General features: G+C 36.2%; 3 protein-coding genes across 8 annotated transcripts; all 3 read left to right on the top strand.

Moving 5' to 3' along the window:
- Positions 1-2,159: 2,159 nt before the first annotated feature.
- Positions 2,160-9,354, top strand: LOC126713392 (cation/H(+) antiporter 18-like). 2 transcript variants are annotated; one of them, XM_050413141.1, is made up of 5 exons: positions 2,160-2,409; positions 4,451-4,621; positions 5,243-5,482; positions 6,486-7,487; positions 7,597-9,354. In XM_050413141.1, exons 3-5 carry the CDS (start codon positions 5,291-5,293, stop codon positions 8,830-8,832), a joined length of 2,430 nt encoding a protein of 809 aa, XP_050269098.1. In that variant the 5' UTR covers positions 2,160-2,409; positions 4,451-4,621; positions 5,243-5,290; the 3' UTR covers positions 8,833-9,354. The 2 variants fall into 2 exon arrangements, with proteins under 2 accessions (XP_050269098.1, XP_050269097.1); XM_050413140.1 differs by lacking the exon at positions 4,451-4,621.
- Positions 9,355-22,017: 12,663 nt separating this feature from the next.
- On the top strand, positions 22,018-22,602 carry LOC126697756 (uncharacterized). The gene has a single exon (XM_050394853.1). The coding sequence runs from the start codon at positions 22,018-22,020 to the stop codon at positions 22,600-22,602; it is 585 nt and encodes a 194-aa protein (XP_050250810.1).
- Positions 22,603-32,790: 10,188 nt separating this feature from the next.
- Positions 32,791-53,155, top strand: LOC126713393 (cation/H(+) antiporter 18-like). 5 transcript variants are annotated; one of them, XM_050413145.1, is made up of 5 exons: positions 32,791-33,358; positions 33,810-33,923; positions 49,704-49,946; positions 50,646-51,647; positions 51,726-53,155. In XM_050413145.1, the coding sequence occupies exons 3-5, from the start codon at positions 49,746-49,748 to the stop codon at positions 52,932-52,934; spliced, it is 2,412 nt and encodes an 803-aa protein (XP_050269102.1). In that variant the 5' UTR covers positions 32,791-33,358; positions 33,810-33,923; positions 49,704-49,745; the 3' UTR covers positions 52,935-53,155. The 5 variants fall into 5 exon arrangements, with proteins under 5 accessions (XP_050269102.1, XP_050269103.1, XP_050269101.1 ...); XM_050413146.1 differs by lacking the exons at positions 32,791-33,358; positions 49,704-49,946 and adding an exon at positions 34,958-35,199 and having other exon boundaries at positions 33,769-33,923; XM_050413144.1 differs by lacking the exons at positions 32,791-33,358; positions 33,810-33,923 and adding an exon at positions 48,469-48,801.
- Positions 53,156-68,340: the final 15,185 nt, after the last annotated feature.

Genomic DNA, 68,340 nt, shown 5'->3' on the forward strand with positions numbered 1-68,340 from the left:
AATTAACAAATTTGTGAAGTTGGTTGTACCATTAAGGGTTTGTTTGAAAATAGCTTATTTAGCTAAAATTGAAAACTTTTTTACTGGAAGTGTAGAAAAAAAGTTAAAAGTTAGTTAAATAGTACAATGAGATCCATGAATAGTATTAAAAAGTGCAATGAGACTTATGAATAGTATAAAAAAAAAGCTAAAAACTAAATAAGCTAATCCCAAACAGGATCTAAGTGTGCTCCTAATTTTTCTCCCACTCAAAAATAGAAAAATTGTGCCCCTAAAATTATTCCAATTTGCCGACCATTGGTGCAATGGCCACTCCACAAGTATAAGTGCTTGTGGGGTTCGGGGGGTTCGGGCTGAGGTTCAAGTCTCCAAGAGGGAGTTTCACACACATATACACTTAAATTAAGTTAAAGTAGAATTTTTATCTTGTATATATATGAAAAATAATTGGAAAGTCAAAGTTAAAGCTTATCCAATATATAACAAAATTAGATAGGGAAAAACCTAGAACCACAACTTTTTTTTTTATTTTTTTTTTCTGCTATAATTTTGACAGGAATTAGTGATAAAACTAATGATACCATCTATATCAAAGTTATAGGTAACTTTGACAAAATTTTGACAAAACAGGGAAAAAAAAGAAGGGTAATTCTGAAACAACTCAATTAGAAATGAGTAACTTCTCAATATATATATATATATATATAGGCAAAACTTAAATATAGTACCTTAGATACAATATCTTAGGTACCCTTTTTAAAATTCAGCCACATGTCTAACTAAATAACTCGTGTTAACACAGTCCGTTTATCTGTCTCTTTCTTTTCACTTTTGTTTTCAGTTTTCCAAGATGTTAGAGAACCCATGAGAAAACCCAACCTCTTTGGCTTTTCAATCTCTCAGACTTCTAGGGCTTGTTTGGTTGAAGAGTTTGAATAATGCTGTTTGTATTTTTTTGAACTATGTGTGGGTGAAAAAGTATGTAAAAATGCGTGTAATGTTGTTTAAAAATTAAAAACATGTTACTAAGATGCTCTACCAAACGGGGCCTAAATTTTTAAAGAAATCGAGGTTTTAGAAGAATGAAAAGGCTTACTTAATTATGTGCATTGCATTATCAACTAAAGGTTTGTTGCTTCTTGTTTGCGGCTAGGGACATAGTTAGAGAAGCAGAGAACTTGAACAAACAATGAACAATTTCATGTAATCATAGATCTACGAATGACCATACCCAAAAGCCCCATGTTTGGAATCCAACCAAAACCATCATGTCCTAACAACTAGAACAAACCCAATCCCTAAACCCACATAAAATCAAATGAGGAGAGGAGAAAAAATAAATTAAAGGAAAACTAAAGAACAAACAAAGAAAGAGAAGAGGAGGAGGAGGACGATCAACGGCCACTGCATCACTAGTGTGCTTCCAATGGTTGCAAAGCTTAGGGGTTTCAGGCTTTTAGCCTTGGGGGCCTAGGCTAGACTTTAGCGAGAAGAGCAAACCCAAAAGAGACTATGAGAGTGGCTAACAGTGGCCGCCCTTGACAGCAGCCATGGATATCTGGTGGTGGAGAGATCTTCTAGTTTGAGATGAGAGTGAGATGAAGGAGGGATATAGTTAACAGAATTAGAGAAAGAGAGGGTGTAGCATCTCCAATAGGAGAGCTAAACACAAAATGCTCTTTACTTTAGAGAGTAAACCCACAAAATATGCTACTGTTCATTCTCCAATGGATTATCTATATTCTGAATTTTTTTTGGCTCATGAACAGTAACTCATCAAGTTTGATGGGCTACAGTTCATTCTTCAAATTTTTTTTTCTATTATAATAATAAGGTATTGAATAAAAAAATGTTAGAAGATGTATAATTGTTAAAAAAAGAATAAATAATGAATGAAGAAATAATATTTAAATGAGATAGAGAATCTGTTGGAAAATGAATTTTAAAAAATAAACAGCTAAAAAGTAAAAGTTACTGTTCATTTTCCAAACAGTACAAAAATTTATCTAATCTACCGGAGATGCTCCTAACTCAGTTAGCTAAGTTATTTAGTCAGGTAGGAGGTGGCTGAATTTTAAAATGGGTAGTACTGTATCAAGGGGCTAAACTAGTAAATTGAACAATTTCCCTTGTGTATTTATAACAGGATAGTTTCCATTGCGTTTTCTCAAGTCTCAACCTGTCAGCATTTAAACCATTCGGTTCATCCACCGTTTGCTCAATATTTGGAAAAATTTTCTTAGCATACAAACACATTCATTTATTTCCTTTTATCTATCCTGGAAGATCACAACAAATTAATTACACAGAAGAGTCCCACAAAACTTTTCTTGGGTCCAAAACTTTTCTTGGTTGTTGGGCATTAACAGTTTCCTACTTACCTCTGAGTTTTGTCAAAGAAAGATCCAGGTTAGTTATCTCTATCTTTGTTTTGGATGCTGAGAAAATTATCCATGAAAATGCAATAACACTGGTCGTAGTGCTTTCTTGGTTTCTTCTTTTTGTTTTTTTTTTTGTTTTTGTTTTTTTGAATCTCTGTTTTTTGATGAAATTCATACCCTTCATGTGATTTTATCGTAAATTTTAATGTTTTCTAGTTTGTTTTCAATTGGGTATCTCTGGAAACTGGAGTTTTCTGAATTGGAAAAGTTTTCTTGTCCATTTTCGTATTGAAATTTGAAAGGACATTATTATACAGTAGAAGTTGTAAATTCATCGGAGGTACAGGGACATTGTCGTCTTTTGGGCATGGCGGCCACGACTACATGACTGGCAATTTTTTCAGCATTTTTTTTTTTTTTGAGTAAATATTTTTTTAGCATTGGTAATTTGGTTGCGTAGATTTCATTTGAAAATTGAAAAAGTCTCTGGAGGTTTTTTTTATAGAAACAAGTCTAGAGCTAGAGTCACGTAATCATTATCTCATGGTCGGTTTAGATATCATTTATTATTGAAAATTAAAAATTAAAAATATTGTAACAAAATAATTTTTAAATATTAATTTTTAAATATATAAATAATGACGCGGGACTCATTTTTTTGGGATCCACACACAAAACGCTGGATGCGTAAATGCTAGACACTTGTCTCTATCCAAACGTTCACTTATTGGTATATGTAAAAAAAGGACGAAACTACCTTAAGTCAATATTTAATACCACACCCACAACTTTGTAACAAATTTGTTGTGGTATATCATGAGTGGCAGAGAAAAAATGTGATAATAGGCAATCAACTACAAGTTTGAATGGAGTTTATATAAGGAGTTGTTTTAGAATTACTTAATAAGTTAAAGCATTCGCATTAAAGCATTTAAAAATTTTAACTTTTAACCACTCAAAACACTACTTTATCTATTTTAATAATTCACTTTATAATACACTCAACATATTCTAAAACAATAAATAAAAGTCATAACCATCAACACATTAAAATATTATTTTTTTTAACAACCCACATTTATTTATTTATTTATTTTTTGAGTTTGCTAGGTGAGTTGCCAGAGATAACAGTGAATAGCTTAAAGTAAAATATTCTGATTATAGCTTCTTTGCTGGAGAAACAAATTTGGGGAATTGGTTGCCTTGTTGGGATGCTCTTAATAGGTTTGAATGAAGTTTTTGTTTTTTTCTAATGCTAAAAGACAATAATGCCTCGATATGTGCACGAAATTGCTAATGTACTTTTCAATTGGCTTAATGCAATTAAGAATTCCAGTCTCTATAGAGTATAGACTATAGATGATAGTCAATTCCAATCAGCTGCGCACTTTCCACGAATTTTCTCCAATACAGTACAATTCTACTATGTTTTATTCCAATATTAACGGTAACGGTGACTTGAAATTACGATTTTTGGGGAAAAAAAATATATATATGAAGTGTGTATACGGTTGTGTTGTGTGTAATAGACGGTACCGTTTGTATGCCGAGAAATATTGGTTTGGTATGGTAGCTAGAAATGCAAGAAGAAGTGGTAGATATTTTGGATTATTGGAAGTCTCCTCAATAGCCGCATAGACATTTTTGCCTTGGTGGTGGCCCTGGTGGGTGAGTCTAAACAGGCGCTTTTGATGACCACCGGCAAAAGATATTTTTTGTGTTTATATTGGTCTTTCTCTTTTTTCAAAGTCCTCCGGGTTTTGATTGTGATGTGAAGTACACCCGCAAAAGATATTTTTTGTGTTTATATTGGTCTTTCTCTTTTTTCAAAGTCCTCCGGGTTTTGATTGTGATGTGAAGTACACCCGCAAAAGATATTTTTTGTGTTTATATTGGTCTTTCTCTTTTTTCAAAGTCCTCCGAGTTTTGATTGTGATGTGAAGTATGGAAACTAGAATCTTTTATTCTTCTTACTTATTTTTGTACTTAAAAAAATTAATACTTATGCACCAAATTCATTATTGTATAAATATGTGACAAGTATTTGACTCTCGTACATGTCTTAATAGGTCTAATACGCAATAACACTGAACTCAAGCCGGTTCCCAAATTAAGTTGTTTTAAATGTGGTCATGTGTTTGGAGTTGGATCACCACTTGGCAACACGATGGATGCACCTTCCTAGTTCCTATACACTTGGCACTTTCGTCTACCACGTGTTTGTGATATTTAGTAGAGATGTAATCAAACCAGTAATAATTATATAGCACGTACTAAAAATTATTTATCATGTATTCATTTCTCACAATATGTGTGAGGTGCAGGAATATTCTCTCTCTCTCACACACACATATATAGGGTGGGTTTGGATTCAGCGTTTGCTGAATCCGCGTCCACATTTTTCCCCTTTCTTTTTTTTTTTTTTTTTTTTTTTTTTCACTTTCACGCGTTTAAGGAGACCATTTTCACTGTTCATATACTGTTTTGTTACTATTCATGTACTGTAGCAGTACTATTTACGCATTTAAAAATATTAAAAATGGGTCCCACGGTACTTTTTACACATTTAAAAATTATTTTGCTACAGTGTTTTCAGTTTTCAGTTTTCAGTTTTCAGTTTCAGCAATAATAAGTTCAATCCAAACAGACCCATAATTTGCCATTAGTGGTCAATTTTTGGTGTCCGTATTTCTAACCCATGTTACTTAAATCTGCAGACAAGTTTGTGGTGTCAGTAATTTTCTCTTTTGTTAACAAGTGTTTGGACATCTGTATTCCTTTCCAATGCATATTATTTAGAATTCTTCAGTTGGACTTAAAAAAAGGAATAGCTAATCTGATATATGACTCACATAAAGCAGGAACTGAAGTGAGAACCTCTGCATAGTTTGTTTTGCCGCAAAGTAAAAATGGCCACAAATACTAGTGCATGTCCGGCAGCCATGCAGGCTACATCAAATGGGTTGTTCCAAGGGGATAATCCTCTTCATTTTTCACTCCCTCTTGCCATCGTGCAGATATGTCTTGTGGTTGCACTCACACGTATTCTTGCTTTTCTTTTGAGGCCATTAAGACAGCCTCGGGTGATTGCAGAGATTGTGGTAAGTCCCTCTTCTTTTCTTATTCTTTATTGGTGTGTTTTTGTATTTTCACATGATAATGACTTGCAGCTTTTGTTTAGTTTATTACACATTAACAATAAGGATTTAGATACGTATCATAAGTCATAACTATGCAATTATTCCAAGTTTTCCTTAAATTATATTGGGTCGGCACTAAATAATACTATGCTGTCATGACTTCCACCTCGGAATCTAGTACTATTTGCTTTTATTTTATTGAAATTTTTATCTGTAATCTTTCTCAATCTCTTTGTTTAATCAGGTTTGCGAGCATAATCTGAGTCACAGGGATTGCCAATGCGTATTGGTATTTCCTACAATAAAAAATGTTTCAAATAAGGACAGTTATATGTGTATCAGAATTATTCTTGGAATTGATTCCAAGTAAAAATTCTAAAAACATATCATCTAGAGGGGTTATCTAATTTTGGGTATAGTTACTTAACTTGTAGTATTGCAAACTGTAGAGTGTAAACTCAAAAAATGGACGCTGTATTTGAGTCATTGATGAAAGGAATTCTATATGAGAACCAAGTGGTATTGTTTACTCTGCCTCATAGTTGATGTAGCAGATAAGGGCTTAGTGAAGTTAAATTCCTGAACTTTGTAGTACTTGTTATATCTCCAGCAACTTCCAATATCTTCATCTGTTATTTAAGAAAAACTGGATTTCAAACATGGGTCTAGGAACGCAACACTATTAGTGCTTTATGCATAATCCACTGGTAACAGTTTTTGTTGCATTCCAATATGAAATAATTTTTTTTTTTTTGTTGGCACTTGATTATAACCAAGTCTGTCTCATCAAACTATACCTATTCCAGAATCTCTTACTTAATTCAAATTTACAGACCTGCTCTAGGGCTTAAGGTTGTAACTTAGCTTCAACTAATGCAATTCAGTATCATTTCCTATAATTTCTTAAAATGTCTGCATCTTCATTTCCAGGGGAGAGTTTGATTTTTGTTGTTTTTGTTGGCAGGGTGGAATATTACTTGGTCCATCTGCTCTAGGTCGTAACCAGGACTATCTAAATGCAATTTTTCCATCTAGAAGCCTCACAGTGTTGGATACTTTAGCCAATCTTGGTCTGCTCTTCTTTTTATTTCTTATAGGCCTAGAGTTAGACCCAAAGTCAATTCGTCGGACTGGAAAGAAAGCTTTATGCATAGCCATGGCGGGAATCAGCTTTCCCTTTGCATTAGGAATTGGAACATCATTTGTCCTCAAAGGAAGTATTTCCAAAGGTGTAGACGGACCCCCATTTCTTGTATTCATGGGGGTTGCCCTTTCTATTACTGCCTTCCCTGTCTTGGCCCGAATTTTGGCTGAACTTAAGCTATTAACCACTGATGTTGGCCGAATGGCCATGTCAGCAGCAGCAGTCAATGATGTGGCTGCATGGATTCTACTTGCTCTTGCCATTGCCCTCTCTGGTACTGGCCGCTCTCCTCTTGTTTCATTATGGGTTTTCTTGTGTGGAGCGGGTTTTGTTCTATGTTTGTCATTCATTGTCCCTCCTATCTTTAAATGGATGGCACAGCGTTGCCCCGAGGGTGAGCCAGTTGACGAGTTGTATGTATGTGCTACTTTAGCTGCAGTTTTGGCAGCTGGGTTTGTCACTGATGCTATTGGAATTCATGCCCTCTTTGGTGCATTTGTCATGGGAGTTCTTGTCCCAAAGGAAGGGCCATTTGCAGGTGCTCTTGTGGAAAAAGTTGAGGATCTTGTATCGGGTCTCTTCCTTCCGTTGTACTTCGTCTCAAGTGGATTGAAAACCAATATAGCTACAATTCGAGGACCTCAGTCATGGGGTCTTCTTGTTTTAGTCATTGTTACAGCATGTTTTGGGAAGATTGTTGGTACTGTAGTTGTCTCCCTTCTTTGCAAAGTGCCTGTTCAGGAGGCTGTAGCTTTGGGGATCCTGATGAATACTAAAGGCTTGGTGGAACTCATTGTCCTCAACATTGGCAAAGACAGAAAGGTAACTTTAATATTTTGCCTTTCAAACAAAAAAAAAGGAAGAAATTAATCTATTAGATTTATTTGGATTTTATGTACTTCATGATCTTAATAGATGATTGTTATAACAGGTATTGAATGATCAAACATTTGCTATCATGGTTCTGATGGCTATCTTCACAACCTTTATTACGACACCTTTAGTTATGGCAGTATATAAGCCAGCTAAAAGAATGAGTAAGGCCTATCACAAGTATAGAACAATTGAGAGAAATGATTCAAATGCTCAACTTCGGATTTTGGCCTGTTTCCACAGTACAACAAACATCCCCGCGATGATTAATCTCATTGAGGCTTCACGTGGGACTGAAAAGAAGGAAGGACTTTGTGTGTATGCATTGCATCTCATGGAGCTAACTGAGAGGCCATCTGCAATTCTGATGGTCCACAAGGCAAGAAGGAATGGGCTACCCTTTTGGAATAAGGGGCGGCATTCAGATCACAATCAAATTGTCGTAGCTTTTGAGGCCTTCCAGCAGCTAAGCCGAGTGTCCATTCGCCCAATGACGGCAATATCTCCAATGACTAACATTCACGAGGACATATGCACGAGTGCTGAGAGTAAAGGGGCATCAATGATAATTCTCCCATTCCACAAACATCAGAGGATTGATGGAGCATTGGAGACAACTCGAAATGATTATCGTTGGGTTAACCGGAGAGTTCTTGAGCATGCACCATGCTCTGTGGGGATCTTGGTGGACCGTGGACTTGGTGGAAGCACCCATGTGTCTGCAAGCAATGTTTGTTCAACCATAACTGTCTTATTCTTTGGGGGTGGTGATGATCACGAAGCCCTTGCCTATGGGGCTCGAATGGCTGAACACCCTGGTATTAGTTTAACAGTCATTCACTTCATAATAAGCCCTGAGATTGCACAAGAGGTTGTTAATGTTAAAGTTAATATTGGTGAAACCTCCAATACTTCAGAAGGATCTGGAGATGAAAAGTTTCTTGTTGAATTCAAACAAAAGTTTTTAAAGGACAGCTCAATCAAATTTGAAGAGAGAGTTGTGAGAAATGCTGCAGAAACTATTGATGTCATTTTAGAATATAGTCGATGTGATCTGTTTTTGGTCGGTAGAATGCACGAGGTTACTACTTTGAATGTGAAGAGTGATTGCCTTGACCTGGGCCAAGTTGGTAGCTTGTTGACTTCTCCTGATTTCTCAACATCAGCATCAGTATTGGTGGTGCAACAGTATCATAACCAGAGAGTTTCAAATTCAGGGTCTTCTAATACAGTAGTAATATTACCGGATGAAGTTGCAGATGTGTTGCCTGAGGAAGATTTGGAATCTAAATGATTAACTGTGATGTCCTAATTTGATTGATTGTGTGATGTATGTGGGTGTGTGATGAGTCCTACATCGGGTATTTACTGAGTTGAACTGGGCTTTATTAATAACTGCAAAGAGCCTTAATTGCGACTAGTCCTTTTGAGGTATATGGCAGATGTGGCTAGCGCTTTTCCTTGAGTCGTTACATATGGTATCAGAGCCGGTCCGGTAATCCCATGTGGGCTCAGAGACACTACCCCACAAAGTGGGTCCTAATGAGGACGTTAGGGATTTAAGTAGGGGAGATTGTGATGCCCCAATTTGATTGATTGTGTGATGTGTGTGGGTGTGTGATGAGTCCCACATCGGGTATTTACTGGGTTGAACTGGGCCTTAATTGTGACTAGTCCTTTTGAGGTATAGCACAGATGTGGCTAGCGCTTTTCCTTGGGTCGTTACATTAACTTTATTTGATCTATTAATGTACAGAAAAAAAAAAAAAAAATTTTTTTTACACTCTTTAGTTTTCCACAGTTGTTACAGTTTATACTTTGGAATTTGTCTCATACGTGTCTAGTTTATTTAACACTTTCCCACAAAAAAAAAAAAAAAAAAAAAAATGTCGTTACTTTGTTTACCTTGAAGATGCACCAAACAAGTGGCCAATTCAACAATCCTTCTCTCTTTCTAAGCATTTTTTTTTTTTTTGGTTTTTTTTTTTTTTGTTGGCTAATTGTTTATGCAGGGGCGAAAACCCCTGAGTTGAAGGTCATTGGTAAGACCGAGTACCACTTGGGCCAGCAGGCCCGATGGTTCTTTCCAAGCATATTTAATACTGTATTCTTAATCAGATTTATAAGCAAAAACAGTGTGGAGCTTGAGAAGACCTTATCTATAGATAGGCTCCTCTCTCTAGCAATCTATGCTCAATTTCTAAGGGTTCCATTACAACTAAGGATGTAGTAGTTTTATTTTTCTAGGTGAAATAGAGTTTTTAGCAGGATTTTTTTTTTTTTAAATTATTGTAAGGAGAAGAAGTAAATGAAGTTCCTACAAGTAAGGGAGTCAATTTTAAATTAGACATTGTTACGGTTTGATTAAAGAAATGAAATATTTATATACTAATTAATAATGGTGTACCATTTTAGGGTTACTGTTATATATATATATATATAAATATATAAATATATGTATTTGTTTATGTAGCAAATGAGTCATGTTTAAGCCAAAGTTAAAACTCGACCATTAAATGAGCTAAATTTAATAATGTTTTTGTAAATAAGCTCGTGAGTTTGAATGTCGATTTAAAAATATATATGATATTATATATTTATATGTATACATATATAAAAATATGCTGATAGAGTGCATTTCTACTCATGGAGGAGTGGATTTTCACTAGATTTCATAAGTGGAATAAAGACAACGTTGTTTTCAAGTCTTTGTCTCTGGGGTAGTTTTACATAGAATTTAGGGTGGTCACAGAACCAGCCTGAACTAGAAAAAAAAAATATTATGTATAAATTTAAAAAATTTATAATTTTGTATCCTTAAAAAGACTTTGTGACCACCCTAAATTTTTTAAGGCCCAACATAATTAAATTTTAGAGAAAATTTGGCAACAAGCTTGGTTGGAGACTAAGGCTACAACTCTATTCAATATTTTTTTTATTGAATGTAAAATTTAACAAATCCACCATTTAATTACATTTTCTTATTAAATCCTCCATACTTGCAAAATTTCAAGAAGATAAAATATCAATAGCTATGTTATCAATCAAATATTTAAATTTCAAGTTTTTGTAGTCTAAAATTATACATAAAAAATAATTTTATGGATCAAATGGTAAATAACATCTAATTAGCAGGAAATTTTAACATGTTTTAAGAATATAGAGAACATGCAATTCATTGATTAGATTTTCAAAATATGTAACAATGTTAATTTCTTTTAGTGAGAGTGACTACAACTAAGTTTGAAGCCACATTGTGTTCTTAAACTTTGGTCCCCCTTAACAATATATTAGGTCCTTACAAATAAAAAGAAAAAGTCCAAGAAAATTTTTATTGAACTAAACTTCTGAAGAGGTGTAGCTTGCAATATTGATAACGAGATTATTATGTAATGATTTCAAAATTAAAAAAAAAAAAAATTGTAAAAGGAAATTGTAAGTTTTTATGTATTTGTGTGTGTGTGTTTTTGTCAATGTATGAAGTTCTCTTTTTATTAGATTTTGTATAATTTAAGTTTCTTAATGACCACCCTAAAAAAAATTCATGGAACTACCACTGCTCTATGAGCTAAGCGCCTTACCGGTTCGACTTTGATATTTAATTGTTTAAGTTCATAAGTTATTAAATTATTATTTGTAATTTGTTGATATAATATATATATATATATATATATATATATGTATGTATATATATATAGTCTATTTCATTGTAAATCGTATATCCTTTTTAACAATATAAGGTTGGTAAATTTAATTTTTATAAGTTAATAAATGAAAATCACTCTACCTAATTAACTCAAATAATCCAATTTCAACAAAAATTTATTTATTAATAATTAATAGGATAAATTTGTGAAGACGTAAGAAAATTTTTAGTTGTGGTGTTAATTAATAATAATAATAATAATAAGTTACTCAAGGAGTTCATGCACAAACTTGAACTTGTTCAATAAAAAAAATGAAGTAAACTTGAACATATAATCTAGTTTGTTGATGAGTTCCAGCTAAATCGTGTTTGAAATAAAATTAAATAAATAATCTTGAACTTTAATACTCCACTCAACTTGGTTTTTTTACTGTTCTAGATTGCAGAGAAATTTTTTTTCAATTATATATAAATCAAATTGCATGTTAAATTAAGAAGTCAGCCCAATTGAGAATCAACAACATAGGAGAATATTCACAGGGATATATCTAGTTTATGATCTGCTAGTCAGCAAATCTAAAATGATGTTCTAGATTTAAGGCTGGCGTGTGACGTTCTTAGCTGACATTTCAATACAGGGAGTTTTAAACTCTCTATCGGAATTTCAATCAACTGCAATGTTAATAAAGTCATTCTTATCTATTTTTGATAATCATCCTTATCTAATATGCATGCATAAGCATACCAATAATTTCCTGAGAGGAGAAATAATATATACCAGGTCTGTGTCACCTCTAGTTTATTTTATTAATGCTATAAAAGTAAAACTAAGCCTGCAGCTTTGAATTATCTTTTAACTTTTCAGTTTTAAAATCTGTTTCTTTCATTAAGAATTATTGAACTTAGAAATGTTTATTGGCATCTTTGGTACATCTTATCTCATAGCTTTATGAAAAGGACAAAATTTTGGTACAATACTTTAGATGCTATTCTTTAGTTTTTTTTTCTTAAAATTCAGCTACGTGACTACTTAACTAAAAAATATACTTCCATTCTATAATAAAAAAATCCAAATGACAAAATCATAAGAAAGGAATCTAAGAAACAACACTTAAGTATTGTACTTAAGTCCTGCCTTTATGAAAATAAGGTTGTTTAAAAAGGTTGTACTTAAAAATGAAAAAGAGACAATAATCAAATGAATTTTTTAAACAAGGAATATGAAACTAAGCGTGTGTAGAATACAATTTTTTTGTACTATTTTTGTGTTCCATTTTTTTGCTCAATCAATTGTGACATGCTGTGTGTCTAATTTTTTTAATTTAGTTATTTCATAAGTAAAATAATAATATATAACAAGTTGTAATTAGTAAAGTATCTGTTTGTTGGGTATCCTAACTAGTTTACCATCTACAGAAAAAGGGGCCAACTAGTCTACCATTAGGAGGGACAGAAAAAATGGAAATGAGCCCACTGGTTAAAATATGAGGCCAACTGGACGGTCTTGCCATCTTGGACAGCAGCAACATTGCTGTTCCCATTAAGCCCAAAACTAAGGAATTGAGTAGAGTCCTTTATTGATGCTGGTTTCATGCTTCCAGTGCTGTGCTAAAAGTGCTTCTTTAGCCTTAACCAAAAGGGCTTCTATATTGCAGTCCATGCATGGACAAAACCTCTACTATGAGTGTTGCCCAAAGTATGCAGGAAAGGTCGGTTCCTATATCTAATGGACATGCAAAAGTTGAATTTATTATAATTATTGTGAGGGTAGAGTATCAGTCTTCTTTATATAAAATCAGTTTTTTTTTTTTTTTTTTTTGGATGGGATATAATCGATCAGTTGCTTTATTATAATTATAAACAACTTATAACCAAAGCAATTAAAGGTTCTATGGATTGTTGGACTTTATCTGGTTCAAAATCTAGTTGGCTAGTTCTCCTTAAATTCCAAATGTATACCACCTGGTCGGTCATCGTTTAAAGTGGTTCACATATTTACAATTTATGTTAATCATCCAACTCAAGAGAAGAAAAGTTAGGACCCATATTAAGGATTTAACTTAAAAAGTGGCCAATTGTATTGAAGAAAAAATGAAATGATTGCTAACATGCCATTAGAATCATGATTATTCTCATGTAGTCATCATAATCCCCGGCCACATTGCTGAACATTGAACGGTTAGGAGCTAAAGTAGGTAGCAGTGTGGTGGCACAATGAGTTTGCAAATCCGTAGAAAAATGGCATTAAATACAGAACGTGTGAAAAGAGAGCTGAGTGTACATGGATGATACTACTGTGGAAAATATAGCAGAGTGTGATCATTAAAGTCAAAGAACGCAAGGATGCTATTGGAGGTGGAAGATATATAAATATATACTAGTTGCTAACCCGTGCTATACATAGGAATCTACTTATTTGTGAGGTAGACTAAAATAATTTTATAAAATCTTAAATTGATTAAGAAACTACACTCTTACATGATTTGCTCTTTTATGACTTCAATTTGTGTTACAATTTAAAGAAAAAGCCCTTGCTTAAACGTGCAATGACTTAAAAAAAATTGACAGATAGTTTCAGATACTGCAAAAAAAAAAAAAAAAAAAAAAAAAAAAACTCAAAAATTCAAATATTAAAACTTTTGAAAAACCAAAAAATATTAAAGAATCAGATGATTCACTACTTATAAATTATTGAAACAAAACAAAACAAAACATATATGACTAAATAATAGAGAAATATAAGAAAAAGATATGTTACATTCAGAAGAATAATCTATGGCTATAGCTATTGAAAGGAATCAAAAGCTTCAGAGCTTACAAATTATAGATAATATATATATGTGTGTGTGACTACATAAATGATTGAAACAAAACATAATATATATATGACTAAACAATAGAGAAATATAAGAAAAAGATAGGTTACATTCAAAAGAATAATCCATAATTATAACTATTGAAAGGAATCAAAAGATTCAGAGTTAACAAATTATAGATAATATATATATATATGTGTGTGTGTGTGTGTGTGTGTGTGTGTGACTACATAAATTCAGATGTTAAAACTTCCATAATATCAAAAAAGATATATAATTAAAGAATAAGTTATTGAAACAATTCAAAAAATATATGACTATTCAAAAGAGAAATATAAGAAAAAGAAAAAAGTACATGAACCCATAAAACAATAAGTTTTAAATTTTAATGGGTCTAAACTATAAACAAACCTTATCAGCATGTGGTCCACGCTAAAAACTTTTGAGTAGGAGCCCATGTTGAAATAATGAAAGCTATACCTCCTCTTAATATATCATATATAAGCTTTCTACCCAAGAAATTAGCATACTTTCATATCGTGAAGTGAAGTAAAGACATATGCAGTAGCAGCAACCTTAAATTCCAATTATTGTAAGCTTTTTTATCTTGTAAAAAATGGCTAAAGAGAGTTTGGTGGTTTATGTATAAAAATTAATTTTTAAAAAATATATGAAAAACCATAAAATAATTTTATTTTAACAAAGTAGAGGAGAAGAAAAAAACAAAAGAAATATTGGGGTTTGCACTACTTTTATAGTGTTTCTGATTAACCTCGCAAATTTAGAGATAAATTATCAACGTTTGAGTTTGAGTTTAAGTTGGACTTGTTAGAGAGATAGAGTTTTACTCCTTGTTAAGTTTGGGCTAATTAAACAAAAATAATTTTATTTAAAAAAAATGATAATGATCCATTCCGTGGCGCGAAATCCATCATTGGCTAAACAATTATTTGGTTATGCCATTTTTTAAAGGCTTTGGTTTTATATATAGAATATATGGATTAGTGGATGAATGAAAAATTAAGACACTAAACACACACACAAAAAAGCCTCATCTCATGTGATGAGGCTAGTAGTAGTTATTATTATTTTTTGTGACAGAAATTTATTCAAATTATATTTTTATTAAATTTTGTATAATTTTTTTTTAATGACCACTCCCTAAAAAAAATTTCTAAAACCGGCCATTGATTATGATTTGAATATTTTAATTTAAATCATACTATAATATCAAAATATAGAATCCCAATGATGCCGTTAGTAGCTTTATGATTAAAATATATTTTATTTTTTGATACGTAAGATTAGTGTTGTTGAGTCACAAAAGTCCAAAAATCGCAGAAATTTAATAACCAATGCACCTAATTTTAAAGCCACAAGGTGCGTGGCCAAATTTAAGTTTGAGAGAATTTGAGTCTAAGTTGGACTTGTTAAAAAGATAGAGTTTCAATCATTGTTAAGTTTGAACTAAACAAAAATAATTTTATTTTAAAAAATGATAATGATTTATTTTTTATTTTTTAAATATTGTGCTGATATAGAAAATTGTGAAAGTTTCAAATGTTTCAGTTATATATATATATATATATATATATATATTAGAGTGAAAGTACGAAATAGGGTTACATGATGAGAAATTACCTAATCAATCTATGCAATAAGTTAGACTTCAAATTCCAAAATTTATTGCTTAATCACTTTTTAAGTCAAACTAACAATTAATCCTAAATATAAGTGATTTACCAAATTTTATATTGCTTGGACATGAATATAAGCATCTAAAACATATAAAGCAATAGAGCCACAAAAGGGAAGCAAACTACAAGCTAACACTAGATGTATTATCAAAGAGGAAAACTCGAGAACTATACGAAAACACCTTTCTGTGGCACCAACATTGCAACGATCAACTAGATGAATAGTTGCAGTATAAGATACACACTAAACCCTACAAGTAGCTATCATAATAATTGAGCCCTCTAAGCTCCAACTAGCAATTTAATACATTGAGTCCTTTCTCCATCTAGTAGTCGGATTCTCAAGTTGAGCCACCAATCACAAACAATCAAGTCTCCATAGACTTGTGGTATTGCTCCAATGATTTCCAAATCCAAACAATTCTCTACACTCAAGTATGGTGAAGATGGTTATGGAAATAATCTCCTTTCATTGATATGGCAATGGTGAGAGGGAAAGAGAAGAGAGAAAGGATATGTGTATGACTATCTCAATGGGTATATTTCTATCTCTCAAATGGGCAATTTAAACGTTGTTCTCTAATTCTCTCTATGGTTTTTCATGGATGAGAACATTATATATGGAATGGGATTGAGCTAGCAGTACTAGGACAGAGCATGAACAATCTATTTTAGGTTTTAGCATCGACCATTCACGGGAATGAGTTGCTCGTGAGTTTCTTACGAGATGCTCAAATGAGGCTGGAGCCTTTATTTGCCCGGTATCATTTCTTGAGACTAAGCTTTATTTAGCAAGAGTGAAATTGTCTTCTAAGCACCAATGACTCTAGTCCAAGTACTTCTACACAATTACAAAATAACTCCACAAAATACAATAAATTGAAAGAATTACAAGCAATTTGGTACAAAATTAAACTAACACAAAATCTCATGACTTAACAAATGAAATTGATTAAGGAACTTTTCCCTTAATTCGAAGGAAAAAGTTAGTTTGGAGCTATCTTCTTCCAACCTATAATGTGGTAATTGAGATGACCATTAATGTCTAATTTTAGTCACATAAATTTTTTAATAAGTCATGTGACTTGTTTAAATAATACACATGTATAGTTTTACAACTCGTCACGTAATGAGTTGGAAGAGACTAAGTCATGGTTTGGAGCTAATGTTTCTTAATTCATAGGATTGATGAGTGCGTTGCACCATACTGTAAAAAGTAGAAAGTATAATTTTAAGATATTTGAGACTATTCACATCAATTGTCTATGTGAGTTTAGTAAATAATAATAATAATAATAATAATTTGAGGATTTATAAGATCGAATATAAATTAAATTATACACAATTTTTTTTAAATGAAAAAAATATTATTATACTATGATGGTTTGTAAAAAGAGAGTATGAGAACTCATTATAATTATTGAATTGAATTTCCATGCTTCACTCATTCATCACCAAATTGAGATTTGGTGCAATACTATCAAGTGCATTGAATCTAATGATAACTTTTTCTCTTTATTAGATACAAAAGATTAGAAAACAATACATAAATGTTTTTTTTTTTCAAGTTAAACTTTCTTTTTAACTTTTTGTATCTGATCCAATGTCCCAAAGAAAAAAGTCAACTTTATAAATTTTTTTCTATGCCATATTGGATTCTACTGTACCAAATGCGCGCAATACCTAAGGTAAAAATGGTGTGAAAGACTCTTTTGTTTTGGTAATAGAAACTCTAGAGGCACAAAGAAGGTGCGCAGAAATTTCGAACTCTTGTTTTCTATTTGTGGTGGACCCCTATACTGTCCAAGTGAGCTGAATGACAAAGAAAATGTGAAAAAATCGTTCTATGTTTGGTGCCTCTAGCAAAGCTCTTTTCCGAAGAGAAGTTAAGGTAGCGAAAATGTGCATGGAAAAATTCACTCTTGTCGCTTTTCTATTTGTGATGGTAGAGGGCCAGAGGCACTGAAAATGCGCATGGTAAATTTCACACTCTTGTTCTTCTTTTTCTATTTGTGATGTTCCTCAATACCCTCCAAGTGAGCTGAAAGGCAAAAAAAGATATGAAAAAATCGATTCTTTTTCGGTGCCAGAGTGAGGTTCTTTTGTTAAGGTGGTTTGAGCACAAATTTTTTGTTTATATTTAAAATTAAATAAAATCATGTATGTTTACACTCTATAATTTTCACCTAAAAAATTAATATAGCTATATATTTTGAAATCTAACTGTTGGATTGCATGTTATTTATATTTTTAACATACATGCCAGATTTTGTTTAAATTATATGTTATTTACTATTCAATTCATATACTTATTTTTTATGCATAATTTTAAACTATAAAAACGTAAAATTTAAACATAAAAATATAGAGAAGAAAATATAATCTAATAGTTATATATCAAAATTCACATTCAATACACAGATATTGAGTAAAATTGTAGTTTTAAGTTACAAACAAGTTTGTTATCAAATTTGTTCGCAAAATAATAAGAAAGCCCAAACCATGCTTTTCCTTAGGAAGATATCTTTTCATACTTGATGCTTCTCAAATGGAATGTAACAGAACCTCCATGATTAAGCTATGGCACCTCAATATAAGGAACTTAAAGGAAGGCGTTGAGATTTGGTTAGAGGATATTTTTGTAATTACTGACGTACATGGTTCGTAATTAACAAATAAATTTATCTTTTATTATTAAAAATATTAATTATAAAAAAGAAAAAAGAAAAAAAGAAGAGAAAGCCACACACAAATATATAAAAATCAATAAATCAATCATCCTCCATCTCCCTTTCCCACTATTTATCTTTTAACAAAAAAAATCGGCAATTTAATAGGACTCACTGTCGATACCATAAAACTAGGACCCAATGCACCAACCAGCTTGAACTCAAAATCTTTCTTAAAAAAAAAAAAAAAAAAAAAAAAAAAAAAAAAAAAAAAACAAAAACAAAAAAACCTTGAACTCAAAACAATATGGACTTAGATTACAAGTTTAAAACAGACTTTGGAAATTTAATTAGGTAGATAATCTATCCTCACTTCCTAAAAACTAGGACCCAATCTCAATACATTCATAATATTTTCACAACACTTTTACAACAAATCATAAGTAATAAATTGTTATTGATTCTAATTTGAAACAACCACTGAAATTATTTTTTAGCCCACTAGTAACTACTAATGAAAACTTGACATTTAAAATTTGTGAAAGTATTATGGGCATAGCATTTCTCAGCAACTATCAAAGAGGACTCTCTATCCTCACCTCCAAAAACTAGGTCCCTATAAAACAACTATTAAAGGGTTAGGAACCCATAATACTTAGCCATTCTTTGGCCTTGGGGCAATGCCCCTCCCTGCCCCCTAAAATTTGGAAAGAATAATATATATTACAATAATTGTTTTGTTTGTAACAATACGGCAAAACTACATTATTGTTCCCTGAAATTTACCTTATAAGTGCAATTGGTCTTTCAAGTTTTAAGTGAGTGTTATTGATCCCTCAAGTTCTAAAAATAAGTGACATTAGTCCTGCTATTAACTTTTGCTAATAGAATAGTGACTTGGCATTTTTCTTAATGATGTGGCAATTTTTTTAATGAAAAAAATTATAAAATTTATTTTACACATAAGAATTGAAACTCATTAACATGAAATTTTGTACCTAATCAAACCTAATGATTAGGTTTGGTTAATGACAAACCCAGTGCTACGACATAGAACTTCAGGAGGACCAATGGCGAAATGGGTTTGATTGGCTAAATTAAACAAACAAACCAATGCTTGTTTCTTCAAGAGCTTCATTATCTAGTCAAAGTTCTCACCTGAAGCCTGATTCACCAACTCCACGCGGTTGTTGGTGAGCTGCCAAGTCATCGTCGTCGATTCAGTGGATATCTTATTTGAGTCATGTAGACCAATTTGTTTAAGGACAATGTGGGAGAGCAATTCTAATTTTAAAATTTTGATTTCTCATTTTTTCTTGATTAGCTTGTTTTGATTTCTTTGTAAATAGCCCATATTTATATTTAGAGTTAAGCATCTAAGCCACCGCCTTGTGGGGCGTCGCTGCCACTACCACCGCTCTTTGGCTCATCCTAGTTCCTTTCTATTTATTTATTTGTTCCAGCAAACATATTTCACCTTTCAATATTTTTATATTTAAAGCTGAACACTGTAGTGGTGAAGGCCAATCTCCAATGAACCCACCCGTGTTCTTTCTTCTAATTTCTTGATTTGTTGTTGTTGTTGTTGTTGTTTTTTATTTTTTATTTTTTTATATAAATATTTTGGGGTTAATGGGTTTTTGACGTGTAAAATAAATTTTGCAATTTTTTATTAAAAAAAGTTATATCATTAAAAAAAAGTGCTAGTTTACTATTCCGTTAGTGACATGTAATCAATATTATTAATGGTAGTTAATAGAAGGACTAATCAATTCATTTTTTAAACTTAAGGGATCAATAGTACTCACTTGAAACTTAAGTAACCAATTGCACTTACAAGATAAACTTCAAGGACTAATAGTTAAGTTTCGCCTAACAATAATGGTGAGCTGGATGACGTAGAGCCCGCTACTTTTTTTTTTTAAAGAATACTAAGTATTTTTAACACACACACGGGAAGATGTGAGAAAGCTTTTAATAAACTACTAGTGGTGTATATTCAAAAGGGCCTAGCCAGCTACTCTTAGATGTGAGGATTATATCAATTGGTGATATATAAATTTTTTAATATTTATTGTAGGGATAAGGGCCCAGGATCGCATATTGGGTCTTGGGCTTTATCTGATGGGATAAACGGATCCGAGGAGAAACTACTAATAAAGACATTCTCAAACCGAGACTTATAAGTGGAGCAAACGGGTGGTTGTCCAAGGAGTACATGCTCCTCGGACTTGTGAATATGGTTCAAAAAATATAACCCAACGATTAAAGTGGCCTGCCGAGAAGGTTCAATGACAGAGACGTGTTTCGTGGACATGAGAAAAGGAAGAGAACTTAAAAATATCTAAGAGAAGGCTGACACCACCGCATTAAGTGCACAACAGCTACTTTACTAGCCGCATTTATGTGGAGAAGACCGTTGAATAGTGCCACATTGGCTACCGCAACTCACATAGCGTTAGGGAAGGTGGCTAATGGGACAAGCACTCAAGTAGGGGTTCAAATAATCGACAAGTGGAGGGTAAAGATGACACCAAAGAAACTATATAAGGTAGAAGACTCTTCATGGAAAGGGGATCGAGAAATAGAAAGAGAGGATACTGTAGCAATTTAAACTGTCATATTATCCCACTGTGATCAATATACGATGACTATGGCCTCCTCGAACTGAAAGTCCATTGATGTCAACACCTCTTATTTATGTTTGATTGCCATTTAATCTAACTCTAGCCGTTATCCAATTCGTTAGGTCTTAGTTCTTTGGCCCACTCTCTACAAATTCATTGTATCGGGCTCATTGGACCAAGGCTCTATACATTTTGGGCCTGGGCCCCAAATTGTGACCTTACAATTGGTGTCGTCTGTGGGAAGAACTTGTGCCTCAGCAAGTGCAATGGCTAAACATGGTGGGATCAGGTCCACATCGAACAAAGCCGGTAGGTTCTTAATGGCAGGACAACTTTCTTAACCTTGAACGGGAGAAAGATAAAGACAAGTGTCGAGAGGGTAGTGTACGTACTACCCATACAAGCAAAAGCCGCTCTAAGGGGAGAAGTCACGTATCCTAAAAGCAGGACGATAACCGAGCCCTACAGCAGGAGATCGACGACTTGAAAAGGAAACTGAGTCGTGTGCAACGAAAGTGTCCCCCTTCCATCTCAAACACAAGCGACGAAGAAGACCACAATTATAGGTAAAGGTTAAGAACCCCACCAAGTGAGACCTTCTCCTATGAAGACGAACACCATCATAAACGCAGCCACAGAAGTCCGTCCCATAAAGGCTTAGTGAATGACGCCATGAGCAAGGCCCTGGATTGAATCTCCAAGTCACCCTTTATGCGCAAGATAGAAGGGGCTGAGCTTCCTCGACGATTCCATTAACCTACATTCACTATGTACAACGGTTGAGCAAACCCCCCCGTAGAGCACGTGAGCCAATTCAACTAAAGGATGGCTGTCCATTCCAAAGATGAGGCTTTGATATGCAAAGTGTTTCCGTCCAACCTAGGACCAATGGGGATGAGGTGGTTTGATGGCCTCAGGCTAAACTCCATAGACTCCTTTAAGCAACTGACCCAGGCCTTTTGGCTTTCGCTTCATCACGAGCAGCAGGGTTCCTCGGCCTTTGGATTCCCTCCTGTCTTTGTCCATGCAAGAGGGAGAGACCCTAAAGGTCTACTCGAATAGGTATTGGGAGATGTACAATGAGATAGAGGGCAACTATGATGATGTCGCTATCAGTACCTTTAAAAGCGGCCTCCCAACTGAGCATGGTTTAAGAAAATCCCTAACAGGGAAGCCTGTCACCAGCCTATGCCAACTCATGGACCAAATCGTCAAGCATAAAAGGGTTGAAGAGAACCAGCAGTTGGGTAAGGGTAAAGCAAAGGTTGTCCCTCAAAAGAGGAGGGACTTCAGGTCAGACCTATTTAACAACAACAACCGACCGAGGAGAGACTACACAGAGCAATCCAGATCTGCCGGTGCGCAGGTGGTTCACACTGTGTTCCGGGATCTGATACATCAAGTTATGGAGAAAATCAAGAATGAGCCATTCTTGAAATGGCCAAATAAAATGGCAGGAGACCCCATGAAGCGCAACCAAAACCTATATTGCCAATACCACCAAGAACCAGGGCATACCACAGAGGACTGCCCAAACTTAAAGAACCACTTGGACCAACTAGCCCGAGAGGGAAAATTATGTCACTGCCTACATCACTCCAGTGGCTGACAAGGACAGGCGAACATTGAGACGCGGAGGGACATCTCCTTGAGACTGCCTATAGGCACGATAAATGTCATTCTTGCCACCCCGAGAAGGATCGGCTCTTGTCCCTCCAGAGTAATGTTCATATCTCGGCCTCCCACCGAGCATGGCGATCGAGAGTCTAAAAAGGCCAAGAAGATAGCATCACCCATACTGGGCTTTTCGGATGAAGATAAGGTCGGAACCATCCAACCCCATGATGACGCTCTGGTCGTCATGCTCAGGATTGGAGGATATGATGTGAGAAGAGTGCTAATAGATCAGGGTAGCGTTATGGAAGTAATGTACCCTGACCTATACAAAGGGCTGGACTTAAAACCTGAGGACTTAACGGCGTATGATTCCCCTCTGGTAAGCTTCGAAAGAAAGACAGTCACTCTAAGGGGCCAGATCAGACTGCCTATATAAACAGGTTTGGACGTGGTGGAGGTGGACTTTATCGTAGTCGATGCTTATTCGCCTTACACAGCCATCGTAGCCAGGCCTTGGCTTCATGCCTTAGGGACTGTCTCTTCTCTACTGCACCAAAAAGTGAAGTACTCGTTGGAGGGCCAAGTCAAGGAGATTATAGGGGGACCAGACCATGGCCAGGCAGTGCATGGTGTCTGCCGTTTCACTCCAACACAACATTGAGCCCTCGGCCTCTACTAAAAGTGGTTTATAGCAATCAACAACCCCGACATTGCCCAGTGATGGATCATCTGAGGAGGCGAAATGCGAGGATCTAGGAAGGTTTCTGTGGACATCGATCCGGAAAAATTCTTTTAGGTCAGCTTGGAATTATCCCCTCAAGAAAAAGAAAAGCTAATTGCTTTTCTCAGAGAAAACGAAGACGTGTTTGCATGGGATGCCTATGAGGCCCCGGGGGTTGATCCGGACTTCATTTGCCACCACCTAAACGTTAATCTGTCCACTACCCCCAAGAAGTAACCCACCCCCCCCCCCCTCGAGCGTCCGTCGAAAGAGCATGCTGACGCTGTTAGGGACGAGGTGATGAAGCTTAAAAAAACAGAGGCTATCAAAGAAGTTTTTTACCTTGAGTGGCTGGCCAATACTGTAGTGGTGAAGAAGAAAAGCGGAAAATGGCGAGTCTGTGTAGACTTCACGGATTTGAATAAAGCTTGCCCAAAAGATCCATTCCCTATGCCTCAGATAGACAGGTTGGTAGACGTGACCGCTGGACACCCTCGAATGAGCTTCTTAATGCCTTTCAAGGATACCACTAGATACCCCTGGCCATAGACGACCAAGAAAAGATAGCTTTTGTCACCCCCATTGGAAACTACCATTACAAGGTTATGCCTTTTGGTTTGAAGAACGCAGGATCCACCTACCAGAGAATGATGACCAGAATGTTTGAGCCGCAGCTGGGTAAGAACATCGAAGTCTATATAGATGACATGGTGATAAAGAGCAAAGTGGTGTCCGAATACGTGAGAGACCTTAGTGGCATTTTTGAAATTCTGAGGAGACACAAGTTGCGTCTCAACGCGTCTAAATGTTCATTTGGGGTAGGATCGGGAAAATTCTTAGGCTATATGGTGACCCACAGGGGCATCGAGGTCAGCCTCGATCAAATCAGGGCTCTCCACAGCATGCATCCCCCTCGGAACCCCAAGGAGGTCCAAAAGCTTACTAGTATGATTGCTGCTTTAAACTGTTTTATTTCTCGGTCGGCGGATAGGTGTAGGCCTTTTTTCCTCTTGTTGAATAAGTAGAAGGGATTTGAATGGACCGAAGAATGCGCTTCGGCCTTCCAACAACTTAAGGAGTATCTGTCTCGGCCACCAATCATGTCAAGTCCCGAGGCTGATGAGGTCTTGTTCGCCTACATTGCTGTGGCCCTTTAATAAGTCTAGTGCTGATACGGACGGACAACGGCATACAACGCCCAGTCTATTACATAAGCAAATCATTGCATGAAGCTGAGACTCGCTATCTTCCACTAGAAAAGGCCATCCTGGCGGTGGTTTAGGCTACACGAAAGCTGCCTCATTACTTCTAGGCACATACAGTAATTGTTCTAACCCAACTCCCACTCAGATCCATACTCCGGAGTGCTGATTATACGGGGAGGATTGCTAAGTGGGGCACGATTTTAGGGGCCTTTGACATTAAGTACATGCCACGTACCTCTGTGAAGGGCCAGGTCCTTGCGGATCTAGTGGCTGAGTTTGCAGAACCTTCGCTAGAAGAGGAAGTATGGGCGCAAGGCATGGATGAAAAATCAGTTAGCACAATCTCTTTACCAGGTCCCTCTTACTAGAGGGTATATGTTGATGGCGCAGCGAATCAAAGGGGCTCTGGTGTGGGGCTAGTTTTAGTTTCCCCTGAACGGATTACCATCGAAAAATCGCTGAGGCTGGGATTCTCAGCCACGAATAATGAGGCTGAATATGAAGCCCTGCTGGAAGAAATGTCCATGGTCTAAAAACTGGGTGGAAAAGTTGTAAACATGTTCTTAGACTCAAGACTTGTCGTAGGCCAAGTGAATGGGGAGTTAGAAGCAAGAGATGAAAGAATGCAAGAATACCTAGACCAAGCTAAATGCTTGCGATCACATTTCGATTCTTTTAGCTTACTGCACGTCCCTAGAAGTGGAAACATACATGTTGACTCTTTGGCCACATTAGCCACCTCCTCGGCTCAATGTCTACCTCGAGTCGTCCTTGTGGAAGATTTATACAAACCCTTGGTGATGAAAAGAGAAATGATCCATGTCCACAACGTCAAAGTGGGACCTAGTTGGATGGACCCCTTGGTACTGTTTCTGAAAGAGGACATTTTACCCGAAAAGAAGAATGAAGTCGACAAGATATGAAGAAAGGCTTCTCAGTTTTGGTTATCCGAGGACCAGAAGCTGTATAAGCGCTCCTTTTTTGGACCATACTTGCTCTGTGTACACCCTGAGGTTTCGAAACTCATCCTAGAGGAATTGCACGAAGGAATTTGCGGAATCCATACAGAGGCAAATCCTTATCCCATAGGGCCATCACCCAAGGCTACTGATGGCAAAACATGCAGAAAGAAGCGCACGAATATATGAAGAAATGTGACCAGTTTCAGTTGTTCGCACCAACCGTACATCAGCCAAGAGGGACCCTCAATCCACTGTCCAGCCCGTGGCCGTTTGCTTAGTGGGGCTTGGATATCGTCGGGCCATTTCCCAGGGCAGCAGGGAGCAAAAGATATCTACTCATCGACACTGACTACTTTACCAAATGGGTCGAAGTCGAACCTCTGGCAAATATCAGAGATGTGGATGCCAAAAAGTTTGTCTGGAAGAACATTGTCACCCAGTTTGGGGTCTTTCACTCCCTCATCTCAAACAATGGTCTTCAGTTTGACAGTAAGGCCTTTAGGAGGTACTATTGCGAATTGGGGATTACGAATAGATATTCTACCCCAACTTAACCCCAGGGGAATGGGGCAAGCCAAGGCTGTTTATAAGGTCATAGTGAATGGACTAAAGAAGAGATTGGATGATGTGAAGGGAAGGTGGGTGGAAGAGCTGCCACATGTCTTGTGGCCGTTATTCCTCTAGAAACGGGTTTTCCAACATTAAAAACCAGCTCATTTTGTCCGAGTAGCAATGATGGGTTGTTGGAAAAAAGCTTAGACCTTATTGAAGAAAGAAGGGAAAAAGCGATGGTCCAACTGGCGTACTACTAGCACAAACTCAAGCAAGGTTTTGATGCCAAAGTAAAGCTAAGGCCATTAGTGCCTGGGGACTTAGTATTGAGGAAAGTATTGGGCAACGCTAAAAACCCAGCGTGGGGAAGTTGGGACCAAATTGGGAAGGGTCATATCGCATCACCTCAGTGGTTAGCATTGGGGCATATTTTCTAGAAGATTTAGATGAGCGTGTTATACCACGCCCTTGGAATGTAAACAACCTGAAAATGTACTATTATTAATAAAATTTCTTCTCTCAATCAAATTCTTCTGTCTTGTGAAGGCCTCATGCTCCCTGCCCTTCAATCAGTATAAGTTTTTAAACGGAACCTAATTCTTGGATAGCTCCTCGGACCACAGGATTAGGGGAAATTAACTACTATGTCATCACTACAAGTTTTTAAACAGAACCTAAGTCCTGGATGACTCCTCGAACCACAGGCTTAGGGGAAATTAACTACTGTGTCCTCACTACAAGTTTTTAAACAGAACCTAAGTCCAGGATGGCTCCTCGGACCACAGGCTTAAGGGAAATTAACTACTCTGTCCTCACTACAAGTTTTTAAATAGAACCTAAATCCTGGATGGCTCTTCGGACCACAGGCTTAGGGAAAATTAACTACTCTGTCCTCACTACAGGTTTTTAAACAGAACCTAAGTCTTGGATGGCTCCTCGGACCACAGGCTTTGGGGAAATTAACTACTCTTGACACACGAGAGCACTCCTATAAATGCTAAACAGAACTCAAAACACAAGGTATGTCCCCCGTAAATGAAGTGCTCATTGTATGTGGGTTAGTCCTTAGCACAAGTAGATGGCAGCTCTTTATTGCTAAATATATCACTATGTTCGTCTACGACAATAACAACGAATTCTAAGAAAAAAGAGTAATTACGAAAAACACATATTTGGAGAATAAAGGGAAAGATTCATACATTAACCCCAAAGTTATATTACATGCTACAAAATCACAAAAAAAAAAAAAAAAAGAGAAAAGTAAAACCCTACAACTACTTTTTCTTTGGATGAGGATCCTCCTTGGTAGTTGCAGCCTTGGACCGGGCATCTCCACTTTTAGGCTTCTCAGCTTCCTTGGCTTGAGAGATCACGTCCTTAATCGTCAGGGTGTCCTTGGATGAAGTGCCACTGGTTGAAGGAAGGCCCTCTTTACCTATACCCACTCCGGCAGAGGTCCTGATGTCAGTCGCAAGATCTTGAGTGCTAGGAACATGCTCGGGAGGAGGTAAGGGTAAAGCGGCTGAGGAAAGATCGGTTAGGATCTCTCTAATAAGCTCTGGAAAAAACACCCTATCTGCCCTTCTTAGCTCAAAGTCTGCCGGAACCCCTACACTGTTAAAAGCTTTGTTCTAGGTCATGGTGCAGTAGTCCCGACACACTTCGGCTACCTCCTCAGCAAGCCTATGATTTGTCTCGAGCATCCCCCATTCATAGGCTGCTGTCCTCGCGGCCTGAGCAGCGTCCTTGGCCACCTGGGCCTCTGCCTTAGCCTTTTCCAGCTCGGCCTTCAAGCTTAGAACTGTAGCCTTCTTCGTGGCCAAGTTCAGCTCCATGGTATAAAGAAGCTGGCGTTGGTCCTCAGCCTGAATCTCGGCGTTCTTAAGCCTCGCCAAGGCGCTTTGACGTTACTGCTCAGATTTTTTGAGCTTCTTGGTCAACTGATTCTTCTTCTCCTTAACAGACCCAAGCGCCCTCTCCACCTCGCACCGGAGGTTTGACTCGGCCTCAAATTTGTTGTGGGCGCCCCTAACACACTCTTCGGCCACGAAGACTTGCTGAGTGACCTGCACAAAACAATAAGAGGATTACACCTAAAGAATACAAGTGAATAAAAGGGGAGCAAGTTAAGACGCGCATGAAACTGCACTCACCATTACGAGGTCTCTTTTTAGAGACATAAACAAATCAGGCTGCCTCATCCGCCGAAGGGCATCCATGTCCTTTGGTAGAAGGAGGGGCTGCTCTAAGGCTTGGGCGAGATACATGGAGTGCCCCCTACTGGACTCCCTTATAGTGGACTTATAGGGGATAGGAGCCTCGTCCATCTCTACCACTGGAGTCCACGTACGTTGTTGACGACGTGTCTCAACATTGTCTCTGCTCTCCACAGACTTTGACCTCTTGTCTCGAGGGTCTTTTGTTCTTTGTTGTTTTGCGCCCTTCTGTGGAGGCATCTCCACTTCTTCCAACTCCTGTAAAGGTATTTTCTTCTTCGGATCCGGATTAACGCGCGGACCCTGGTCGACGGGAGGAGAAGGAGGAAGGTTGGCAGAAGCTTGGGCCTTTAGAGCTTCAGGAGGAGTCGCTCCCTTACCCCTGTTAGCCATTAGACCCCTTAAGCTCGGTCTCTTTTTAAGATCCATAACCTTAGCTTCTTTGGAGCTTGTTTCAACGAATGTAGCAGCCTGACCCGGCTGATGAGCTATAAAAAGCCTGTCGGATTCTATCTCGGAGTCCAAAATCTCCACAGGTCTCTCGGGAGTTCTCTCCTCCTCAGCAAACTGGAATTGGTCTATCTCCTCCTCAATTGACAAGTGTGAAGAGGAGGCTATCCCTTCCGCTACTTGAATAGTTGCAGGAGGAACTTGTTGCAACAGTATTGCAAACGACGGAGGATTCAGTTGGGCAGGCAATACCACGGGAGGTAGATCCTGCCATGCAAGGAACCCTGGCTTTGAAACGTCTATCCGAGCAAGACGGGGGTTGCCAGCTCTCAGCGCCTGGCTTGCGTCTAGGTAGATACAGCGACAAAGGCTCGTAACCTAAGATAAGGTGAGCGGCCCACAGCTGATTGTCTTCACTCACATATATCTCCGATCTCAACTGAAAGTTGAGCCTGGGGACGTTGACTAAGCTAAGTCTTGGAGAAACGTGCCTTTTATTTGCAAAACATCCGAGGAGGTAAACACGGTTAGACCAATGATAAACATTATCCGAGGAGGCAGACTATCAAAAGTAAACAGAGAAAGCTTAAAAAACTAAGGTCTCGACCGAGAAACCTGATCCTAGGGTACCCCACCTGGTGTTCCTGGGCAGTGAAGACCGTCGTGCCATTCCCCAGAGACAACTAGGTAATCGTCTTTCATGCCTTTGTTGGACTTTGGAAGGCAGGATATCAGTCTCACCTCATCGGACTAAGATTTGAGGTAATATTCTCCTGAAAGGGAATGACACTTGTACAGATGGGCAACATCGTGCCATGAGAGACCGAGGTTCATTTGGTCGTTTAGTACATCCACACGACCTAAGACCCTAAACATATTGGGAGCACATTGATGTGGACATAATCTATGATTCAGCAAATAGTCCCTAGTTATTCTACCCATAGGAAGTGTCATCCCTCCCTTTATAAAGGCGATCATCGGAATGACAACCTCACCCTCGCTTCTATCCAAAAGTACACCTTCTAGGGGACAGTACTGTAGACCTACTCCTGGGGGGATGCGGTACCTAGCCTTAAAGCTTTCCATGCTAGCCGGAGAATCTACCAAATACTTAAATCTACCCATTTGAATGATCGGAAACACCTCAGAAAGAAGTTTCTAAAAGGAAAAGAAGGCCGAGGAGGATGGCCAAAATTAAAAAGGAGAATATAAAAGAACAAGAACTTACGATAATAAGTGTGTTTATCTCTTTTGCTTTTAAAGAAGACCTACGGAGAAATCTTGAAGAAAAGATCTCAAAAGTTTTGTAGTTTAGAAAATTCTGCAAGTTAGAGCGCTAGAGATCACTAGGAAGCTTGAGGATTGGAAAAGTAAAGAAGAATGCATACCCCCAGGGCTTTATATAGGAGTGGGAAATGAGAGGGAATTATCCCGCTCAAATTCCTAGGGAGAGTCCCAGCCGTTGGATCTGAGTTTTGCCACAGGATCTGGGAGACAACACGCCGCCTGGAGTAATTAATGATGCTTCGTGGGCAGCGAAACGTCAGAGGTAAACCATGACGCACATAAAATTGAATTTCCACACATGTGGGCAACAAAATCAAATGGCACTAATTCTTAAAAGTCAAAACCTCGCTCTTCTTCTCGGATAAAAGAAATCCAAGGTTTTGAGGGGCTATTGTAGGGGTAAGGGTCCAGGATTACATATTGGGCCTTAGGCTTTGTTTGAGGGGATAAACGGATCCGAGGAGAAACTACTAATAATGAGACATTCTCAAACCGAGACTTATAAGTGAAGCGAACGAGTGGTTGTCCAAGGAGTACATGCTTCTTGGACTTGTGAATATGGTTCGAAAAATATAACCCAACGATTAAAGTGGCCTGCCGAGAAGGTTCAATGACAGAGACGTGTTTCGTGGACATGAGAAAAGGAAGAGAACCTAAAAATATCTAGGAGAAGGCTGACACCACCGCATTAAGTGCACAACAGCTACTTTACTGGCCGCATTTACGTGGAGAAAACTGCTGAACAGTGCCACATTGGCTACCGCAACTCACAGAGCGTCAGGGAAGATGGCTGATGGGACAAACACTCAAGTGGGGGCTCAAATAATCGACAAGTGGAGGGTAAAGATGACACCAAAGAAGGTATTTAAGGTAGAAGACTCTTCATGGAGAGGGGGTCGAAAAATAGAAAGAGAGGATACTGTAGCAATTTAAACTGTCATATTATCCCACTGTGATCAATATACGATGACTATGGCCTCCTCGGACTGAAAGTCCATTGATTTTAACACCTCTTATTTATGTTTGATTGCCATTTAATCTAACTCTAGCCGTTGTTCAATTCGTTAGGTCTTAGTTCTTTGGCCCACTTTTTACAAATTCATTGTATCGGGCTCATTGGACCAAGGCTCTATACATTTTGGGCTTGGGCCCTAAATTGTGACCTTACATTTATATATGAATTGATTTTTTTTTTTTTAGTGATAGATGATTAATAATAGGTCAATAGTTTTTTTTTTTTTTTTTTTTTTTTTTTTTTAAAGTAATGTTTAGATAATTAATAATTAATTCTTTGTCTGTATTGATGGTTTGTTAATACTAAATGGATGCTTATTTGAGGTTTCATAATGATTTTTTTTTTTTTTTTTTTTCATAATAATAGGTACCTGTGTTTTGAGTTCCATTCTATTCCAACCCTATGGATATATAAATCAATATACAACAATCCTTTCTTCTGTATCAAATCAAATATTGGGTTAAACTAAGGTGTGTTGAGCATTTTGGTCTTTTCCAACCGTTTGAAGTCTAGACTAGAATTTGGATTGAGTCTATTATTGATATTTATTTTTTTAAATTGATCATATCGGTAATTTTTCCTCCCAAAATCAAACCTATACAAGTACAGGTAGATATCAAAATTTTGAATTGGGTCATTTTTAAAATTTTGATTTTTATAAAAGTGGTAAGTTAAGTTTTCTAAATACTAGTAATAGCATTTAACATGTTCAAAACAAAACTAACATGTAACAAAAGCTAGCATATTCTTTCATAATATTGTACTAATATTATCGTAATTATCTTATTAATAATAATTGATATAAGTAGCTATTCACTTGAAGTTTTAATATAGTTTAGCCCAATAAATTAACTTTCTTATAATAATGAATGAAATAGATTCCATATAGTCAAAAACAAATTAATTTCCCAACATGTAATATTTAATAGGTTGAGCCACTTGACAGTTGACACAAACACAATAGGTTAGATGTAAATTTTATTTATTGTAATAATAAAATTTGAAATGTTTGGTCATAAAACTTTATTTGGAGTAGGTTTTTTAAATTTTGTTGGTACTTAAGTATTAATAATTATAAAAAAGATACTAGTTGATATTTTGATACTAGAGTTTTATTTATTTTATTTAAACACAGTATAACCCTTGCTTAAGTCACTAGTTACAACATGTACGATAGAGTATGAGCCATTTGTGTTGTGTCCGAGTTTGACTCTAAGATGAGTTGGTGGGGCTAGGATATCTGTACACGCATAAACCGATGGGAAAATTATTAGATACTCTCGAAATACCATAAATACATATTTTTCCTTTCATATAAATGGTGGGTCTTACCATGAATTTAATTATTAGAACTCACCGTTCATGTGAGAAGAGAAAGTATGCATTTATGATACTTTGAAAGTACACAATAATTTCTCAAACCGGTGAAGCAATTGACAAAGTTCACTGCTATAAGAACTCTTCTTCCTTATTTCTCGGCCAAAATGGGAAATTAACCCTGATTTTCAAACATTATAATTAGTAGGTCACGTTTTCAAACTATATTTTTTATTAGCATCTCGAGTCTAAGAGGCTCGATTTTAGACTATAAATTGAGCCTTTGAGGGTCGGTTTTCATGTTCTGATTGGGTCTAAGTTGGTACTTTTTTCACGTGGCGTCCACCTGGAAATCAAGTCTCTAAGACTCGATTTACATCTGCCATCTTCCTTTAAAAAAAAACAGTGGCAGAGAGCAACAAAATTAAGACACATCTAACACCAATGAGCTTCCCACAACAGCCACAGCAGCCATAGCCATCTTCCCACAACAGCCACAGCAGAACATAACAAATACAATTTTCATAGCATTATTTTTCCTTCTTTCTCTCTCTTCTTTTCCTCTCTGTCTCTTTCACCTGAGTTTACCAGGCTAATAAACAAAGAAGAAGAAGCCACAACCGTCACACCATTAGTTCGAGCCTCCCTTCAGATCTGCTAGTTTTTCTCCATCCTTTCGCGAAACCGACGTTGCAAATCTCTTCTTTGGCCTCCGATTTGCAAAACCCAAGAGTTCGATCTCCATTTCAGAGACACACGCCGCCACGCATGGTGGTCGTCAACCCACAAGCCGTCACAGATTTCCCGTCGACTGGTGGTTCATGAAACCAACGCCACGGATCTCTTCTTCGGCCTTTGGTGTGTAAAACCCAAGAAGCAAGCGTCCATCTTCAGCCTAACGCGCCTCCACATGCGGCCTGAAGTTTTGCCGTCAACCCACACGCCATCAAAGATCGTCGTTGGTTGTGTTGCTCCGATTCCGAAGAACCCATGCCTTCTTCCTGCACTTTTATCACAAAAAAGGTTTGCTTTTGCTTCTATTTTGAAAACACAAATTGCTAATTTCCTAACCTGCGAGGTGAGGTGAGCTCTCTCTCCATCTGATCTGGATTTTTTTGGGGTATTTCTAGGAATGGCACATGAGAGACTTAGACTTAAATTTTGCTTGGCTTATAAATCGAGTCTTAAAGACTCGATTTCTAAGTATACGCCACGTGGAAAATATGCCACATCAGATCATGGAAACCGAGTCTTTGAAACTCAATTTATAGGCCTTAAATCGAGTATAAAAGACTCGAGATGCTAGTAAAAAATATAGTTTGAAAATAGTGACTATTAATTATATTGTTTGTAAACTAATATTAATTCCCAATTTTGGCCTTATTTCTCGCAGCGTTTACTCTCTATGTAAGTTATAAAAATGCCACCGAAGCCTTAACACAAGCTACTAATTTTATGTTCTCTGACTTCACAGTACACAAAATACAAAAGCAAAACTTTTGGCTCTTCAAACACCTCTGCTTCGCTCAACTTAAAAGCGCTGGTTCGAATCTGATCCTTCGTGTCAGCGAGTTCTGGCCATAGCCAGGTAACCATTATACTCTATTCATCAGTTGGGCCTGTTGGGGTCTGTTTTTTTGTTGTCTAGAAATCTAATGCTTTGATGGGTTGCGTTTGTTTCTTTATTAGATATATAGATATTGAGTACTGTGTTTTGTGCACAGTAAGGAAAACACACATGCATATGCATATTTCTAGGGACTGGTTTTGTTTAGAGATTTATTAAATAAAAATTTATGCAAAGATTGGTTATTGAATTTAGTGGAACATTAATAAAGTGGGTCAATTTTATCAGGTAAAAATTTTGTGAAAGCCTTAATAGAAGCAGTAGATTTTTGGACTTCTTTTCCTGGTTTATTTATTTATGATCAAAACTTATTATTGAGTTTCAGTTTGTTTGAAGTCAAGAAAAAGAAAATTGTATATTTTAATATAGATATTTCTTGGGACTGGTTTTGTTTAGAGATTATTAAATGAAAATGTATGAACCATGTTCTGCAGAGATTGGTTATTGAATTAGTGGACCATTTACTTAAGTGGGTCAATTTTATCAGTTAAAAGTGGTGTGATAAATGCCATATAGAAGCAGTAGTTTGTTTGGACTTGTTTTCCTGGTTTATTATTTATTTTTTGTGATCAAAATATATAATTGAGTTTGTGTTTGATTGATGTCAAACTCAAAAGTGGGAAATTAAAATCTATGCATAGATTGGTTATTGAATTTAGTGGAACTTTAACTTAACTGGGTCAATTTTATCAGGTAAATTTTTGTGATGAAAGCCTTAATAGAAGCAGTAGATTTTTGGACTTCTTTTCCTGGTTTATTTATTTATTTATTAGACTTAAGGATATCATCTTTAGAGAATATAATTATCATTAGAGATGGAAGGTGGGTCTCCACCATGTGTTCGTGTCTGTGTGAGAGAGAGATTTGTAGTTTCAAAGTTGTTTGGTATGATCTAGAGAATGCTGGGATTTCTTTTTGCGGTAAACAAGGAATACCATGCAAACTAAAGTCTAATGTTTTAGATTTTGAGTCTGATAAGATGTCTCTCTTTGCAGGCTCTGAAGTAAACAAACTTTTGTAGACTCAGATAAAGCAAAATGGTTTCCAACGCTACAGCCGGACTGACATGTCCATCTCCAATGAAACCACCTCAAATGGCATATTTCAGGGAGATGATCCTCTTCAATTTTCACTGCCTCTTGCCATTTTGCAGATATGCCTTGTAGTTGTAGTTACAAGGAGTCTGGCTTTCATCCTAAAGCCATTAAGACAGCCACGAGTTATTGCAGAGATCATTGTATGTTCATTTTTTTCTTCCCATGCAATAAAATTTAATTAAAAGTCAGTTGAATGTACGTGGAAAAGAGAGTTGAATGTACGTGGATGATACTGTACTGTGGAAAACATAGCAGAGTGTGATCATTAAAGTCAAAGAACGCAAGGATGCTATCGGAGGTGGAAGATATATAAAGGAGGCACTACTGTTTAGTCGTTAGAGTGACAGTATGAAATAGGGTTACATGATGAGAAATTACCTAATCAATCATGGCAATAATTTAGACTTCAAATTCCAAAATTTACTGCTTAATCACTTTTAAGCAAACTAACAATTAATCCTAAATATAAGTAATTAACCAAATTTTATATTGCTTGGACATGAATATAAGCATCTAAAACATATAAAGCAATAGAGCCACAAAAGGGAAGCAAACTACAAGATAACACTTGATGTATTATCAAAGAAACTCAAGAACTAGACAGAAAAACCTCTTTGTGGCACCAACATTGAAATGATCTACTAGATGAATAGTTGCAGTATAGGATACACACTAAACCCCCCAAGCATAATGGTATCTTAATACTTAAGCCCTCTAAGCTCCTACTAGCAATTTAATACATTGAGTCCTTTCGCCATCTAGTAGTCGAATCTGCAAGTTGAGTCGCCAATCGCAAACAATCAAGTCTCCTTGGACTTGTGGTATTGCTCCAATGATTCCCAAATCCAAACAACTCTCTACAGTCAAGTATGATGAAGATAGTTATGGAAATAATCTCCTCTCATTGATATGGCAATGGTGAGAGGGAAAGAGAAGAGAGAAAGGATATGTGTATGACTATCTCAATGGGTATATTTCTCTCCCTCAAATGGGCAACTTAAATGTTTCTCTCTAATTCTCTCTACGGTTTTTCATCGATGAGAACATAGTATATGGAATGGGATTGAGCTAGCACTAGTAGGACACAGCATGAACAATCTGTTTTAGGTTTTCGCATCGATCATTCACGGAAATGAGTTGCTTGCGAGTTTCTTACAAGATGCTCAAATGAGGCTGGATCCTTTACTTGCCTGGTATCATTTCTCGAGAATGAGCTTTATTTAGCAAGAGTGGAATTGTCTTCTAAGCACCAATGACTCTAGCCCAAGTACTTCTACACAATTACAAAATAACTCCACAAAATACAATAAATTGAAAGAATTACAAGCAATTTGGTACGAAATTAAACTAACACAAAATCTCATGACTTAACAAATGACATTGATTAAGGAACTTTTCCCTTAATTCAAAGGAAAAAGTTAGTTTGGAGTTATCTTCTTCCAACCCATTATGTGGCGATTGAGAAGACCATTAATGTCTAATTTTAGTCACATGAATTTTTTAATAGGTAATGTGATTTGTTAAAATCATACACATGTATAGTTTTATAAATTGTCATGTAATGGGTTGGAGGAGATTCAGAGGATTGATGAGTGTGTTGCACATTCTGTGAAAGTAGAAAGTACAATTTTAAAATGTTTGAGACTATTCACATCAAATTGTCTATGTGAGTTTGGTAAAAAAAAATTTGAGGATTTATAAGATCGAATATGAATTAAATTATGCACAAATTTTTTTTAAATGAAAAAAAATATTATTATACCATGATGGTTTGTAAAAAAGAGAGTAGAAGAACTCATTATAATTATTGTATTGATTTTCCATGCTTCACTCATTCATCAACCGATTGAGATTTGGTGCAATACCATCAAGTGAATTGAATCTAATGATAACCTTTTCTCTTTATTAGATACAAAAGGTTAGAAAACAATATATAAATGTTTTTTTTTTTTTTTTTTCAAGTTAAAATTTCATTGGGAAAAATATCATGAAACCCTCTAAACTTTCAGGTAGTGATTATTACCCTCCTCGAACTCTTATTTTAGTCAATTCACTCCATGAACTATTCACGTCTGCCAAAATGAGACTTCCGTTTGTGTACTGTAGATTCACTAACTTGCTCGTGTGACTGCACATGGATAAATAAATAAATAAAATATGTTTCACTGAATCGAGAAAGAAAAAACCTGGTTTTAGGCTTTGGCTATAGAAAGACCAGAGCTATGAACGGAGATAACAGAAGACCATAGATTTCCAAATCCAAAAGCAAAAATCACTGAATAGTTGAAGCGTAAGAGCAATATACCCATTTTCTTAATTCTACCCTCAAAATTTTAAGTTATACCTAATCAATATTAGTGTCCATGGCTGCGACAGTTTTTGAGTCTAGAAATAGTGGATGCCCAGAAGAATAAAAATCCGATTGCTACAAACATTTTAGGCTTTAGAAAATCTCAAGAATCATCTTCTGACTTCTTCATATTAACAAAAACAGACCAAAGAAGACCCTTTTAGTTCATGTATTAAAAGGAAACACAGGTGGAGTTGCTCATTGCACTAGGCCACTGGTGCTGTTGCATGAAGTGGTGGAAGCACAAAAGGTCCCGTTGGAACCTCCAACAGCGAGATCGACAGCGATTCCTTTGTGGGAGATCCTCTAGTTTCTCTCTCACAAAGACTGAAACCCATTTTCTCTCTCTTAATCGGGTGAACCTTTTTTGTTTATTTAAAATATTATATATTTATCCACATGAGCACGTTAGTGCATTTAACAGTAGACGAACGGAAGTCTCGATTTGACAAACGTGAGTAGTTCATGGATTGAATCGGCCAAAATAAAATTTTAAGGGAGTGTAATTGCTATTATTCGAAAGTTTAAAGAGTGTTATGGCATTTTTCACCATTTCTGTTAACTTTTTGTATCTTATGATCTTATCTAATGTCCCCCAAAAAAAAAAAAAAAAAAAAAAGGGAAGTCAACTTTTTAAATTTTTTTCTATGCTATATTGATTCTACTGTACCGAATGCAATACCTAAGGTAAAAATGGTGTGAAAGACTCTTTTGGTAATAATAACTCTAGAGGCAGAAAAAAGGTGCACAGAAATTTCGAACTCTTGTTTTCTGTTTGTGGTGGACCTCAATACTCTCTAAGTGAGCTGAATGCAAAGAAGATGTGAAAAAAATCGTTCCATGTTTGGTGCCTCTAGCAAAGCTCTTTTCCCAAGAGAAGTTAAGGTATCGAAAATGTGCATGGAAAAATTCACACTCCTGTTGCTTTTCCATTTGTGACGGTAGAGGCAGTGGTGGAGCCAGGATTTCAAGTCAGGAGGGGCAAGATTTAAAGACAAGATTGAAGGTAAAATTAATCTAAGAAATATTAATCGATACTAATAACAAAATAAATAAACAACTATATGCCAAAGTCATTGTCATACATAATCTAATATAAAATTTTACTTTAATTCATTTTTTTTTTCATTTCTAGTTAAATTTACTCAATTGCAAAATCTACTTCGACACAAGCTCGTTTAGAATTTGACCTGGACATATTACTATGAAGTATATATATGTTCCTCAATGCCATAAATGCTTTTAAAATCTTATGTAGACATTTGAGTTTATAGCAAAAACTCAGGTTTTTTTTTTTTTTTTAGATCAGCAAAAACCTCAGGTTGAGACTGAAAATGGTTGTTTACAAGAGAAAAAAAATTGTAAATAAGAGGCTGACTGGTGAGGTTCTACAGTTTGGTATCACTATATTTTTTTTCCCAGTCCTATTCAATGAAGTTGTGTGCAAAACCAATGTACTTGTACGCAGGACCTATTATTTAATAAAAGTGCTGCTTCAGTGCTTTGTGGATGTAAAATTGTATTCTTGTTGACTAAAAAGTTGCTTCTATCAGGAGGGGCAAATAACCTTTTACTATGTTTACTAATAGTATACTACTAATACATAGAAATTTTTTGAGAAGGTCAGGGGGGCAGCTGCCCCCCCTCGACCCCCCCTCTCTCCGCCCCTGGGTAGAGGCAATGAAAATGTGCATGGTAAATTTCACACTCTTCTTCTTCTGTTTTTTTCTATTTGTGATGTTCCTCAACACTCTCCAAGTGAGCTGAAAGGCAAAAAAGATATGAAAAAATCGATTCTTTTTCGGTGCCAGAGTGAGGTTCTTTTGTCAAGGTGGTTTGAGCACAAATTTTTTTGTTTATATTTAAAATTAAATAAAATCATGTATGTTTACACTCTATAATTCTCACCTAAAAAAATTAATATTGTTACATATTTTGAAAATTTAACTGTTAGATTGCATGTTATTTATGTTCTTAATATGCATGTCAGATTTTGTTTAAATTTAATGTTATTTACTATTTAATTCATATACTTAGTTTTTATGCATAATTTTAAATTATAAAAACGTAAAATTTAAACATAAAAATATAGAGAAGAAAATGTAATTTAATAGTAATTTATTAAAATTCACATTTAATAAACAGATATTGAGTAAAATTGTAATTTTAAGTTACAAACAAGTTTGTTATCAAATTTGTTCACAAAATAATAAGAAAGCCCAAACCATGCTTTTCCTCAGGAAGATATCATTTCATACTTGATGCTTCTCAAATAGAATGTAAGAGAACCTCCATGCTTGAGATTTGGTTAGATAGGTGTGTGCATGGGTCGGGTTGGATCAGGTTGAGGGGATTTTTTGACCCAACCCACCATGGTGGGTCAAAAAAAATTCAACCCATCACATAAGTCCAACCCAACCCAACCCACATGGGTCGAGTTGTACCCATGGGTTTGACAAATTTTATTATTATTATTATTAAACTAAGTAGAAAAAAATATAAAAATTAATATATTAAAAAAACCTAAAGATTAGTATCAATGTAACTCCTTAAAGGTAAACAACACTAATGACTAAACAACAATAGTAATTTATTAGGATTTGTGTAAACTAATTGGCTTTTATGTAGGATAGGAAGAACTGGTTATTTAAAAAAATTTATTAATTATATATATATATATATGTATATTAAATTAGTATTAGTAGGAGGAACTAAGGAAATGTTGCTCTACAGTTGGTTTTTTTTTTTTAAATTATTAAATATATAATATATATTTAAATAAATAAATAAATAAATATATATATATATATATATATATATATGTAAGGACTCAATTCGTGACGGTCCCAAAATAGTATTGGGTTCGCACGTTGAGGGCCCAAACAATATAATTTGTAGAACGTGGGTTTGAAAGGCAAGGCCTTGGTCACCGGACGGTGGATAGTCGTAGTGTTCATACAGAATTAAACCGTGTTCGCCCGAGAAGTCTTTCTCCTTGAGGCGGTCTGGGAGGCTCTGGTTTTTGGCATTTTTTCCCAGCCCCTTCTCCGGATTGCTTGCTTCTCCTTTTATATTAACCTGTACCCTTTATCCTACGTACACGTGTAGGATCGACTTTCCAGGACTGATACTTGTCCCATCAGCCCATACCCAAAGTGGTTGTGGGTGGTTGTAAAAACTGAAGAGCATGGCTCTGTCAGGTGCAGAGTATTCAATGACATTAATGGCAGCTTTCCCTTTGTCCTTGGTCGTTATACTATCCAGTGTCCCTTTCCCTATCAACATAGATATTTTAGGTTTTTCCCAAAACTGTTCCTATACCGCTTTTGCCCTTTCTTTCAAGGGGACCTCGGATATGCCGAGGACGGAATTGTCCTCGGTTATATCTCAGGACTACTTGGACTTTTATTACACGTCCTCGGCTATACCCCTTCTCGGCTCGGGCCTTGGGACCCAATGTAAAAACGGGCCAGGACCACAATTTCTTGGGCCCCACAATATTCCCCTTGGGCTGCATACCTCATCCCCACCGTTGAGGGGATTTTATATTTAGAGCGAAAGTTTCTAATACCTTCCTCGGATTCAACGAGACATCGAAATGGATTCTTTTGTTTCCCCATTTTTCTAAAAGACTTAGCAGAAAAGACTGTTGGGTTTGAAATAAAAGTGGTAAAAACTTCGAGAAGACTTACAGGTTCAAAGGAAGGACCTCGGACAAAGTACGATTATTTGTAGTCGCTAGGAAAATAACGAAAATAGAGAAAGGCAGGTTCAATGTATGAACTCTGGAACCACGTAATCATCGAAGGTAAGGTACAGGGTTAATTTGAGAACGCCTTTATAGTCATATGAGGATTGTGAGAGGTAAAGTTCCCGCTCACAAAACAAGGGAGGCCCTCTGCTGTTTGATTTAAATCTCACCGTCGAACGTGGGAGACAAAGGCGTTGCCAAAATTTAATGCTGCCAAAATCGGGATGCTGAAGCATCAGGGGCATGCCCCAAAACATGCATAGGTACGGGCTTATGACGTCAAAATCCACCTTCTCTCCCGAGGAGTCGAAAAGCAGGATTTTGAGGGGCTATTGTGGGGGCCAATCAATCAACAAGTCCATTAAGGTTAGGATCGTTGGGCCTGTGGCCCATCCGAGGATGCATATCCGTCCGAGGAGGTCAAGTCAGGTCATAAGGGTAATTACCGAGGGGGGGGGGGTGATAGTCAATGTCACGAAAGTAGAGTTCCGTATTCGTCCGAGGACGCCATACTCCTCGGCAGTATGCGTCCGAGGACGATCAGGACGCGGTTTTGTCACAACCGGACCTCGGAATTATGTCATCACTGAAGATGGGATAACAAACCAAGGGTAAGAAAGAAAAGACAAACAAATATCTATAACTACAGCTGCCTCCGCATTAATTACCTCTCAACCAACTCTCTGGCCGCATTAATGTGGAGATGATACCTGAACAGTAAGGAGGCAGCCTTACAGCTGCCCATAGGAAATTCCAGGAGGCGTTAAATGGGACAGGAAGAAATCCCCCGAACTCAACCTACACATGTGTGGTGAGGATGGAACACAGAGGGTGGTATATAAACTGAAAGAAGAACATGCAAAAAGGGGGATTGGAACAAAAAAGAGAAAAGAAAAGGAAAGACTGAAGAAGAAGAACGTGAAAAGCAAAAGAACTGTATCGATTACAAGAGAAAAACCGATTGTTGTGCCAATTCTGGGCCTTCAATATACATGAGGGTGAAACTTTTCATTCCACAAAAGTTAATCTAATTCTTAATACCCATGCTCTACAAATTATATTGTTTGGGCCTGTTCACGTGCGAACCCAGTATCATTTTGGGTCGGTACAAATCGAGTCCTTACAATATATATATATAAGTGCCCTACAGCTGATTTTAAAAAAAAAAAATTATTAAATATATAATATATTTTAAATATATATTAAATATGGGTGGGTCGAGTCGGGTCGGGTTGGGTTTGGCGGGTTTGTAATTTTATGACCCAAACCCAACCCGACCTGCTATAAAATTTTATTTTGTAACCCAACCCAACCTACCAAGCCTTAAAAACTGGGTTTGGCGGGTCAGTGGGTTTTCTGCACACTCCTATGGTTAGAGGATATTTTTGTAATTACCGACGTGCATGGTTTGTAATTAACAAATAAATTTATCTTTTATTATTAAAAATGTTAATTAAAAATAAAGAAGAAGAGAAAGCCACACACAAATATATATATATATATAAATCAATCATCTCCCATCTCCCTTTCCCACTATTTATCTTTTAACAAAAAAAAAAATTGGCAATTTAATAGGACTCACTGTCGATACCATAAAACTAGGACCCAATGCACCAACCAGCTCGAACTCAAAATCCTTCTTTTTAAAAATAAAAAAAATAAAAAAATAAAAAAATAAAAAAAAAACCTTGAACTCAAAACAATATGGACTTAGATTACAAGTTTAAAACAGACTTTCGAAATTTAATTAGGTAGATAACCTAGAGAAATTATATGTCTACAACATTTTTATAACAAATCCTAAGTGGCAAGTTGTTACCAGTTGTTATTGTTGGGGCAAAAAAGTAATCTTAGCATTTGTTTGAAATTTGAACCAATAACAATTAACCACCTGTGATTTGTTGTACAAATGTTGTAGACGTAACATATCTCGATAATCTATCCACACTTCCTAAAAACTAAGACTTAACAAAGTACAAAAGACTCAACAATTTAATAGGGACACACTATGCGTCACCAATTACAAAGTGACAATTCAAATATTCATTTATGAGGTGGTTGAAGACTTGAAGCCTACTAATCATATTCATTACTATATTAGTTTGTAAGCATTATTTTGTAATAAAACTTATAGTATCTTTAACAGGCTTATTATCCTTATCTCCTAAAAACTAGGACCCAATCTCAATAAAACAACTATAAAAAAAGTACTATATTCATAATATATTTACAATACTTTTACAACAAATTATAAGTAATATATTGTTATTGGTTCCAATTTGAAACCATCACTGAAATTATTTTTTAGTCCACTAGTAGTTGTCAATAATAACCTGACATTTAAAATTTGTTGTGAAAGTATTATGGGCATAGCATTTCTCAGCAACTATCAAAGAGGACTCTCTATCCTCACCTCCAAAAACTAGGTCCCTATAAAACAACTATTAAAGGGTTAGGAACCCATAATACTAAGCCATTCTTGGGCCTGGGGGCATGGCCCCCTCCCTGCCCCCTAAAATTTGGAAAGAATAATATATATTACAATAATTGTTTTGTTTGTGACAATAAGGCGAAACTATACTATTGGTCCCCGAAGTTTACCTTATAAGTGCAGTTGGTCCTTTAAGTTTTAAGTGAGTATTATTGATTCCTCAAGTTTTAAAAATAAACGACATTAGTCCTTTTATTAACTTCTATTAATAGAATAGTGACTTGGCATTTTTCTTAATAATGTGGCAATTTTTTTAATGAAAAAAAATTGCAAAATTTATTTTACACATAAGAAACCCATTAACACGAAATTTTGTACCTAATCAAACCTAATGATTAGGTTTGGCTAATGACAAACCCAGGGCTACGGCATAGAACTTCAGGAGGACCAATGGCGAAGTGGGTTTGATTGGCTAAATTAAACAAACAAACCAATGCTTGTTTCTTCAAGAGCTTCATTATCTAGTCAAAGTTCTCACCTTAAGCCTGATTCACCAACTCCACGCGGTTGTTGGTGAGCTGCCAAGTCATCGTCGTCGATTCAATGGATATCTTATTTGAATCATGTAGACCAATTTGTTTGAGGACAATGTGGGAGAGCAATTCTAATTTTAAAATTTTGATTTGTCATTTTTTCTTGATTAGTTTGTTTTGATTTCTTTGTAAAAAGCCCATATTTATATTTAGAATTGAGCATCTAAGCCGCCACCTTGTGGGGGCGTCGCAGCCACTACCACCGCTCTTTGGCTCACTCTAGTTCCTTTCTATTTATTTTTTTGTTCTTACAAACATACTTCACCTTTCAATATTTTTATATTTAAAGCTGAACACTGTAGTGGTAAAGGCCAATCTCCAATGAACCCACCCTTATTCTTTCTTCTAATTTCTTGATTTGTTGTTGTGGTTTTTTTTTTTTTTTTTGTTGATATTTTGGGGTTAATGGATTTTTGACATGTAAAATAAATTTTGCAAATTTTTATTAAAAAATATTATATCATTAAAAAAAATGCTAGTTTACTATTCTGTTAGTGCCACGTAAGCAATATTATTAACAGTAGTTAATAGAAGGACTAATACAATTCATTTTTTAAACTTGAGGAACCAATAGTACTCACTTGAAACTTAAGAGACCAACTGCACTTACAAGATAAACTTCAAGGACTAATAGTGTAGTTTCGTCAAACAATAATGGTGAGCTGGTTGACGCATAGCCAGCTACTTTTTTTTTTTTTTTTTTTTTTTTTTTTTTTTTTTTTTTAAGAATACTAAGTATTTTTAATACGCACACAGAGAGAGAGAGAGAGGAGAAAGTCTTTAAGAAACTACTTGTGGTGTATATCCAAAAGGGCCTAGCCTGCTACTCTTAAATGTGAGGATTATATCAGTTGGTGATATATATATATATATATATATAAATATATATATATATATATATATATTAGTATTTATATATGAATTGATTTTTTTTCTTTTTTATTTAGTGATAGATGATTAATAATAGGCCAATAGTTTTTTTTTTTTTTTTTTTTGAGAAGTTGATGAATAGTTAATAGTTGTGATTATTTGTTAGTGTCTTTTTTTTTTTTTTTTTAAGTAATGTTTAGATAATTAAAAATTAGTTCTTTGTCTGTGTTGATGGTTTGTTAATACTTATTTGAGGTTTCATAATAATTTTTTTTTTTAATTTTTTAATTTTGCCCCCTTTATTCAAAGTTCTGACTCTGTCCTTACACATAATAATAGGTACTTGTGTTTTGAGTTTCGTTCTATTCCAACCCTATGGATGTATAAATCAATACACAGCAATCCTTTGTTCTGTATCAAATCAAATATTGGGTTAAACTAAGGTGTGTCGAGCATTTTGATCTATTTCGACCATTTGAAGTCTAGACTAGAATTTGGATTGAGTCAATTATTGATATTTATTTTTTTAAATTGATCATATCGGTAATTTTTCCTCCCAAAATCAAACCTATACAATTACAGATAGATATCAAAATTTTGAATTGGGTCATTTTTAAAATTTTGGTTTTTATAAAGTGGTAAGTTAAGTTTTCTAAGTAATAGTAATAGCATTTAATATGTTCAAAACAAAACTAACATGTAACAACTCAAGCTAGCATATTCTTTCATAATATTGTACTAATATTATCGTAATTATCTTATTATTAATAATAATTGATATAAGCAGCTATTCACTTAAAATTTTAATATAGTTTCGCCTAATAAATTAACTTTCTAATAATAATGAATGAAATACATTCCATAAAGTCAAAAACAAATTAATTTCCCAACATGTAATATTTAATAGGTTGAGCCACTTGACAATTGACGCAAACACAATAGGTTAGATGTAAATTTTATTTATTGTAATAATAATATTTGAAATTGTTGATGCTCATTTTGGAAAAGCCCAACAGCAAGAAGAAGCCCAACAATATGGGCAGGAAGAAGTTAGTAGGATTGAGAGAAAACTCCATTAAGCCTGAATGGCAAGAATAATGGGTCATAGGCCCATGAAATAAACAAGTGGGTCTTGAGGAATGCAAACGGGCCTAAGGGAGCTTAGAGAAGGAAGTAGCAAACCCATGGGCATTATGTGATGTAGAAAAGTAAGAATGGGCCATGACAGACCCAAAGTAAGAAAGTAAGGGGTTGATGGAAAGCCCATGAACTCCAAGGATGAAGGATGTGGTAATTGGGTTAGGGAAGCCCAAAAGAGTTAGTAAATACCCATGGGAATATAGAGTTAGAAAATGGGCCGAGAATACCCAAGGAAAGCAAATGGGCCGAGGATACCCAAGGAGAAAGAAATGGGCCAAAGGAACCCACAAGCAATGTAATGGGTCAAGAAAGCCCAAAGTAGCATAAGTATAATCCCAATGACCATACTGGGTCATTGTAACCAATTAAGAGAAGAATATACAGTAGGCCCGAAAGAGGCTTAACAAGCATGGATCAAATAGCGTTGTAGCAGGAATAACATAATAGCATGGTAGGAATATTGGCAAGCCAACAGAAGGAGCAAACAATGGGTTAAAAGGGAGAAAAGATCACAATCAAGGAAGGCCCAACCATTGGAGGAAGCAAGCCATAAAGAATGGAGGATCAAAAAACAGTTCACGCCACAAGAGGTTTAGAATGAGTGGTAGAACGCGCAGACGAACCTCCAGTCCATGGCAAATGCATGAGTAGCAGACAAATTTGGACATACACGGAAGTGGAGCACGCATAAGGCCTAGACAACACCAACCTATACCCAGCCAATATAGGAGTGGTGGGTCATGGATCAAAGGTAAGAGAGGCTATATTTTGGCGGTGGGGAGAAAGGAAAGCCTATTCCGTAGTTCCCGCTCAAACTCTTTTAGGGGAAATGTCTTACTAGGATGACATACCACCCAAAAGAGGGAAGGATGAGTTGGAACCACTAGGTGCATGCCATGAGGGATAGCAAGAGAGAATACTCACACTCTGGTGGATAAGAATGACACGATGAACAAGCAAATAAAATAGTTTTTTTTATCTGGTAATAGGGAGTGGCACAATCAACACAAGTAAGTGGTGGTGGTTAGGCAGTTGACAAATCAGTGGATGGTCGAGAAGGACACCCAAATCCAGACAAAAGTAGTTAAAGGATAAAATGGTAAAAAACCAATCACAGCAGGCAGTATATAAAGGGCCCTCACCGTGCACAGTATCATCATTGCAATAGTAGTAATCACTAGGAGAGAATTATAGCACCACCATCACCATAAGCACTAAGAAAGAAAGAAAATAGTGGGAAAGAATTAAAGTAACAAAACGAAGGGGGAAAAAAAGAATCGGGAAGAGAAATAAAGAGTATGGAATGGCAGATATGCACCAATAAGCTAATCCTTTCTCTCCCTCTAAAACCCTACCCTCTGTTGAAGATAAATGATTCGTTTAGGCATAAGCCATTCAGACCCGTTCCCTCAAAGTGGATAATTTCTATAGCAAGATCTTCCTGCGAGGTTACCAATGTTGAGGAAGTGGTTCCCTCCTTGGTATTAGTCCCATAACACAACTGAACACAACAGACTAACCTTTTCCTTCTTTGATTTCATTACTTATCGTTATTATTTCCTTTCTTGTCTTTGCAATTTCACTTATAATGTATTACTTGTTGCTATATCGATCTTTTCCTTATTTTAATTTAGGTTTCCTTATTTATTTTGCCTGGCAATAAGCACATCTCTTTTATTATTGTTTTATTATATTTATTTGCCATAACTCTTTTGCAATAGTTTCGTTTCATCTAATAGCAAGTGTGTTGCCTTTATTATTGTCCCCGTTGTATTAATCTACCATAACTCTTTTGTAGCAGTTTCGTCTGCTATGGGCATGTGACCAAAGTTTTAGCAAAAAGGGGCATAGTTTGTGTATAAGCCGGACCAAGGTAAGTTGCAATTGGATCGTTCCTAACTCTCCTACCTAGAACACTTGGGCCACAGTGTAGTAGAAGGCAACCTAACCCAAAGGCGCAAAATGGCCCACCACAGAAATGTTTGGTCATAAAGCTTTATTTAGAGGAGGTTTTTTAAATTTGTTGATACCTAAGTATTAATAATTATAAAAATATACTAGTTGATATTTTGATAATAGAGTTTTATTTATTTAATTTAAACACAATATAACCATTGCTTAAGTCACTAGTTGCAACATGTATAACAGAGTATGAGCCATTTGTGTTGTGTCCGAGTTTGACTTTAAAATGAGTTGGTGGGGCCTAGGATATCTGTACACGCATAAATCGATGAAGGAGTTGACAAAGTTCCCTGCTGTAAGAACTCTTCTTCCTTATTGCTCGCAGCGTTTACTCTCTATATAAGTTATAAAAATGCCACCGATGCCTTAACTCACACTACTACTTTAATTTCTCTGACTTCACAGTACACAAAATACAAAAGCAAAACTTTTGGCTCTTCAAATACCTCTGCTCCGCTCAACTTAAAGGCGCTGGTTCGAATCTGATCCTTTGTGTCAGCGAGTTCTGGCCATAGCCAGGCAACCATTATACTCCATTCATCAGTTGGGGTCTGTTTTTTTGTTGTCTAGAAATCTAATGCTTTGATGGGTTGCGTTTGTTTCTTTATTAGATATATAGATATTGCGTAGTGTGTTCTGTGCACGGTAAGGAAAACACATATGCATGTGCATATTTCTATTGTGTGGTTTTGTTTAGAGATTATTAAATTAAAATCTGTGCGTAGATCGGTTATTGAATTTTGTGGAACATTAACTTAAGTGGGTCAATTATATCAGGTAAATTTTTTTGTGATGAAAGCCTTTATAGAAGCTGTAGATTTTTGGACTTCTTTTCCTGGTTTAGTTATTTTTTGTGATCAAAACTTATAACTGAGTTTCGGTTTGTTTGAAGTCAAGAAAAAGAAAATTGTATATTTTAATCTACATATTTCCAGGGACTGGTTTCGTATAGAGATTATTAAATGAAAATGTATGAACCATGTTCTGCAGAGATTGGTTATTGAATTAGTGGACCATTCACTTAAGTGGGTCAATTTTATGAGGTAAAAGCGGTGTGATAAATGCCATATAGAAGCAGTAGTTTGTTTGGACTTGTTTTCCTGGTTTATTTTTTATTTTTTGTGATCAAAATTTATAATTGAGTTTGTATTTGATTGATGTCAAACTCAAAAGTGGGGCATTAAAATCTATGCATAGATTGGTTATTGAATTTATTGGAACATTAACTTAAGCAGGTCAATTTTATCAGGTAAAATTTTTGTGATGAAAGCCTTAATAGAAGCAGTAGATTTTGGACTTCTTTTCCTGGTTTATTTATTAGACTTAAAGATATCACCTTTAGAGAAAATAATTATCATTAGAGATGGAAGGTGGGTCTCCACCATGTGTTTGTGTGTGTGTGTGAGAGAGAGATTTGTAAGTTCAAAGTTGTTTGGTATGATCAAGAGAATGCTAGTGGATTTCTTTTGGTGGTAAACAAGGAATACCATGCAAACTCAAGTATAATGTTTTAGACTTTGAGTCTGATAAGATGTCTCTCTTTTCAGGCTCGGAAGTAAACTAACTTTTGTAGACTCCGCTAAAGCAAAATGGTTTCCAACGCTACAGCCGGACTGACATGTCCATCTCCAATGAAACCTACATCTAATGGCATATTTCAGGGAGATGATCCTCTTCAATTTTCACTGCCTCTTGCCATTTTGCAGATATGCCTTGTAGTTGTAGTTACAAGGGGTCTGGCTTTCATCCTAAAGCCATTAAGACAGCCACGAGTTATTGCAGAGATCATTGTAAGTTCATTTTTTTCTTCCCATGCAATAAAATTTAATTAAAAGTCAGTTTCTCTTACCTGATATGACATACTTTTGTGCATCCACTATCACTTCAATCCCTTAAGGCAGATACTAAAGAGTAGTACGTAGGTCCTTCACTCTAAGATATCTTTACTATTTTTTTCCCATCAACATCTGAGGTTTAAAAAGTTAATAAGAAACCTATGTGGGTTAAATTTTTTCCAGTTTCTGGTGTAAACTTGGAGTTCTCATGATGTGGTATTGGTCACACAAATTTGTCAGCTACAATTGCAATACCTTGTAAAGAGCAAAAGAAGTTTTATTGTTGAGTTTAAAGAATCACTTGGTTCAACACACCTGCATTTTTGTTTGTACGTGTATCTGTCTATCTATGCATCTGCTGTTTTATTTGTTTTTCCTCTTGGACATGAACTTGTCCTTAGTTTTCTTGAGGTTTACTTTGCAGGACAGAGGAATGAAGGTTGCTTTTTAAAAAAGAAAAAAAGAAAAGAGAAATCACTGTTTTTTTACATGGGCAAGATGACTGAATAGCGTAAATTGTTGGAGCTAAGCCTGCTCTATGGGTTTCACCAAATTGAAATTTTCACATTTAAAATTACTCAGACAGACAGAAATAGGTACCATTGCTTAAATTTGTTTACATTGATGAATTTACGTTGTGTTGCTATTTGACAGGGAGGAATATTACTTGGACCATCAGCTTTGGGACGAAGCAAAAGCTACATGCAAGCTATCTTCCCACCAAAAAGTCTCCCAGTCTTAGATACTCTTGCAAACCTTGGTCTTCTATTCTTTCTATTTCTGGCAGGACTGGAGTTAGATCCTAAATCTCTTCGTCAGACTGGAAAGAGAGCATTGGGCATTGCTCTTGCAGGAATCAGCCTTCCTTTCGCATTAGGAATTGGTTCCTCATATGTCCTAAAAGAAACAATATCTAAAGGTGTAAATGGAACTGCGTTTCTTGTCTTCATGGGTGTGGCCCTCTCCATAACTGCCTTCCCTGTCTTAGCTCGTATTCTGGCTGAATTGAAACTTTTAACTACTGATGTTGGAAGAATGGCTATGTCAGCTGCAGCAGTAAATGATGTGGCTGCTTGGATTCTACTTGCTCTTGCCATTGCCCTCTCTGGCACTGGCAAATCTTCCCTTGTCCCGCTTTGGGTCTTCTTATCTGGCTGCGTTTTTGTTGTTTGTGCAATTTTGATTGTCCCTCCAATCTTCAAATGGATAGCCCAGAGATGCCATGAAGGCGAGCCTGTAAAGGAGACTTACATTTGTGCTACATTGGCTGCTGTTCTGGCTGCTGGGTTTGTTACTGATGCTATTGGAATTCATGCCATGTTTGGTGCTTTCGTGATTGGAGTTCTTATTCCAAAGGATGGGCCATTTGCAGACAGTCTTGTGGAAAAAGTTGAGGATCTTGTATCTGGTCTCTTCCTGCCACTGTACTTTGTTTCAAGTGGATTGAAGACAAATATAGCCACAATTCAGGGGCTCCAATCGTGGGGTCTTCTGGTTTTAGTCATATTTACTGCCTGTTTTGGGAAGATATTTGGCACTCTTCTGGTGACTCTGCTTTGCAAAGCCCCTCTGCGTGAAGCTCTGACATTGGGGTTCCTAATGAACACTAAAGGCTTGGTTGAACTCATTGTTCTCAACATTGGTAAAGATAGAAAGGTAATGTGAGTGTTCATTCAGTTTATGGTGAGAATCAAAATCTTATGGTTCTAACAGCTTTGCTTTTTCTATTTGCAGGTATTGAATGACCAGACTTTTGCCATTATGGTTCTAATGGCCCTGTTCACCACCTTCATCACCACACCTATTGTCATGGCTATATATAAGCCAGAAAAAAGGAAAAGAATGGCTGATTACAAGAATAGAACAATTGAAAGGAAGAATCCAAATACCCAACTTAGGATTTTGACTTGCTACCACAGTGCAAGAAACATTCCATCAATTATTAACCTCCTTGAGGCCTCAAGAGGATCTGAGAAGCGTGAAGGACTTTCTGTGTATGCACTGCACCTCATGGAACTCTCTGAGAGGTCCTCAGCTATAATAATGGTACATAAGGCAAGAAAAAACGGGTTGCCCTTCTGGAATAAGAGCCAGCAATCAGATGCTAACCATGTTGTTGTGGCGTTTGAGGCTTTCAGGCAATTGAGTCATGTGTCCATCCGGTCAATGAAAGCAATCTCATCAATGCCTGGCATGCATGATGACATCTGTAACACTGCTGAGAGCAATAGAGCTGCAATTATAGTTCTTCCATTCCATAAGCACCAAAGAGTGGATGGTTCACTAGAGACTACCCGAAGTGACTTTCGTTTGGTTAATCGTAAGGTTCTTGAACATGCACGGTGCTCAGTAGGGATTTTGGTTGATCGTGGGCTTGGTGGAACCACCCAAGTAGCAGCAAGTAATGTTTCTTATTTCATTATGGTCCCCTTCTTTGGGGGCTGTGATGACCGTGAAGCCCTTGCTTATGGGGTTCGCATGGCTGAGCACCCTGGTATAAGACTAATGGTCATTCGTTTCATAGTGGAACCTGAAAGCATGGGAGAAATTGTCAGAGTGAATATAGAAGCCTCTAGCTCCAAATTGAGGTCATCAGATGAGGAGTTCCTTGCTGAATTCAAGCAAAATATGGCCAAGGATGGCTCCATCAAATATGAAGAGAAATTGGTTAGAAATGCTGCAGATACAATTGCTGTGCTCAGTGAGCTAAAGCGCTGCAATCTGTTTTTGGTTGGTCGAAGGCCTGAATGTGAAGCAGCCTTAGATTTAAGCAGGAGTGATGATTGCTCAGAACTGGGGCCTGTAGGAGGTTTGTTGACTTCACCTGATTTCTCAACAACAGCATCAGTTTTGATAGTCCAACAATACAAAAGCGGAGCATCTCCAAATTCGACCCTGCAGATGGAGGATGAGTCACCTGACAAAGACTCAGAATCTAACTAACTGAACCAGATAATGTAATTGAAAGCTGTCGGATGAGCTTGTTCTCACTCTTAGATAAATCATTGTCTCTCCATGTTCTATATTAAAAAAAAAGAAAAAAAGAAAAGCTACTCATCATATGGTCATTTGTTTACAATCTCATATGTTCTTATTCACTTAAAATGATTGACATTTTAGATCTCAACACATTGAAGAATAAAGAACAAAATGAAATTTCTTTATCCTTTATCTTGTCATTTGTAAATGTTATGTTATGAATCAAAGGCATAGTCTATTACTGTCTAGATTTTTCTCTAAACACAAGCGTAATAGTGAATGCTTTAGGGCTAAACTACGCATCTTTTTCATGACTAGAGGGGGCTGCCATAATTCAGAGTTCAAACTAGTATAAGTTGTAAGAGTGTTACCTGACATGGAATGTAGCTGGAATTTTTATAATTTGAGGGATTCTTTATGTGTGCTTGTATTGCTTTATAGTATTATAAGGTCACTAGAATGGAAGTTAGGCTAATCTGCTGTGATATACAACCTTCTCTTTTCTATCCTTTTTTAGCTTACGTCTAATTGTATCTTTAATCAAAGATAAAGCTGTGCGGGATGCAAATTCTGAGTTAAGTTTTCGATGCAAATTAATTAAGGTTATTCAATCCTTCTGTTTGCAAATTAAGTGTGTCATTCCCGAATACAAATCTTCTGTATCACTTTTTGTGTTTCACTTTATGTTCCACCAATCACAACTTGACATTCCTATAATTTATGGCATTGATGCAGTTGATGGCCACAATAATGTGTACAACGCCACCATCCCCCCTCTCCTGCTGCGTTGAGTACTATATTATAACAACAATCAAGTCTTAATCCCCCCCTCCCCCCCTCTCCTGCTTGAGTAGTATATTATTCACTTAGTATCATATTTATATATTATAACAACAATCAAGTCTTAATCTCAAAATAACAATAACAATCTGATGTAGGACATCGACTAATATTCAAATTTTGTAATTATTTAATTTTAGTATTTTTATGTAATTTTTGTTATTTTAAGTTTAAGTTATTTATTTCTTTCTTTTTAGGTGCTTTTAATGTTGATTAGTCAAATTAGGGTTTTATATACTTTTATAGCCACCTTTAGGGTTTCTAGTTGCCCTAGGTTTTGCTTTTTATTATTTAAACGCATTGTAGCCTCCAAAGGCAATTAAGTTTTGAGACTATTATTAATAAAATGCAGACTTTTGTTGAATTCTTTCTCTAGTGGATTCTAGTTTATCATCTTGTGGATTCAAGGAACCCCTCGTGGATTTAAGGAACCCCTCGTGCATTCAAGGTTTACTACTCAAAAATTAACAGTTTAGTTTCTGTTCCATTAAGAGAGTATTGTGTGTGCTTTCTTCAAGCTTCCGTGACATCAGTTGGTATCAAAGCCTTGACTTACCCTGTTCTGATTGCTAACAAGTGAGATGGTAACCACCACCACAACAACGACGAATAACTTAGCTAGTATTGTGTGACGTACAACAAGCACTCACAAGTATCTATGCTAGAATGGCACCGTTGAAGAATGGAAACGATAGGGATAACTACAACGGAGACTTAATTCATGGGCAACCTATTGGTAAGCAAATCTCATATAGACCTTATAAGAGAATTGCAAGTTTTAATGGTTATTTTTATAAAGAGATTTTCTTGATTGGTTACTTGATCTAGATGATTTATTTAATTATGAGAATATTTGTGATGAGAGAAAAGTTAAACTTGCTTTGTATAAACTTAGTGAATATGCCTTATGTTGGTGGGAATGATTACAATCTAATACAATTCAACAAGGTGAAGACAAAATTCTTTCATGCCCAAAGATGAAAAAGATGCTTGCTATCAACTTTTATCCTTTCGATTGTGATGAACTTTTGTCGTATACAAAATAAGATTATTATTGGCCAAAACTTTCATACTTGAATTATTTTGAAGAGTCAAATATTCTACCATTAAAGGAAGAATTGCATGTTGAAGAAAATATTGTTCTTGAAGATTATGTAGAAGTCAAAGAACAAAATATAGAGATTATTGAAGAATTAATGAAGGTCTTGTTATGGAAGAAGATCCTAAAATCAAGATTATTGTGGAGGAGAATAATGAAGATCCTATTATAGAGAAAGAACTTGATGTTGAGATGGTAGAGACGATTGAGGAAGAAATTGAAGAGGAAAGTTTCAAGGATCTCAATGAAATCGAATCATATGATTATTGTTGATACCTATTTTTGCAACACATTTTTTACAAGCTCAATTCAATCGAGTCCAACTGCCTTGTGGGCTCAATTTATGTATTATAATTTATTTTATTCTTTTAAGCATGGCCTAAGCCCATGCAACATATTTAGGGAAATTGAGCAAGTGTAGTTTGGAGGGTTTGGGTCGGGTCCTTTTGGACCTTTTGCATAAGCCCAGCACATGCGTGCTACCAAGTGGGCAAGGGACAATAGTAGCACCTTAGGTTCATGGAGGAGGCCTTGTACCTAAAATTTCCATCCCAAAACAACTTTTATACTCTAGTTGACTATGGCTCAAAGTTTCTGCCCGAACCCTTTTTTCCTTTAAAAATGGTTGGCTCTCATTGGCCAACTTCAGCTGCTAGCCCTCATTTAGGTGAGCCTCCCAATGATTTGAAACAACTAAAAAGGGGAAGCCAACGAGGGTTTAGTCGAGCATTTCCCTTAATGACGATAAAAGTAAGCCTTCCTTTTATCCAAACAAAAGCAAACCTGAAAATTACTACTTGCTTAACACCTTGGGGTCCTAAGCCTTTTCTATTAACCAAAAGCCAGTCATTAGCAACACTCCAAACTCAATATAAAACTCTCCCTTTAGCTCAAAAACCAACCCACCACGTTCTACCCTCAGAATTGAAACTTTAGAGCAAGAGCTTATTCAACCAGCTAACATTCACACAATTCTAAAGGCAAGGGATGGAAATATGGTAACAGGGGAACCTTCCCTCTCTTCCTCACAACCTCTCTCAATTTCATTTTCTCATTGATTGTGGGTCGAAGTTTTAGACATGTTGTATTTTTGTGTACTTTTACTACATTTTCTTGTATTTCAACTATGGCATTTCGATTTCTCTCTTATTAAAGCACCATTAGCCTTTTGTTCATTATACATTTGAAATTTTGGGTTTGATTCTCCACAAATAAACGTTTCTAAAGAACCCAATGGGAAGATTTAGGCTAATCTTGAATTTTTGGCCCTTGTTGCAAAAACATCCCCAACATTTTGAGAAGTTATCTTTGAGTAATATGGAGAACACTAAGGGAGGAAGAAATCCCACTAACAACTCTTGGCGTTGGAATACCATTGGTTTGACATAACCAAATTCACTAAAAATCGCCGTACTTCTAAGTGGACTCCAACCTCATACTCACATATCCTATAAGTGTTCAAGACGTGAGCGCCCTATAGCCTTTTATACTTGGGGGCTTGATCTCATCGGACCTATCCATCTACCCTTGAATAAGTACATTTGGGTCTTTGCCATCAGTAAGTAGTTCACTAAGTGGGTAGAAGCAATTTCACTCAAGAAAAGTAATGGGAAAGGCTATATCCAAACTCATCAAGGAGCAATGCATTTGTCACTTTGACATCTCACTTATAGCAAAAACAATACTTCTCATAACAATTTTCGAAGGCAAGCCCTAAGAAGCATTAGGAAGTCGGCAGACTATCATATTATCTAAGCATGGTGAGACCCCTACATGCTAAGGTGCAATGCCTTCAATAAGGTAGGGAAAGCCAATACTTTCACCTAATGGCAAACCTTGCGAAAAGCAAGAAAGTCCACAAATTACTCTTACGATAAAACTTCTAAATGTGGAGGTGAACATACTTCCAATAAGGTAGGGAAAGTCAAATACATACTCTTTCAATGGTAAGCCCTATTAGATGGTTAGGAAGCCAACATAGTCCTCAACAAGGTAGGAAAGCCAATGCGTCCTCAAAGGTAAGCCCTATCGAATGATTAGGAAGATGTCATATTATTCATATTGGGCAAGACCCTTACTTGTGAGGGTGCAACACTCTCAACAAGGTAGGGAAAGACAAAATTTTCTTATTGTTCAAGCACTATGATTTGCTACATGCAAGGACATAGCCATCCCTAAAGAATATGGGAAAGTCCACACAACAAATCACTACCTCATTGCCACATGGGAATTTGCTATACGTGAGGATAAAACTCCTTAAGAAAATAAAAAAATTGTGCATTCTATAAGTTGTTATATGCAAGAACGTGATTTCTTCAAAATATGATAGCAATATAAGCTTTATTCAAGTCGCTATTTGTGAGAGCACAATCGCCTCTATGAAATGGTGACAAACAAGTGCATCATAAGCTGCAACGTAACACATGTCAAGTAGAAGTCGACTACCAAACGGCGAGATAATTTTCAATATATATGAGTTACTGTCTGTGAAACCAAAATCTGTCCGTCAATAAAGTGCTGAACAAATGATGCACAGACAGTAAGACGTATGTTGCACCATAACCTTTTAGCAAAGGTATGACAATCAAGTAACATGTCTACCAACTTTCCCTTTCAAAGGCAAAGCCATATTCACAACATATCCAATCAAGCACGAATTATTCTCAAGAGACTACATGTGCACAATCTATCAAAATTGATAGACCAAAAACAAATTGACCCATTGTGATAAATTAATTGATTAATTAGCCAAGTTTATTAATTAATCAAATTAACATGCAAACGTGTGGTAGCACAAATAAATCACCAATAAACTAAGTATGTAGCGGAAAATAAATTGACACGGTGATTTATTTACGAATGGGGAAAAACAATACGGCAAAAACCCCACTGGGTGATTTTAAGATCATCACTCCTAAGAATCCACTATTATTAAAACAAGCGGTTACAAGTAAAGGAATCCCAGTATCTTATACCAACCTACAGTTGAACCCTTACCCCAATACCCAATTGGACTTGTTCTGTAGTGACAATCTCTCCTTGTAATGCGCGGCTCCCAGTACGTGACTAACCAATTGCACGGATCCCAGTACACGACTTCAATCACCAACTAGAGAAGGTTGTTGGTTGCAAAGTTTTTTCAGTTCATCACATGATAAAGATCAAGAAGCTCTTTGGTTACAAAACCCTACGGTGCACAAACACAACAGCTTTTTCACAAGAAAGATGAACTAAGGCAAAATCTGTCTCCGGTCACAATTTGCTTGAACAAACTTTGCTCAACACTTGTGTAACTTGTTCCACCTTTGACAGCCCTTAAAATAATCCTTTTATATGTCTATGGTTGTGAGAAAAGAAAACTCAAACATACAATTACGGATTGGAGTCAAAACAAATCTGAAACTCTGTTTTTCATAGATCTCGACAAATGCCTATCTGTCGAGCTATTGTCGAGCCATGGGCTAGAACAGCTCTTTAAGGCTCAATAGATGGCTAGCTGTCGAGCTAGCTGTCGAGCTAGCTGTCAAGCTTTAATGAACAACACTTTCTGCACTTGAATCTTGGATAGACTTTCATGGCTTTAACACTTGAACTTGAAATAAGGTTTCTTAAAGTATTAACCACATCGTAGATCTACCCAATTACAAGTAAAGTGCATTTTGTCAAAAGATTAGCTAATTACATAAAATAGTGACATATGTTCCTAACAAGTAAATCACATATGTCAGAACAAAAATTATGCTACTCAATCACAAGGTGCACATTACCTTTCCAAACAAGCTTTCCTTAACATACGCAAATGCTCATTTTCATACACGGGTTGTTTCCCAAAAAAAAAAAACATACAAACTATCAAAGAAAGGTACAAATTACAAGTTATATACATCCTTGAGGTACAAATCATTTTTTCATTCCAAAATACAAACTATACAAGCAAATATCATATATTTTTGCTTGGCGTAAATGCACTTTTAATCCTTACATTTTGAGGTCATTTCTATTTTGGTCCCTACATTTCTATTTTACCATTTTTAGTCCCTAAACCAATTAACGCGTGACATTTAAGTCTTTACCGTCAGCCAACTAATGGGAAAAGCTGAGGTGGCAGATGGAACACCCTATTAGCTGATATGGCGCTAACATGGCGATTAAAATATTATTTGGCATTTTTATATGCCACGTTAGCATTTTAATTTTTTATAAAACAAAATTAAACTCAATCCCAAGACCCAGAAAAATTAAACTCAATCTCAGGACTTCTCAAACCCAGAGAAATTAAACTTAAATCAACCCCTCCACAGATCTCAATCCCAAGACCCACGGCGAGCTGCTAACCATGGCCCCACGAACCCAGGTCCACCCACAACACCATGACCCCACACTGATGTCCATCGTGACAACCCAAAATCTCAGATCGACCACCACCAAAATCCAAATCGCAACCTACATGTCACGCTCCTCAAAACCCAGACCCAAATTAGTCATGCTCCTCCTCCACAAATCAAAACCCAAACCCATAGATTGGCTTCGCCGGCGACAGATCGAAGATGTTGGAGGAGAGTATGGCTTCGCCAGCATGAGGGAGATTTTTGCCTTGGTGGATCGGGTACATGCAAAGCTCGAAGTGGGCAGAGGTGAGAGAAGAGAAGAAAAGGGAGAAAACTCATCGGACTGGCATCGGAGTGTGGGGTGGAGCTGCGTCGGAGTGTGGGTGGACGTCGAACCTTCGACGGAGTGTGGGGTGGAGCTGCGTCTCTCTGTCGTCAGTGCATAAAGGTGGAGCTGAAGGGTTTCGTAGCAGTTGCTTTCTCTTGGAATTGGAATTTGAGGGCTTGTGAGGCTAAGGGTTGTGAGTTTTGGGGCGAGCAAGAGAGTAGGGAGAGAATAAGCTCATTGAAGAAATGGAAGCAACAACAGCAGCCATTTTTAGTTTTGGCTCAAATGAAAGGAAAGAAGTGGCAAAGAAAAGTCTTGGGAGTTTTTTAACCCAAACCTAGAAACGGCGCCATTGGATCTGCTTCAAACCCAGATCTGCTCCTGATAAGAACATAAAAAGGGAAAATAAAAAATAAAATAACCATTCAGATCTGGGTTGGTGTTTGTGTGCAATTGATTTTTGTGGAAGAATTTGTGTACAAATTTTGGAATATTTTGGGTTTCTATTCTTTTGTTCTTGGGATTGAATATTCTGGGTTTGTTGTTCTTGTGTATGAGATCAAGATGAATTTGGAATAGGAATTTGATAATTTGAATGTGAAATTTATGAGTTTATGGGGTTTATGAGTTTATGGGTTTCTAATCTTATTGTTCTTGTTCAAGGATCTGAGATCTCCATTCATATGATTTTTTGTTTTTCATTCTGTTTGTAATTTTTTTTAAATTTAGATGCTAATGTGGCCTTTTTTAATGCCAAAATAGAATTTTTTAATTATTATTTTAATATGCCGTCAGCCACATCAGCTTTTTCTGTTAGTTGGGTGACGGTAAGGATTTAAATGTCACGCATTAATTGGTTTAAGGACTAAAAGTGGTAAAATAGAAATGTAAGAACTAAAATAGAAATGACCCCAAAATGTAGGGACCAAAAGTGCATTTACGTCTAAATCACCAAAAATTAAAAAACCCTTTTTACTGTTGATTGAGATAAACAACTTTGGATCCTATGCAGTCTAAAATGTAAGAGTACACCTACTTTGGCATGTTCATTAGGAGGGTGTTATTTTGAGATGTGTTTTTTTTTTTTTTTTTTTCCTTTGAATAAAAAAAAATCATTGAGAAAATTAACAAAAAATACCAAGGATAAGACTCCTCAGAGACAAAAATTAAGTTTTACAAGTCATTAATTCAGATGGAACTATTGCATTTAATTTGTTCAAGGAGAATCAAAGCCAGAACACAGTCCAGACATATCTATATGGCTGGCCATACTTATCCTTTCTATCATTTCGTTGCACTCTCTAAAAGCTGGTTGTTACTAGAAAGGCGCCCAAAAGAGTCTGTCAATAACTAAATTTAATTTCTTGTGGCCAGTGAATAAGATCAGATCTAAAATAAGAAGAAAATAATATATTACTGTTACTGTATTTGTGATCAAAATCCAATGCAGGCTCTGATGTATCGTCTCCTTCTTACGATCAGTTTTCATGTTAGGTAAGCCTTAGCAATTAGCATAGATCGAGTGGCCACAAGCAAAAGTTAGTAAGCCCAATGCAGTGAACTTTAATTTCTTAATATGCCAATCATTTTCTTCTTCCCATGTTCCATACTATACAAGCTCGTTCTCTGAATCAATTATGTACCCAAGTTCCACGTGCTGAAAAGCATAAGAGTGATTTCTAACTTTAATGTATTAATACCTTAATTTAATGTTGTCAAGAAAAAGGAATTTTTTTCATCAAATGTTCAACACCAACAAGAAATGGACCAAAAAAGGTTCAAAGTTACTAACAGTGGTCATGGTCCCATTTATTGCAACTCTATGTTGTTGTTTGCAAGGACTTCAACCTTAGAAAATGATGTTTTAGTTAAATCCCAAATGAAAGAAAAGTAACCTGATAACAAAACTAAAGCAAGGAAGTAAAATGGCAAAAGTGGTGTGAAAGTCCAAGCTTCTACAAGAAGAAATGCTAAAACCACCTATGTAGTATGAAAGTCAAATGCTACAAAGGAGGAAAGCAAAAGTCACCAAGGTGTCAAGGAAGTGAAAGTTCCTATGGTAAATGCTAAAGTTACCATTGCAAGTATGAAAGTAAAGACTAATAAAGAAAAGAAAATTCTAAAGCTACATGTGGACATAAAAATCAAGGAGCATATCGGGTTGGACCTATCACTTGGTTACAACTCGAATTTCTTGGACTCGTGACCATGAAATCTCTACAAATGGGCTTCATTGACCAATATCTTCTCAACAACAACAACAACAAAAAGCAAAAAGAAAAAAAGAGAGCATTTGGGGTGCTAATTTCCAAACTCGCAACATCTACAAGCAATGGGAAATACCAATAATTCACATGCATGTTGCAAGCACCTAGCGTGCTTGGGGGGCTAATGTTGATTCCCATTTTTGCGACACATTTTTTACAAGCTCAATTCAATCAAGTCCAACTGCCTTGTGGGCTCAATTTATGTATTATATTATATTATATTTTTTTAAGCATAGCCCAAGCCCATGCGACATATTTGGGGAAATTGAGGAAGTGTGGTTTGGAGGGTATGGGTCAGTTCCTTTCAAACCTTTTGCATGAGCCCAGCAAATGCGTGCTAGCAAGTGAGCAAGGGAAACTGGTAGCACATCAGGTTCATGAAGGAGGTCTTGTACCTAAAATTTCCACCCAAAATAGTCTTTATGTTTTGGCTGATTATGGCCCAAAGTTTCTGCCTAAACCCTTTTTTCCTTAAAAAATGGTTGGCTTTCATTGGCCAACTTCAGTTGCTAGCCCTTATTCAAGTGAGCCTCCCAATGGTTTGAAACAATTGAAAAGAGGGAGCCAATGAGGGATTAGTCAAGCATTTCCCTTAATGATGATAAAAGTAAGCCTTCCTTTTATCCAAACAAAAGCAAACCTGAAAATTACTATTTTCTTAACACCTTAGGATCCTAAGCCTTTTCTATTAACCAAAAGCTAGTCATTAGTAGCACCCCAAACTTAATATAAAACTCTCATTTCAACTCAAAAACCAACCCACTATGTTTTCCCCTCAGAGTTAAAACTTTAGAGTAAAATCTCATTCAACCAGCTAACATCCGCACAATTCTAAAGCCAAGGGGTGGACATATGAGTACAGAGGAACTTTCCCTCTCTTCTTCACAATCTCTCTCGATTTCCTTTTCTCGCTGACCGTGGGTCGAAGTTTTGGACCTGTTGTGTTTCTGTGTACTTTTTCTGCATTTTCATGTATTTCAGTTATGGCATTTCGATTTATCTCTTGTTAAAGCACCATTAGCCTTTTGTTCATTATACATTTGAAATTTTGGGCTTGATCCTCCACAAATAAACATTTCTAAAGAACCCAAGGGGAGATATGGGCTAATCTTGCATTTTTGGCCCTTGTCGCAAAAATGTCCCCGACAATTATCAATCTCAAGATCCTTTTTATTTTGGTGGTAAGCGATACACCAAAATTTATTGATTTTATTGAGGTTGATAGATTTGATTCAATTGTCAGTTCTTATTTGGTAAATCTTTACAATTACATGAAGACCAAGGAAAAAGAAATTCAATTTGATTTGTTTATTCCATTGATAATTTGCAAGTATGGAACGAAGATCAAGGGGCTCAAGCATTCAAAGTATTTGTTTATTTGGAGCAGAAGATTTCAGATTTCAAAGATGAACTGAAGGATGAGTTTTTTTCAAGTGGAGGGGTCTGATGTAGGACATGGTCTTGTATTTAAATTTTGTAATTATTTAATTTTAGTATTTTTATGTAATTTTTGTTATTTTAGGTTTAGGTTATTTATTTCATTCTTTTTAGGTGCTTTTAATGTTGTTTATTTAAATTAGAGTTTTATATACTTTCATAGTAGCCTTTAGGGTTTCTAGTTGCCCTAGGTTTTGTTTTTACTATTTAAAAGCATTGTAGCATTAAGTTTTGAGACTATTATTAATAAAATACAGACTTTTGTTTGAATTCTTTATCTGGTGGATTCTAGTTTATCACCTTGTGGATTCAAAAAACCCCTTGTGGATTCGAGGTTTACTACCCAGAAACTAACAGTTTAGTTTTTATTCCATCAAGAGAACATCGCACACGATGCTCTAACATAAACTAAACTGTTAGTTTTTGGGTAGTAAACCTCGAATCTATGAGGGGTTTTTTGAATTCAAGAGGGGTTCCTTGAATCCAAAAGATGATACTGGAATCCACCAGAGAAAGAATTCGATAAAGGTCTATATTTTATTAGGGCAAATTACAACTTACCCATCTGTAGTTTGCCTGAAATTTAACTTACTTATCTGTGGTTTGATTTTTAACACTTTACCCACCTGTGGTCCTTTCCGTTAGTGCTTTGTAACCCACCTCCCAACTTGTCTAATATCTTATATGCCAAAATCAAAACACAAAACATCATTAAAATCACCTAAAAAGAAGGAAATAAATACCTAAACCTAAAATAACAAAAATTACATAAAAATATTAAAATTAAATAATTACAAAATTTGAATATTAGACTGTGTCCTACATCACAATCAAGCTTTGGTTCTAAACATGTTATAACAACAATCAAATCTTAATCCCAAAATAACAATAAAAACAAGCCTTTGTTCCAAAATTAAAAATTTTGAGGTTAGTTATAGATTGTCAATGGCCTTAGACCCAAAGAATGTTTATAAATTCAATTTTATATTTAAAATACCATTTTCGATGTGTTTCTTCTTAGACAACCGAGAACTGTGAGCCATCTCTTCTTTATTCTCTCCCTTTTTTATGTTTTCTAATAAAGTTTGTGTTAATTAAAGCTGGGTGATCTTTATTTATTGATTTCTCACAAATTTTTAATCAATTTACGAGTTTTTATTTTTTATTTTTATGGGGATTTGTGTTTCATAGTGTGTTTGGAAATTGATTTAGTAAATTTTGTATGCAAAGTTTTCCCTTTTTTTTTTTTTTTTTTGTGGTTTTAGCGTCTCTTACAATTTAGACGAAAATACTTTGTTACAAACAATTATAAATGTTATTATGAGACATTCAGTATAGTCATTTAGTTATTGTTTCTTAAATAAAAGGCCTTCAAATAGTTTTAATTGAATTAGGTATATTATTTTTTCACAGATTCTCTAATTTTATTTTTATTTATTAATTAAATATATATCATATATAAATATTTTTTTCTACCTTGCGGTTAGTGACTAATTTTATTTTAATTTTAAAGGCACCTTATTACATTGAGTTGCTCTCTTCTTCTTCTTTTTCTTCTTAAGTTTTGTTTTGTTTTTTTTTTTTTTTTTTTTTCCTCTTCAATTATTCATTTTTCAATTTATTGCATACATTTATATAAAGGTGTTAATTTTTTTTCTTAAGGCCATTGTATCTAAATAACTTCTCTAATTTTATTTTTATTTATTAATTAAATATATATCATATACAAATATTTGTATCTACCTTGCAGTTAGCGACTAATATTATTTTAATTAGTTGCTCTCATCTTCTTCTTCTTAAGTTTTTTTTTTTTTTTTTTCTTCAACCATTCATTTGCATACATTTATATAAAAGTCTTAATTGTTTGTTTTTTTAAGGCCATTGTATCTAAATGATGTTAAATACATATATTTAAATGTTGTTATACAATATATGTTAAAAAGTTTATGGTTTAAAAAAAAAAAATAATAATACTTATTTCATATTGTCAATTGAGTTTAAATTGTGCACATAAAATTTACAACAAATAATTAAATTAATAATATTTTAATTTATTTTTTTTTAAACTGGCCGTGTCAGATAATAGTTCAACCCATTTTTGTTTCGGGTTAGAACGTGCCTTTGCTCCGGCGAAAATCGGTAATTACCCATAAAAAACAAACTATATAGTTAGTAGGGCCGGTTTACAAACTATATGCATTTTTAGCAACTCGAGCCTTAAATTGTCTTAAGAAACCCGAATTAATTGAGTCAATCCGAATGCCTCTTTCCTCTTAACATATATTGTGATTCACAACTCGAGCCTTAATTTAAATTACATTAAATTAATTGAGTCAATCCGAATGCAACATTAAATTTTCCAAGACACGAAAGTATTAATTTACCTAAGGTATATAGTCCGAAAAATCAGGCATGACCGAGGTTCTGTTTAACACTTAAATGAATAACTGAAATAAAATATACAATGGTAGAAACAGAAAATGGCAGGACTGCCTTTCATGAATAATAGTAGCTTCATGGATTATTTACATTCCCTGGACGTGGCACAACATTTTCATCTAGATCTTCCAAAAAGTAGGCACCTATTCTACCCACCGAGGTGATACGATATGACCCCTCCTAATTGGGTCCTAGTTTTCCCTATGATGGGTTCTTTGCAGTACCCACTACCTTTCTCAACACCAAGTCACCTGGGACTAATGGCCTTGCCCTCACATCGGTATCATACCCCTGTTAAGCTTCTACTGATAATACGCCAGTTGAACCATGATTGCTTCTCTTCGTTCATCAACCAAGTCTAAACTCCTCTCCAATAGCTGATCGTTATTATCTAGGGTGAACAAGCTTGTCCTTAGTATTGGAAACCCAGTCTCTAGAGGGATCATAGCCTCGGACCCATAGGTCATTGAATAGGGTGTTTCCCCCGTTGACCGATGAGGAGTAGTTCGATATGTCTAAAGAAGGTGTGGCAGCTCTTCCACCCATCTACCCTTTACTTCATCTAACCTCTTCTTAAGCCCATTTACTATAACTTTGTTGACTGCTTCAGCTTGCCCATTTCCCTGTGGATAGGCTGGAATTGAATATTTGTTCCTAATGCCCAGTTCACAACAGTATCTCCTAAAAGCTTTACTGTCAAACTGGAGTCCGTTGTTCGAGATGAGGGTGTGAGGAATTCCAAATCGAGTAACAATGTTCTTCCAAACAAACTTTTTTGCATCTATGTCCTTAATATTGGACAATGGCTCAGCTTCCACCTATTTCGTAAAGTAATTAGTTCCGACCAGAAGCCATCTTCAATTTCCCACTACCCTAGGAAATGGTCCTACAATATCCAAGCCCCATTGAGCAAATGGCCATGGATTAGACAGAGGATTAAGTACACCTCCAGGCTTATGGACGTTCAGAGCAAATCTCTGGCATTGATCACACTTTTTAAAATATTCTTGCGCCTCTTTTTGCATACTAGGCCACCAATACCCTTGGGTAAAAGCTCTATGTGCTAATAATCTACCCCTCGTATGACTTCCACATATCCCCTCGTGCAATTCTTCCAAAAGTGGCTCCACTGCCTCAGGGTGAACACAAAGCAAGTATGGTCCAGAGAAGGAACGTTTGTACAACTTTTGCTCCTCGGACAACCAAAAGTGAGGGGCTTTCCTCTATATTTTTCTGCCTTTCCCTTCTCGAGAGGTAGAACACCTTCCTTGAGAAATAGAACTAAAGGATCCATCCAACTAGGTCCGACCCTAACCTGATGAACTTGGACGTTCTCCTTCTTCTCCTTGGCAGGCCTATATAGATCATCAACAAGTATAACCCGAGGTAAATCTTGTCTAGAAGAGATTGCCAAAGTTGCTAAGGAATCAACGTGTGTATTCTTACTCCTCGGGATTTGTTGTATGGTAAAAAACTCAAAACTTGACTGCAAATGCCAATTTTGACTCAAACACTCCTGCATTTGTAAGTCCCTAGATTCCAACTCTCCCTTTACTTGCCCCACAATCAACCTTGAATCCGAAAACACTTCAACATTTTTCCCCCCATCTTCTTAACCCTAGCTATCCCAGCCAGTAGAGCCTTATACTCTACCTCATTATTTATGGCTGAGAAGCCCAACCTTAAGGATTTCTCAATAGTAATTTCGTCAGGAGACACTACCACCAACCCAACCCCAGATCCCTTTTGATTCACTGCGCCATCAACATATAGCCTCCAGGGTGAGGGCTCGTGTAGAGAAATGGTTGAAACTTGTTTTCCTTCAAATCCAGGCTCCTCCACCTTTACTTGTATTGGAGATTCAGTGAATCCTGCCACCAAATCCGCAAGAAACTGCCCTTTAATTGAGGTATGAGGCATGTACTTTCTATCAAATGCCCCTCAGAATCGTCCTCTATTTGGAAATTCTTCCCATATAATCAGCCTTTCGTAGCAACGACTGTAGAGGGAGTTGAGTTAAAACCACAATAGTATGTACTTGGAAGTAATGGGGGAGTTTCCGCGTAGCATGTACCACAACCAAAATAGCCTTCTCCAAAGGTAAGCAATGAACTTTAGCTTCGTGTAGTGACTTACTCATATAATAGATCGGTCTTTGTACCCCATTTTCCACCCTCACCAATACCAGACTAATTGCATGAGAGGCTATAGCAATGTAGGCATAAAGGACTTCTTCCCTTTTGGGTTTGGACATAATGGGTGGCCGAGAAAGGTAATCCTTCAATTGCTGAAAGGTGAGGGAACATTCTTCACTCCATTCGAACCCTTTCCACTTGTGCAAGAGTTGGAAAAATGGATGGTGCCAATTGTAAGGACACAACTTAGTCCACAGCCTAAAAGATTTGGACAATAGGGAAGTGATACTTGTCCCATTAGCACCTCTCTGAAGTCTTTGTGGGTAGCTGTAAGGCTAAAAGTCACTGTTCAGGTATCACTTCCACATTAATGCGGCCAGGGGAGTGGGTGTCTTGTATTTAATGCGGAGGGGATGGCTTTTACACCCTTCTTTCTTCATCCTTCTCGTATTCCATGCCAAGTCTGCCTTCTTTCCTCCTTGATGTTCTAACTTTAT

This window comes from Quercus robur, chromosome 2 (genome assembly GCF_932294415.1).
Source record: "Quercus robur chromosome 2, dhQueRobu3.1, whole genome shotgun sequence".
Classification (NCBI taxonomy): domain Eukaryota; kingdom Viridiplantae; phylum Streptophyta; class Magnoliopsida; order Fagales; family Fagaceae; genus Quercus; species Quercus robur.

Excerpts from the sequence above, each read along its gene's own strand:
- LOC126713392 (XM_050413141.1), top strand. The coding sequence starts at position 5,291 with ATGGCCACAAATACTAGTGCATGTCCGGCAGCCATGCAGGCTACATCA. Across the intron at positions 5,483-6,485 it reads GGGTGATTGCAGAGATTGTG|GGTGGAATATTACTTGGTCC; the intron begins GTAAGTCCCTCT and ends TTTTGTTGGCAG. Across the intron at positions 7,488-7,596 it reads ACATTGGCAAAGACAGAAAG|GTATTGAATGATCAAACATT; the intron begins GTAACTTTAATA and ends TTGTTATAACAG.
- LOC126713393 (XM_050413145.1), top strand. The coding sequence starts at position 49,746 with ATGGTTTCCAACGCTACAGCCGGACTGACATGTCCATCTCCAATGAAA. Across the intron at positions 49,947-50,645 it reads GAGTTATTGCAGAGATCATT|GGAGGAATATTACTTGGACC; the intron begins GTAAGTTCATTT and ends GCTATTTGACAG. Across the intron at positions 51,648-51,725 it reads ACATTGGTAAAGATAGAAAG|GTATTGAATGACCAGACTTT; the intron begins GTAATGTGAGTG and ends TTCTATTTGCAG.
- LOC126697756 (XM_050394853.1), top strand. The coding sequence starts at position 22,018 with ATGCAAGAGGGAGAGACCCTAAAGGTCTACTCGAATAGGTATTGGGAG.